This window comes from Streptopelia decaocto (assembly GCF_964273445.1).
Source record: "Streptopelia decaocto genome assembly, chromosome: 2".
NCBI lineage: Eukaryota > Metazoa > Chordata > Aves > Columbiformes > Columbidae > Streptopelia > Streptopelia decaocto.
The window spans coordinates 30,238,427-30,310,515 of record NC_138655.1 but is presented as its reverse complement, the minus strand read 5'-3'; the positions used below and the strand labels follow the sequence as shown (position 1 = coordinate 30,310,515).

Sequence of the window (72,089 nt, the reverse complement as noted above, 5' to 3'; positions counted from 1 at the left end):
AATAGCCCAAGCCTCTGATCATGTGAGAGAGCAAAACGGGGTGATGACAGTGCTGGATTGTGAATGGAGGAGTCCAGCCTCAATGTCAGCATAAATGCAGTCTTCAATACAGAATGCAGTCTTCAATAGTGGCATGAAAGATGCTTTGTGAACCAATAGAAAAGCTGAGAAGGGACCAGATGGGTACAAAAGCTGACTCTAGCTATATATCCCAGTGCTGCCTACATGGGGAGATGTCATCACACTGAGCATTATGGCCTGAAATGATTCCTTAAAACCACAAAGCCTGCAACTGTTCATTTTCTGCATATTTCTCCCACATGAGTGGAAAATATATATTGAGGCGAACAAATACCATTTAAACTAGAAATGTTAATACAAATATCTTTTTTTTTTTTCTTTTAACTTCTTGAATGGTTAGGACATGCTTTAAGTAGTCATGTCCACTCTATTTTTATGTGCTTAGACTCCTTTGTCTCCTCTCCACAGTCAGAGGCCTGCAGAATTTCTGCTGTTGGTTTGCACATTAGTGGCATAGTTTGTACTGTTTCTGAACTAAGTGCTGAAATTGCGTCTTATTACTTCTAATGTATGAGCTGTTGTTTAATTAAAGACAGATGCAATGCAAACCACAATAATAAAGTAGATGATAGACTAAGTCCCTAGCACCTAACCTTCATGCAGCAGGCCGCACAAGCACATCATAGTCGTTCACCTCGTCTCCTCCTAGCATTGCAATGTCCTGAAGACTTGAATGTGTGCAAACATAACTCTTAAAACATGTGAATATTTCTTGTTTCCACTGGCTTTTTTGGGCACCTCTGAGAAACCCCTAGGAAAAGATGCAAGAGAAGGTTGCCGTTTTCTGAGCAATTAAGCCAGATCATTCCCAGATGTCACCCAGTGATGGGAGGGACTGTGGGTTCTGGTAGTGGGAGGCTGGTGGCCATGACTGGCTGGTTCTGCCAGACAAGTTTGTCTGGAACTATAGACCAGTCCCCTCCTATCACTGTGGGAGCTTTGGGAAAGAGAGCAGAAAGAGTTGGTCCAGATTAACCAGCTTTTCAAGCCAGATCTAGTTGGTTGGTTTGAGGTTTGGCACCTCTGTACTAAATAAATCAGTTTTATAGTCATTTTAGGCCATATTTAGGAGCTAAATGATCTTAGGAACACTATAGATGGAGATTTTCATGATACACTAGTGCTTAATTGATGCATACTTTTGAGTTTATGGTAAATTATCAGTACAAAAAAATAGCACAATCCTTATCCTGCCTTTGTGACACTTATCACAATTAACCCCACTAAAATTGGCCCAATTTTTTACATCTCTCTGGCTGAAAGAAAAAAATTCAAGATGTACTACAGAGCTGGAAGTCTAGATATCTTTCTTCATGTTATCTATATCACTCTGTAACAAAACCTTGCTATTTTGTGTAGTTCTTTTTTTCATCTTTAGTGCCATATTGTATTTTCATCACTGTCACTCTTGCATAGGTAGGGAAGTGGCATTGTGAATGTCAGCTGAAGTGATTTTCCCAGAAAGTTGGTTGCAGTGCTATTAATAGAAGGCAGGTTTTTATAGAGTTTTTTATCGACTAGTAGCACCACTTCAATTACAGTGGAATTTATGGGCTTGATGTTGAAATTACAGGAACAGTGATACGTAGTATGTGTTTCACAAGTTGGATCAGAAATTAGCTCATTTTTGGTTTGAGAAATTTGGGAATTTAAGAAGGCTCTATTGCAAGCCCTGGGAAAAGTATCGTTTGGATAGAACTTGAAAAAGGTGCTTATTGCCTCTTGTGACAAAACTGATGGTGCTCCAGAAGATGTGACCGTGTGCCTAAGTCTCTTTATCTAGACACAACTTACAGCTCTAGGCTTGCAAGGTGGAGAACACTGATGCAAAAATAGACACTGTCATCCAAGGCCACAGTCTACAAAGACAAAGAAGTCTTGTCTTGGTAACATTTGGTCAACCATTTTGTTTTGCAGATGATTGATTGACAGGGCTTTTGAGATTACTCAGGATTTTGAGACCTTAACAGGACCTCCCCAGAGATGGTTTAATAGACAGAACTGGAACATGGCATCATACAGATGCCACCTTTTCCTTTTTGGGATATTTTTAGAGGAAAATGTTTCTTCTCTACAATATGGTCAGAAGAACATCAGTTGAATGCGACGTTTCCTGCGGGTTATTTAACAGGACCTGACCTGTGAATAGAAAGGGAAAGCACTACTACATTCTTTGCAAAAGCTGCACTGAAAAACAATGAAGGCAGCTAGTCTTTCCAGAATGTAGCTGTTATCTTATTTCTGCACCCTACAGGGGTGTCAAATGCACTAGTACGCTTGGTTATCTGGAATATAGTGGGTCCTAAGTAAAAAACTCAAAATGTATCAGGCAAGCGTGTACCTACTTAGAGAAGAATGTGCAAAAAGAACTTAAATGGTTCTTCAAGTGGATTTTTTTTTTTTTTAAGAAAAGCTCAGCTTAATATGAAGTGGCAATCCCACAAAACTGTTATTTTTGACCACATTATAGAGTTGTGTTAGTCAAACTATGCATTTCAGTGCTGATCCTGTTAACAAGCATGAGACAAAAAGCACTTTGTCATTTCCAGTGAGGCAGCTGATGCAAAGCAGCAGGTCTCTGCTTCTACTGGTTTGTGGCAGATGGAGGCTAACAGTTGTCCCTGCTGGGTTGCCTGATATCCGAAGTCTCTTCCAAAGCCAGTTCAGTTTGTGGATCAAGTGGGAGAAAGTCATAATTTAAATTTAAAAAAATTGAACATACTAGTGAGTTAGAGGGGAGAGGGAAAGAGGCAGCAAGTGAACTTGGGAGTGATTTCTCCCTAAATGTTTATAAAGTTGCAGCTTAATCCTGAAAGCTTAGTCTGGGAAATACTGAGAACAGAATTTTGCTTAGGTGAACTAATGTTTCCAGGGGTTATGGTAATGGATTTTACAGGTTTCACTTAATTGCTCTCTGTCTGGGAAAACAGCCATGAGTTTGTGACTGATTGGAACTCCAGATGCAAAGTTGAGCCATTTTTTGCAGCTGGGCTCCAGTGAACATAGTGAACAGCAAAGGGAAAGTACAAAGTGTTCCTGAGGGAACATTTTGGGAGGGAGGACTGTAGACTGTCTCCATTTTGGCAAGAAAGAATGTCACTAGGAATTAAAAAATTCTTTCTTACAAGGAGATGTAGAATTTTTTCTGAAGGAGATTTGCCATGTTATTTTTTATAAAGAAAGACAGAAAGTTGTGTTTGTCTCAGGAAAGGAAATGAATGTGGGAACATTTACCATGTTATTAGTTGCCTTGTTTGATTTCAAAACACTAAAGCTCATCGTTATGGAGACTCCTTTTGGATATCCTGCAGGAAGGACCACTCTGACAGCCTCACCTGGGGAGCAGAGCAGCATGGCACCGAAGCAAAGAAAAGGAAAAGGGTGGCAGCATGCCTCCTCTGCCTCTTAACAGGCCAGGTGCGCCTCCTCAGTCCTCTTCTATAGTCACGTATGCTTTCAATTTATACAAACAGAAGGCTCTTGAGTAACAGAATATAGCCCAGAAGAGGAAGATATGAAAACATTTATGGCAAAAAGAACGATGCCTCAATGTATGATCCGACTCTACGCTGAAGATCGTAGTGCCTTTTTAAATGTAAAAACTGTTTTACTGTATATATAGGTTAAAACATGTCTGATTGATGTAGTTTTTGCTTGCCGCGTTGTGTGTTTTCCTTCTAGAGGTTCTTCTGCAGTGATTGATTTGTTTGACCTTCACAGCAAACTGTGCCACACCACGTGCTGAGCCTTTAAATGACTTGGCAGAGAAAAAGCCTTGGAACTTGGAGTCTGTTCACATGGATTAGTTTAAAGATTATGGGCTGCTGTAATCTCATACGAGAAACAGAAATGTGTCTTTGAAAAGTGAGAGCCTTTGCTAACATCTAGAGTCCAACAAACTGTGTAACTTCGCAAGTCCTTCAGTGTTTTGCAACATTTTCTAGTATTCTCATTTTGCTGGAATATTTCAAATGCCCCTTGTGCTTCTGCTGCAAAGGGTTACTCTGTGTAGGGTGGGTAAGGGATAACTGCTCCAGACAGGAAAGCAAAAGCCCAGACCTTCACTTCTGACAGGAGCAGAAATCCCTGCTCACCATCCCTCTGCACCAAATACCAATTTCTTCACCAACTACCTCGGCATGAGTCAAAGGGTAGATGGCTGCATCTCTGAAAGGCTGACACCGAGGAGGAGGTGTCTACTAAAACACAATAATAATTATGAAAATTATATGTCAGAACTACTTTGCAAAACGCTGTTAAAATACGGCAAGGTTTTATTGTAGGAAAAGGGATGAAGACTCAGAAACTCTTGCTGTATTTTGTTAATGAAAAATAGTCTTTGCTTCTAAGTAAAATATTGCTATAGTTGGTAGAAATCTAACAAAAATAGATTCCCATACTAATAGGGTTTACGTTACAATAATGTTTTGTTCCTGTAACAGCAGAGAAATACTCTATGAATTGAGACCCACTACCAACAAGAGCTGTCATAGGCATTAACCTTTGTAACTGGTTTGAATCATCTGTGACCTGATTATGAAAATGCTAGACTTTTGCAATGCACTTGGAAATAGTAGGCTGGGCATGAGAATGCTGCTATAAGTTGATGATTATATTTTATCCTATCTCTTGTGACCCTTGGCCTATTTAAAGCAAATATCAGATGACCTTTTCTGTTTTGTTTCATCAGCAAAGAAGATTGGATATTTTAACAAGCCTTTAATAAGCAGTTTCCTGCCCAAGCTGAGATTCAGAAGGGTGGAACAAAATGCTATTCAAGGTGGAAATGTGTTTCATCCACAGAAATTGCCTGAGTCCAGCAGAGTCACGGGGGCTCCCTCTATGGGCAGTGGACAAGAATCCCACCAACCCTAAGCATCCCTTTGCAAATTCCCTATTGATACCTGTTTTTCTCTGTTTATGATACAGTACAGAGGATTAGATTATACTTAGACAACTTCCATCAAGACTAACAAGGTTAGGGCAAATTAATTCCACTAGATAAAGAATAAAGGTAAACTGAGATCTAGCAGTGTGCTGTCTCTGTACTGATCAATGCTGCTTAAACAGCCTATCCAAATGCCTCACTGATGAAAACTAGTCTAAAACTGAGCCAAATCAAATAAAAGTGGCATTGAGGAGAAGGCAAGATCTTGAAGCAGACGTGGGCAACCCTTTGGTTGGTAAATATGAAGCATTATTTACCTGTCTGATAAAGGGAGGGCCTGGCTTTTTATTTTTGTTTTTCTTGAAAGAGGTAACATCCTTCATAGTGATCTTCAGGAATTAAGAGCTGATCAATTCCTGCTCAGTTTCCCCTGCCTGCCTTTGTAGTCCTGGTCCCCTTGCCAGGACACCTGACAAGCTTCTTACCGCTCTCTTTCTGCAAGTCAGGGGTGTTTCATCCTTGGTGATGTCCTCATGCTGAGGAGCATTGTATGTCGCCAGGTACCACCACACCCACCGGGCTGTCACTGAAGTCTTCTCAAGGGGGTTATCAATACAGCACAATACTACTACAGCACTGGAATAGCCTAATGAAGAATAAGCGGAAATTGTTAAGATTACATCATGGTTCCAAGCTATCTGGATCTCGCAAATCTGGAAAGCAAATGTTGAACTCAGGAAAACCTTCATGTTGCCCATTGTTAAGTGAAAACCTGGGAGTAAAATGAACAAATACAATGCATGTTTTTCTAAATACTGTTTATCTGCTCAGAATAAATGTTCTAAAAATGCTCTCATGGAAGAATAGTGAATATAATAGATGCATATTTGTTTCAACACATTCATTAGCGTGAGGAACTATCCGTTTCCTGATAATTTCCTCTCTTACAAGTACATACTAAATCTTTCTAAGCATGTCTGTCTTGCTGCCATCTATCTGTTAATTGAGGAGGAGTGATTTAAAATTGCATGTTTGCAGGGCATGTGAGAAGGCTTACATCAAAGAATCAATGAGAAGGAAATATCCTAGTTTGTTTGCAGAAGGGTCAGCTGAATGGAATGTTTTTGGGGCCTTTGGCAGCACCTTGCTGAAGACTTTACCGGTTTTGGACATAAACAAGAGAGGTTAGACTTTGTTCAGAGGGAAATGATATAAATACCACAGTGGCCAAAATATATCATTCTTTGTTTTCATAATAAATTAAAATATGGAACTATTAATTTGCTAGGTAATGACAGACTTTGATTTTTAGATTTGTTCTTGATCTTACACAATACATCAAAAGAGATCATTTGTCTTCTATATTTAACATCCAGATTTTTTTTTTTCTTGCGCAGAGGAGGTTCATAGAAGATTTCATTAGGAATTGAGGACCCTGACATTTTCCTCAGCTAGGGATTTTTCAGCTGCTTTTGCAAGTGCTGTTGGCTAGAAGAATCCAGTCTTATACTTCCTGATGGGCATGGCATATCAGGCTGTATCTTCTGCAATCTTCCTGCTGACCGTTGCTCTTACTTTTCAGTGGTGATGCCTGTGAATCAGTGCTTCAAGTGCGTCACATTCAGCTCCTTCCCTCATTACCAAGATAAAAAAGTCCCACAGGCAACTGTCCACAGAGTTCACCTCAGCTGCTCACTGGTTTTTCCACTCCCTGCCTCATGTCGTGATTTGCTCTTTATACCCCACAAGTTTTCTCCTTCTTTCATGCCCTTCTGGAGAATCTGACCATTGGTAATACTGTGGGCCTGGAGGACCTGAAGTCAGCAACTAAAATGAGCTCCACCAGGTTCCCCTCTGTTCCTCTAGTCTACTTTTTACATTGTCCCACATCTGGGACATTTTTACACAGTCTGAAATTTTCTTCCTTGCCCTTGTGGTTCATAGCATCTCACAGAGGAGATGTGCTCTGCCTGTGTCCAATGACTACTCTTGGTCAAGGTTCACTCCTTGTAGGACTTTTCTGTATCTCTGTTCCTTGCCTATGTCTTTTTGGCTTTCCCAAGTTTCCTTCTTAAAAGAGCATCCTAAAGTGCACTCTTCATCCCCTAGGCCTGCTCTTGGTCTCTTCTCTCTGTTTCTATGCAGGTTATTCTCCTAAACCCCAGATATATGCTTCCCATGCTGGCCAGTAATTTTCTCTGTTGAACAGGAATTCAATATAGTCCAACATCCAATCTGCAGATATTGTCTCACAATGACGTTTTATGTCTGACCATGAATCACCCAGTGTCCATGAAATGCAATGGTCTTGTGTTGCACTGATGAGAACTGCATCCCTTTCCAGCTAAAATTCTTCCTTTTTTTTTCCCCCTGTGAATTTTTCCAGGGCCTATAATCCATCAAGGGGGAACTGAGCTTTCTCCAGCAATGAATTTCTCTCGTTCTACATTTTGGGATGACATAGCTTTGGAACGTGTCTGCCAAATAATTTCTCATGATAAATATTTTCTCTCCCAGCTATAAAATTGCAGGATCCTGATTATTCTCACTGAGACAGGAATTTAGAGGTGTGGAACCCTTCTCCTTAGAGATTTTTGAGAACAGATCATGGAAGGTCTCACAGGAAGGAATGGAATAAGTACTCATTATTATTCCTAGTTGTCTATAGTACCACTGTGTAAGCTGAGAGCGAAAGTGGTTTCTGTGAGCCTCAAAGAACTCAGAATAGGTCATTACCAGAATAACAGGTGACACCACTGTCACTCTGAGTGACTTGAGATTACCTGGTGCATCAACTATGCGTCATCAGGCATTTGCTCTATTCTTTCCTTTAGTCTGGTGAACGCCATGAAGCCACTCCAAAAAACTCCAGGGCATCTAGGTGTCTGTGGTGGACGTTCTTGTGCGCAAATTGAACCTTATCCGCATTCCAGCATTCCGGCTTTGATACACTTTTCTCCTTACCTGCAGGTATGCTTCACGATTGCTGTTAAATTCAAATATACTAATCTGTTTGTGCATCAGTGTTACTCAGAACTTCCTCCTCCTTGAGAAACCTCCCCAGCCACCTTCAGAGTGCTTGCTGTGACTTTGAAGTTACAATAAGCTAGAGGAGCCTGCTGGTAGGGAAATCTCACTCTTTGTTCCCTTTCACTTACCATCAGGTGTTGGATTTGCACCTTCTGCAAATCACCACAAGGTTACTGAGGCCAGGGAAATGGTCTGTTCAAATCCAGGTGAGTTCTTGTTTCTGGGGTCAACTGGTCATAGAGAAAGACATCTGAGTGACTCTCAGAGCCTGTGTTTTATTTATCTTCTTGTATATTTCCTCTGTCCCACCTTCCTATAAATATAGAAAAATAGCTTATTAACATTGAAAAGAATACCTGATCATCTTACCTTTTGCAGCTTCCTGCCTTTCAGACAGCTTGTAATTTGTCTAAAATTTACAATCAAAACAGACAGCCATAGCTACCATAGTAAATAGGAAAGGTTTCCTGTCCCCACTGGTCCCTGTCCAAAATGTTATTTCCCAAGAGCAGGTCCACTGAACAGTGGAGGGTTTCCACAGCTGTAGTGCTGTATGGATATAGGAAGTGGGGTCTGCAATAAAGTCTTTATTAAGTCTTTATCAAGCTAGCTGATACAGGCAGAAAAATTGGGCAAAATTTCAGGCTCAGAATCCCTTCTTCAGTTCAGCTGAAATCACTGTGTTTTATCTATATAGATATATATATTAATTTTGTTTGTTTCAGCCCTCTGATGGACAAGGCTATATGAGCCTGGAATCTGTAAGGAAACAAAAAATCACTGCTGTCGATGATTCAAGCTGTCACCTTCAATCACTCATCTTCTGGGAAGGACTGAGTGTCTATCTGCGTAAAAAAGTCTCTGCCTTTCAGATTGCTCCTCATTCAGGGATCACCAGAAATGTTGTGTGAGACAAATACATTTCCAAAGCTGAGCACTGGGATGTATGTGACATGGTCAAGTCTCCCAATACTGTTTTTTGAAGGAATCCATGCGCATGCTGCCGACAGCCCTTTAACTAACACTGCTTGCTGTAAAGTTGCATTGATTTTTCTCAGTACTGTAATGTCCTAGTGACATTAGGCAAGAATAGCCTGTACAAGTCTATTACCACATACTCAGCCAGTATTACCAGACAAGAAAAGAGAACCACCCTTCAAGTACTGGGAGAAAGGTTGTCCTAGTTCTTTGGAAATCTTTTTTGTTTCTTCTTTGACCTAGCAGAGACCTAAAACTGCCCAGTGGTTTCTTCAAGGTTTTGCAACCACGAGGAAGAGTCTGGCAGAATCTCAAGTGCGGGATGAGTAAGGGCAACGTTCTGAATTCACTTGATAAAAGTATTTGGAAAGAAGATAACAAAAGCAATGAGCCAGCACTAGCTATATTCAGGCTTGCTAAATAAAGGGTCAAGGCTGTGGCTCTCAGTGGGAAGGTGAGCTGTGAAAGAGCTGGGGTTACAATGGGATAAAACAAGGCACATCTGGAGTTTCAAGCAGAGAAAGAGAAGAGCGACAAAGGGCAGAGTGCTGTTATGATATTGCTGGCTCCTCCTGTTCGCAGCCTGTGATGCAAAGTGTCACGAGGAAAGTGCTGCAGCTGTCATGTCAAACGTCTGCTCCTGCACGTGGGGCTGGCAAGTGATCTCGCTGTTATCCTTGCACAAAATTGCCCCCTCCTTTATTTTTGCCATATAAAGGTGTCCCTGTCATCAGTCCACAGTGGGGCCAGTCCTATCAGGCATTAACAGACACACAGAAATCTCTTAAAATGAGGGATTTTTTAAAAAGGGTTGGGAGGGGGATATCCTGTACTCCATTCTTTTTCTCTGCAGCACCTCTGGCCCCCTCCTTCTACTTCCACACCCTGAGCTCAAGTTTGTAAACCTTCTGAACTATTTTAAAAAATGTACAGCTTGTTCTCCAAGACATAGGAAATTACATTTAATGGTCTATTGTATAAAAATTTCCATATTTAGAAAAAAAATCAACAGATACAATCTCTAATTTCCTTTTCCCTATACTCATATTTGCCTCCTCTTGCATTGCTTGATTTGGCTGCTGCCATGTTGTGGCAGAAGCAGATGTCATCAATTAGAAAAGGGATTTAAAACTAATGAGAGCTATGTTCAAAGAGCCTGCCTGCTCATCCAGCTACTCTGTACTCACTCTGAGCTGGGTTCTCTGCCCCAGCTCACATCTGGTGTTTCTGATGCTTTGTAGTGCCTTTAAGGGTACTAAAGGTACTTCAGAGATAAAATTCTATTCAGTCCGTACAAAAATATGTCACATATAAGGAAATTTTGGCTCCCTGGTCTGCAAATTCTGAAGCAGTCTTTCTAGGACTCAGAAAAACAGAGGTCAGTGATATTAGACGGATCAACTACGTAGCTAAATTCTAAAAAGGATTTCTAAGCATGTAATTTGCATTTCTTGCAGTTAGCTATTCAGTATAATAGTAGTATCAGCTTTCCCAGTGAAAGTAAACTCAGCAACAATATCAGTTAAGGATGGAACTCAGTAGTAGGAGCTCAGTAACTCTGTAGTAGCAAAACCCATTTGTATAACAAAAAGGCTGGAGAGGAACACTAGGAGCAAATGCAGAGGTAGGTTTGAAAATTCCTAGGGCAAAAATTAAGCTTTCTGATTTAAAACAAAATACCTCAAGATCTTGAAAAGTATGATTCTGGCTAATTTTAAAGCTGAGAAAATAATTGGTTAGGTCAACAAATAATGAGTTTAAAAAAAATATTCTCAAAAGTAGTGAAGACAATAGCTACAATTTACAGGGCAAATTACTTTTAACTTGTGTCCATTTTTTTGAAACAGCCTGTATCATTTGTCCTGGAGACAAGACTTTAGCCCTTTGTCAATTTCGTATTCCCGTATTCAGTTTCCAAACTGAGATTGACTCCCTTTGAAACAAAAGATGCCTGCAAAAATCCAGCTTTCATTCTGAGGACAGCACGGACTTTGACCTTGCCTTTCCCAAAACAAACACACATTTCTTTATCTATTTCAGACATAAGTTTATTCCTTGGGTGGCTTTTGTGAGAAATTACACCTCGCACGGCATAAGCTGGTCACCTCCTAAGGCATAAATTGAAGGCCCCTGTACTTTGGTACCCAGTAATTCCTGTGTAGCTGAAACAAGTCTTTCATGAAGTGTTGTTTAAGAAATCTGAGGGTTTGAGTCCACAGGAAACAAATGAAGTAATTCTGAAAGAGAAGTACTTTCTTTTTGTCTTGTATTTTGTTTTGTTGCACTGGATTTTTATTGCAAAATGAGTCAGATCTTTATAAATGAAAAAGTTAATGTTTTCTGATTTTTACCTTCCTGCTAGTTTAAATATTTATAACAGTCTTCACTGTTAGAAAGCACAAGTAAAGCTTGCAAACTGGCCAACATTTTGTGTAGTATATCAATTTATAATATGTAGGTTCAGCTAATTTAACCATATTTTCCATTGTCAGACTGCTGGCTCTTTTTTGCTGAACAACAAAGAATATTTTGCACTGTGAAATACTCATGTAACTACAATGTTTGTATTCACATGGAGAAAATTTTAAGCACATAAAAGTAAAGCACATTCCTCATGATCTTTACATTGCTTGAAGATTAAGAACACAATAGATTAAAAGAATCCGGGAATAAATTGGTCTCTGGGGAGCACTCACAATATTTGTGTTAAGTCTATGCTGCTTTAATATATGAATCACAAATAAAGGCCTAAGAGAAATGTTTTAAATATTTTTCTAACACTCATTATATGGCCTAATCCACTTTCAGCTTTCGTATTTCAGCAGGAGAGCTGATCAGAAGAGTTTGTGCCGTGCATTAAAAACCAAACTGAAATCCACAAAATAAGCATAAAAAAAATCAGAGTCCAGTCTGTGCACTGTAAGCTATGTAGTTTTACAAAAGGTAGGAAATAATTTCCAGAAAGGCAGCTTTTCCAAATAAATGGATTCCCAAAGCAAATACTTAGTGCTTTCTACAGTAATTATGCAGCATGAGTTCTTGTACATGATCTCAAAGCTCTGGCAAATACTTGGGGATAGATTAAATAAATTCAGTGTGATTAAGTTGATTTGCACCATCTGAAAATCTTGACTATTAACTGCTTCCATCATGAAATTACAACTACTTTGTCACATGAAGCAAAAGCTGTTATTTCATTTTGAAATAAAAGATTAGATTTTTAGATCTTGTTAAGCTACAGGGGCCAAATGGTATGTATTAAAGGTATGTATTAAATACTTATCTAGCAGATGCCAGCTGAAAGGCAATAAAAGTAGCACTAACACAAAATCACAGGTGACACATTTCAGAACGAGTTCCTAATTTAGAATCTTTTTGCTATAATACCAGCTTGAAAGAAGTATTTATTCTTTTGGCATTCAATATTATTTCAGAAATAAGGAAGTGAAAATATGTGTCTGCTTCATTTTTATGGATCACAAAACTTTATCTTGCTCTGATTATATATCCCTATTCTTACTCAGTTTCAATAGCAAACTAATTTCAAGGTGTGTTGGGCAAACACTACCAGTCCTCCAGTTACCAGTAAGAAGCCAAATTCCCAGGGCTGAAAGCAATCTGTGCCCAGCAGGATTCGACGGACAAGCATGCACTGCCATATCTGCTGCTTTCTGGAAAGTCAGATTATTTGTAATGACAAAAATAAACCTTCAAGAATATTTTGTTATGTGTGACTGAAACCTGTAAATTACTTTCCATGAAACTGGAAAAATGGAATTTGTCTGAGGTGATCAACTGTGCAGAAAATATTTGCCTTGAATGAAAATTCCCAGTTTGATCTTGCCTGCCTGGCCCTGTGTGAATATTGTGAGCATATGTGTTCTCCTGCCTGATTTTAAAATATTTTGAATCATTTTAAGTCATCGTCATTCTTTTGGATGAGGCACAGGCAACAGGTCACAGGCAACACCAAATGATATTGTTCCCTGTGAAAGTTCAGAAGCCAATTAGTTCATCTGACCACAAGACCAGGCACAGTACTCTCCTTGGACACAGTATTGGTGCCTCCAAACTGACCCAAAAGTTTCTTTGATTATCAGACTTCACAGCCTGTTAACATCAGCCAACCTAAGTGAATCACAGCTCCCTGTGCCCATCAATGTCTTTTGAATCACAATCTGCCTTTTGAATGCCCCTGCATAAATTAAATTCTTGGTCAGCACTGCTTTGATGATTTCTGCATCAAACTCCATGGTGGTGTAGACGTCCTGGTGTCAGCTAACGCAAAGAAACCTTGTGAAACAGGCATAGTGAAATGAGGGCAGTGTTATAATCAGATGTTGTTAGCAATAAAGACCTAATTAGACTCTAGTCCCATGTGTGGTGCCAAACCCAAATAACCTCTTATGCATGAGTTTTTATTACGCGGCGTATTTAACTGAATCCTTTGAAGCAATCTAGGATTTGCAGCCAGATGCAATCTCCTTAAGAGTTAAATCCTCAAATGCTGTGGGCAGGAGGAAACTTCAAAGCAGAGCTGCTGGCAGCTTTGCCTCCTGTGCACGCTCAAGGTCCCTGGTGGGACGTGCCTGGGGAGCAACCCCAGCATCTCAGGGAGCACAGGACCTGCACCTGGGCAAATGTTTTCACTCTGTCTGGTCATAGATGCTCCTGCAGGATCCTCATGCTCCTGGCAAATGTTATCCCTGGGAGTGTGGTAATGTTGCTGCGGCTGTGAGCAAGCAGAGCAGAAGTGCACAGCACTGCTGCATGTCTTGCAACATTCAGCATACACCGAGATTCTTCTACTTGCTGACAAGGAAAACTGAGGGGGATAAGTGTATTTTTTTGCAGAAGTGATGTGCATTCAAATTCCACCTTCTTGACGATCTGTGTCTATTCAACAGGTAATACCTATCCTAGTAAATTAAATAAGGCCAGCACACAGGCCTAAGCCCTCATACGGGATTGTCTGTGCTGTCGGTCACAGTGTTGCCCTAGGCTAGCTGGCACTTTTCGCATCGTGGTTCGTGGGGGCAGCATGCACCGTGAGCAATCCCCACTTAGCAGATTGGACGTGGTCTCCTGCTTTGGGGGAACAGGGGCTCTGAAGGCCACGCATGCTGACCCCTGTCAGTTCTATCACTGCCAGAGAGCAGTCAATGGCCTTTTGTATCTATTAGTACAGATGCAGCTCTCGAGACACATTAAAACAGTGCTGCATTGCTCCTGCTCACAAATATCACACCATGAGTACAGGCAACTGAGATTCATCTTGGCTTCATTCATCAGCAGAAAGAAGCAACAGGTAAGGAAGAAAAAAAAAAAAAGAAAACAACCAAATGACAACAACAAACACTCAGAAAAAAAATCAGATACTTTACAGTTCACAAAGAGTACGTGTCTCATACTTAAATGACTAATTAGTGGACTGATATCCAGAGCACTTTTTATTGTGAAAAATTGTGTCCACTAGCAGTTAAACATTGGACTGATAAGATGGCTAAATACAACAAAGATTGCTTAAGTGACTGTAATGTGTGTTGGTCTGTTTTGATTCATGTGTTACAATAACAAAATTGCTCTGTTTCGTTAGACCAACAGGCAGTCTTTTTGTGTATATGATGCCAGAGGAGTAGGGATGGTCTGAATGCTCTCAAAGGATTCCTTTTGGTTTGTGAGGCTACTGGACCCAGGTCTGTGGACTCTACTGGTGCTTTTCTTACAGGATTCTTTAGGAAATGCTAAAGGCAGAGCGGTATGTCTGATGGGAAATGAGACTTCTGCAAAACAGTCCTTCTTTTTACTCTCAAGCCATTTTTTCAGAAAACAAGGGCACAGGAACCAATATTTAATGCCTAAACAAAGCATTTCAAGTGAGATGCCAAAATATCCATCTGAGGAACAAATAAATCAGGTAGAATTAGTCATAGATTTTACAAGGGAATTTGAAATGAGGCAGAGATGCTGAAACAGCTGGTTTCAGATCCAAGCATGCCCATCGCTGTAGTGATCTGAACAGTCTCTCGGGCAGCCTGGCCTCGGCAGTGGGAAACATGAGCAGGTGTGGTGGCCCTGTCTTCGGTTGGAAGAAGTCAAGCACCTCCCTACCTCTTTGGGCAGGGATTTCCTTTGTTCCTGGTTATGCTTCTGCACTGAATATGTAATCATGTCATTTTCTAATACTTACAGCCAGCTTGTATTTCACTGAAGTTAAGGGGCAGGGCCATTCAGTGCATTTTTATGAGTTTAAAGAAATATGACAAACAAGTCGTATTAGATAGAAGTTAATGGACGGATGTCAGCAAGACACCTTTCAGAATTGTTTTCTAAGTTACTTCTGCACTTTTCATTAAAAAGCAATTGAAAACTTTCCTGATTTTATTTCACATCTTCTTGTTCTGGAAAGGGAGGGGTGGAAGCTTCTTTTAGCCAACCTGGCTGGGCAGTTGGGTCACATAATAGAGAAGGTGTTTGTGTGGAAGTAGAATTTCAGAAATGAAAATGATTTTGTAGAAGCCCACAGGGAACTTAAAATATGATGTCCAAAAAGCTGCCCCCCCCCCCCTTTTTTTTTTTAAAGACGGTTTTCTCATTAAGGTTCATACACTATCCTGGGAATTTAACTAGGAATTTTGTCTCTGATTCAAGAAGACAGGATCATGTTCCCAGTAATGAGCTCAGTACACTCAGTGAAGACTATTCTCAGTCCTTCTAGCACATGACCAGTATGTTTATACCTACCACAGGCATTTCTGGCCTATTGTACTTTCGGCTTTGCAGATACACAAGCTGAAAAATGTAAATGACTGATCTATGTGCAGTTCTTCCCGCCACTTTAGTGAACAGGAAAAGGCATGCTCTTTCTTCAGTATAGTTTTTTCTTTCTTCCTAACTATATTTATCAAGCTTGTTGCTTGAAAACTGAGGTAACAGTATCATTTGCCGTACAACACTGCTGTGCTAAGTGCAGTTGAGAATCCTGTGGTCTCCATTAACTTTGTAATATCAGGAAGTTTACTAAATTATCAGGAAGAGCTGAAAGAGTTCTGTTGGGTGATATTTCCTGGACATTAGGGTGGAGGGGAGGACAAAATGTTAAAAATGAGCCTAGCATCAGAGTCTCCATTTTACAGATAGATAAAATAAGGCCTAGAAAGACTGACAAATCATTTGATCTTTCATGCTACTGTCCATCTTTATCTTGTAAAAGAATAACCAGGCTCAGATATGATTCAGACTTACAAAGTCATTTATAGTCTGGGGAAGATGAAGTGAGAGTGGTTGTTTTCCTCCCTTCACCTTTTGCAGAATTCAAGAATTTCAGGAAGCTAACAGGCAAGCACTGAAAAGGAAGCAGACGGCCATCATTTTCATGTGGTGTCTAAAATTTGCTATATGGTGGAAACAGAGATCCCAGAATGGCGAGAAGGCCAGATGTACGGAAAAAGCATCTAGATTAATTTGGGCAGGTCAGCATCCAGACTGTTCAATTTAAGAATGTGCACATGGGCTCCAGCAGTGGTTTGTCCATGTATATCTGGGGGCTGGGAAGATGTACAAGGGAAAGGACCACTTGGTACATGCCCTGCTTACTCCTGTGAGCTTGCCTCTGCATCCATAGATGGCCACCACTGGAGATCAGATCCTAAATACATTTTCAGTCTGATCCAGTAAAGCAATGCTCATGTTCTTATCTCTAGGTAAGCAATGCTTAGGCACAGATTGATTTTACTGCATCTTTATTTCAAAAGCGTTGTCAAGCAATTTCTAAATGATATGGATATTTCCTTTTCACATGCCTAGTAAGTGATTCCACAGAGCATTTGCTGTTCAGCATTTGTGAAAGTGCTGATCTATAATCAGATACTAATCTGTTCCTTTGCTGCCCAGAAAAAAAAAAAAAAATTGCAATAAATTCAAAGCTGTCCCATGAGGGCTGCAAAGATCAAATGCTTTTTGTTTCCACTTTTGGTCCACAATAGACTGCTTCACAAACTAGCTGCAGTAGGCAGTGGCACAGCAAATGAATTCCAAATCACTGGGCTTTGTTTGACCTAGCAGTCAATATAAGACAGAGACACAACTGCATTATAACTTCCTTCCCACAACACAGCATTGTTTGGAAGCTGCCCAAAGAGTATTACACCACTGACTACATTCTTAGCCAAGTGGGTATCGGTAGCCCAGAAAATTTGTTCCCTCCTTTGTTAGTCAGAGAACTTCCCATTTTGTACCCAGTCCCTTAAACTCTGTTCTAATATCGAGTCAGTAAAAACAGAGATATCCTTATAAATGGGCAAGCTTGATGACAGAGAATAAAAATGTTCTCAACAGGAACTTTAAACATTGTTACTGACTGTCAGCCACTGCTTTAAATATTATGTTTACTTATGTAATGTTTTCTTACTTCTTCCTTCCCCTCTGTCCATTTTTGTCCTCAAAACTAATATATTTAGTCATGTTATCTTTCAAGCAGTGGGACAGATATGAATACAAGATCACTGAAAATATGGCATCTACCATGGCTTTATATGACAGTGACAGGTTATGTGTTTTAATTAACATCATATCAATGAAAGCCATAGTTCACAGAGGCAAGAGCATTACAAACCCTTCTTGTACTCTTAAAAAAAGACAACAAGGGCATGAAGTCCAAGACACTAATTGCATATTCAAGATTAGGCACAGCTGAAATGCTTCACAGTTTCAGAGCTTAAGACAGTAAGATATATTTAATAAGGAAGATAATTTGAGATAATTTATGAAAAATTAATTGTGTAATTTATCCTGACTACTACCCGGGCTAGGTATTATAATCCTCACACAAACCTCTCTGTCTTTAAAGCCAAACAGCCTTTGAGTCTGATCCAAAGCCCACTGAGGACAGCAGGAGGCTTCCCGTTGACTTCAATAGGCTTCCAAGCAGGCTGTTTGCTGTTACCTATTTATAGGTAATTTTTGTTGTATTTTGTTGTATTTTTACAATATCTGAACCACGAAGGTGTATAATGGGGAGCATTTACCAAGAGAGCAAAACGCCTCTAGCATGGCTCAGGGCAGGGAGCCCAGGCTTGGTGCTGATGGCAGCTTCCCTGGGGTGAGGGGCCAGGCTTGCTCCAGCGGGTACAAATCCCTGCAAAAGGAGGCAGGAGCGTGGTCCTGCCGAGCTAGGACCAGCCCTCACATGGCTCAGGAAATGTCTTTCAGTCCTGGGCCCGCTGACAGAGGGTTTCTATGGGGATGTCCAGATTTAATGTCTGGAGATTAATCCTGAGAGAGCAGGAGGTGGGACTGCTGGTTTCCTTTTGCTTTGCAGAGCTGTTGCTTGTACCCCACCCTGTGCGAAATGAAGCCTGGAAGAGGAAAACAGGATCATTACTATCCCAGATCCTTGCTTCAGGCTTTCTTGCCCTGTTCTCTGGGTTTACGCTGGACCCAGGGACTGGCAATACCTTGTAAAACAGATCTAGGCTGGCTGCGGTCTCTATGACCCCATGGCCATGAGGCTGGGTGCACGGAGCACAGGATGGTGCTGGTCCCAGATGCGTTCCAACAGCTGTGGGCAAGGACCAGTGTGGGACCTGTGGCAGGACCAGGTATCGGTGCAAGGTGAGGTACCGCTGTGCAAAGTGCCTCCAGGCAGCTTGGGGAGAGGTGCTGGGATGAAGGGGTCCTTACAGTCCAGAATTGTTCCAAGGTATTCCAGGCAAGGTTAGGATGGGAGATAAGAAGCACCTTTTTCAAACTGAAATATCACTTGAACGTAAGTAAAAACATGTAGCAATGTGAGTTTCTTAAAAAAGATATGACATCTTTGGTGATGGCAGTCGTTCCTGCTCTGCAACTCAAAAGTGACAACATGAGTCTGTACAAGTGCACTGCCATCCAGTATCAGATTGGGAGTAATTTTTGTTTATTCTGACTCATCTTCATGGAAGATCATAAATTTGTATCACGAATAGAGATGAATTTCTCTCCATGACTATTTATTAACCCATGTTCAAACAGAATGGGGATTTAATAGTCAAGGCAATAGATATGAAACATTATCTCTTACGCATATGCACAGTGGTTTCATCACCTCACTCCAGGTTAGAGGAGCAGATTTACAGGTCCTTTTGGGAAGATGGGTTTGGATATTGGCATTTACCCAATGAAGCCAGTGCCACTTCTGCCAGCTCTTGCGATGTTTTGTTGCACACAGGAGCACAGAGCTTCCTAGGGACTAGAGAAAAGGTGAGTCTGTGACTTTCTGGATGTTTGAATTAAGCACAAAGTGATGATTCTCTCTAATTTTAAAAGGAGGTGTCCTGCCTACCAGTCACTTGGCAGCTGTGACAAAGCAAAGCAGATATTTCACTTTTCCTGTGTTGCCACTGGTTTTGTTTTGTTTTTATCTGGAGACTTCAAATCTGAAGAGGAAATGTACTGAAAGGATGCAGGTATGCATGCATTTCAGACCTCCTAGTACCAAACCAGATGTCCTAGTACCAAACAAATATGTTACACATTTTGGAAGAGGTGATATCTGAGAGAAAGAGTGAAAAGGATCCTCTTTTACAATGTATTGCTTGGCCTAGGTGAAGTGTTTCCATCAGGAAAGCAGTACTCAAGCCACTTTTCTCCCATTGCCAGCTTGGTGTCACTGTTTTAGGTGTCACTACAGTGTTGTCTGACCATGGCCTCATGCCCTGACACAGGCAGACTCAGAAAATGGCTTTTCAAGGTCAGCCTGGTGAGGTCCGTCCAAACTTCAGCCACAGAGGTATTGAGAGAACCTGTACTTAGCCTCTACATGTAGCTCTTCACCCGTGGTTACAATTTTAATTATCAGATCACAGCACATTCTTACAGCTTAAAGATCTCTCTGCCCCACATTACTTTCTTCTTACAATTTGTGAAAAGTGATGCCTGTGTTGTGCCCCGCCTTTAAATTCACAGAAAAATTAACAGCTTACCAGCTGCCAGTTACACACAGAACACAATTAGAAGATGTCTGTGCCATTGCTCTTTTAGATGTTGATTATAGACTGTGCTGAGAACCTACCCAGAAAACAAAGCAAAACAAAACAATAACAAAAAAAACAAAACCAAACCAACCAAAGAACCAAAACAACAACAAAAAATTATGGTCATCAAAAGTCTCTGTGTACTAAGTGGATGAACTGTTTCTATAAATACATTTTTAACTTCTGATGGCTTGACTTGGCAGCTAGTACCATTCTTATTAACATTTTAAAACACTGTATGGACAACCTATACATTCCTTTCTTAAAGCCTAGATTACTCAAGGCACAGAAAATAAGCTGTAGACTTTGCGCTTCTAGTCTGCCACCTGGAATCTAACCCAGATGACTTGTTCTGATCAGCAGCTCTCAGGAGGTCTGTGCAGAAGTGAGCTGAGTGCTATTTTCTACTTCCCATACCACCTACTCCAATGACAAGCTTTGCATTATCTGCTGTGTCTTTCCAGGAGTGGCCATAAGGCTTAAATATCTCATTAGCCATATGATTCCTAATTATAGGCCAAGGATGACTTATGCTTGGTGAAAATATGTATGGTGAAATTTGTCCCACTCTGGTCTGTATTTACCCTGAGTAAGTCAGGCTGTCACACAGATGGCTAAGAATAGCTGTGGCACATAGTCAGTAAGAGTGATGACTCAGAAAGTGGTTTTTAAGCTGAAAAAAACCTCAGTTATCACTGGGAATTATAGACACATGAGGAAGGTAGCATTAAAACTTGGCCTTTTATTTTTTCCTGTTTTAATTATTTTCCAACTTACACATTTCTTCATGCTCTTCTACCACGCATTTCTTTTTAGAAGCAAGTTCAGTGCCCTCCTGCCCTTGACAACCATCCAATGACAAGAGACATGGAAGAGGAAAATAAAGCTACGTATTAGCATTACTTTTTAGGCCACTCATGTAGCTTCAAACTTTTAAAAATATATAAAAAAATACCACCCCCGCCTTCCCCATCAAACTATCTGTTGCACATTACAGGTTTTCTGTATGCCCCCATTGCAACCAGCAGTACATCTCGAGACACCAAATATTGTTAAAAATTCCAAATACCTTCTGAGCAGAGGCTGAAAAGCAAATGTTTTAGATATTGTCATTTGATTGTCAATTTTGGATTACAGGGCTTGTCTGATTACAGGTAGTAACTGTGGGATGCTAAGCTATAAACTTTCTCAGAATACTAAATATTCTCCCATTCCTTCTCAGTACCATGCTGGGATTTCTACATGATGATGAGTTATGTCATTAATGTTGGGAAGCACTAATTCTTAATGAATGTAAGTTTTGCTAATCAGCTACCAAAACAAATTCAACAAAAATGTAGCATAATACAGTTTATTGGCTTCAAAGTCTTTGTAAGTCATATTCAGTTAACTGCATCTTCCCCAAAACAGCTTTAAAATTAAAAAAAAAAAAAAAAGTATGATCACCAGAGGTCTCTGGCTTAGGATGCATGTGACCTTCGAACACAAACCTTAATCCTGGGCATGGAAGCATTCACATGATTATTTAATACATATTTAAAATACCAAGAAAAGTACATGACTTGGTTATATCAATGATTTACTATTTTTATCTCCCACATACAAATGAAGAAACCAGCATTTTATATATGCAGCTGCTTTGCCTGTTCTTCTGGGACAATCTTGTCTGTTGGATAGGAAATTAATTGTATAATCTGTGATTTATTTTCTGCCAAAATGTTTTTTCTGATTTCACCCAACCTATCCTTCAGGCACATAACCTGGCGAGTGCAAACTAGCTCGGTGCTTTCCTAGAGAATCGGCTATAAAATAGTGGGTGTATGAAGATAGAATACGTAATATGATGGTTTGCATTAGCACATAAATTAAGTTGAAGGTTTTCTACATGCCTTGTGACCTTCTATTCAAAGACCCAATTATTACACTTGAAATGACAGCAGTGAAGACAAAGGGAGGTATCAATACCTCCCACACAGTGAAAGGACAGTGACACAATACACAGGGTGGCACCTGGTCACCATCCATGGGGCAGTGAGCCCCACTAGCTACAGATGCCATCTCCCACAGCACATGGTGGGAAAAGAGAATTGCACAACAAACAAAAATTTTGTAAATGTGGGAGTCATCTTGCAATACCGAACAAATTCTTCTGCCGACAGATAAGGTTAATGCAGGCACAAAAGCCTGTTTTTAGGGTCAGGGTGTTTGTGTCACTTCCCACCAGGGACTGACCTGAGGAGATTTTTATCCCCAACAGGTATTATGAGGAATAGTGACATAGCCATGTCTATGGGATACCTGACTTTGTGAATTCTTGTCTTTCTGTGGCAAGCTACCTCAGTAGTGTTCAGTCTCAGGAGAGTTTGGGAACAGGCACTATGTATGCAGTCTGTTAAAAACCACACAAGCTGACCTCATTAATGGTTTTTCTAATGTTCTTCTACATCTAAAACCTATTTTTTTTATTTGATTTATTTGATTTAATTTAATTCTTTCATGTCCCTTCCCAAACTGTTGTGTTTCAATGAGAGTTTGTGAATCCAAATCACATATTGCTGGATGTTTCAAATACACTGTCAATGCATACTGTTTCAAAATGCACAAACACACACAGTAAATAGAAATAGAAAAACAGAGAAATAGAGAAAATTCCCTTATATTTGTTGTATTTGCTTGGCATTTTTGATCTTTAAATACACATTTGGGATTCAGGATCCTGGGGAGACTTGGCTAGAAGTAATACACGAAACATTCACTTTCAGGTAGATACTATGGTCTCTTTTTTTTTTTTTTTTATAGAGCTTCCAGTTCAGTGAGAGTCATGTGGACCTTCAACACCATCACATGGTCTTCTAGTTGAATATATAGAAATTTTTTTTTGACTGACTTTTGTGTTTGTGGAGTCAGTCAGATTTCTTGCACATATTTTTCAAATTTGATTTAACCATATGTATTACCTTGCTCGTCTGTTCTTAAAACTGCCTCTCTCAGAGTAGTGTTAACATCTAAGAGCCTCAGTTTCATTAAAAACAAAACCAAACACAAACAAAAAGAAACCAACCAACCAACCAAAAAAAGAAAAAAACAGACCACAATCCAAACAACAAAATCAGTAAACTATTGGCAGAGAAAACTTGAGAATGTGATCACTGGCAATGTAAGGACTAGAAGACAAAACGAAAGGACAATATCAAGTTTCCATGTGTTTGGAGCTGATGACAGTAAAAACATATATATCTTTGGGAAGCACTGAAGAGGTAAGGGCCAGTTAAAAGTTTCTAAAAGGCAGAATTCCTGTGCAATGGGATGCAATACATGTTAGACCTACACTTTAGGAAATCTTCCTTCCTCTGTGGTGGCATCATGTCTGTAGTTAACCTCCTCTGTGCTACATAAAAGGCAGCTGGTTGTGTTAAAACATCCGGGTGGAGAACAATATTCCAGTTTCCTCCAACAACATGTCGTCTCAGAAGTCTTTAAAAATAGTTTATAAAAATTCCAGTAGACATAGCAAAACAATAAGGTGATAGCTTAAGAAAATAATCAAAAGCAAACTAGGAAATGAAGCTTTTAGAAAAAAGATGAGTATGATTGAAGACTGTCCATGCACTAGCTTTTTTTTCTGTGAAGAGGAAGAAAATATTTAGTTGGATAAGGTGGAACTATACAGAGACTTTGTCAAGCTACCAGTATTGCTGCCTGCTATTGGTAATAGCAAGTGGCAGCTCCATGTCCAACAGTTGATGTGTCATGCACCTCGTCTTCATTACTTCTACAAGTGATAGAAAGTGTTTGCCAGAAAACTCATGACTGACTTCTGAGATGACAAATTAAATTTAGCCTCACAACCTCCAAAATACATTTTGATGGTCTCTGTGTATCGATAATTTGGTATAAATAACTCCTAATTTCCCGTGCTGAGGTTGCAGCATTCAGAGATATTCCAACAGCAGATCACTACAGTCAAGAGACAAGTGGTTTCTCCACTCTACAGATGGGAGATCTTTCCTGAGACTCACTGCAAAAGAGTCTGGATTTTATACTGGATGCGCTAGAGGAAAGGGATGTCATACAGAGGGACATGGACAAGCTCAAGAAGTGGGCGTGTGCAAACCTCATGAGGTTCAAAAAAGCCAAGTGCAAGATCCTGCACCTGGGTCAAGGCAACCCATGGTATCAATAGTGGCTGGGGGATGAAGAGGTTGAGAGCAGCTCTGCTGAGAAGGACTTGGAGGTGCTGGTGGATGAAAAGCTGGATATGAGCCAGCAATGTGCGCTTAAAGCCCGGAAGGCCAACTGCATCCTGGGCTCCATCAAAAGAAGTGTGGCCAGCAGGTGATTCTGCCTCTCTACTCATCTCTGGTGAGGCCTCACTTGGAGTACTGTGTCCAGCTCTGGAACCCCAGTACAAGAAAGACACAGACCTGTTTAATTAGGTCCAGAAAACTATCAAAAGGCTGGAACACCTCTTTTATGAAGAAAGGCTTCACCCTGAAGAAGAGAAGGCTCTGAACAAACCTTATTGTGGCCTTCAATATATAAAGGGGGCTTATAAGAAAGACAGAGAGGAACTTTTTACTAGGGCCTGTAGTGACAAGGCAAGGCACAATGGCTTTAAACAGAAAGAGGATAGCTTTAGGTTGGACATAAAGAAGAATTTTTTATGATTAGTGTGGTGAGACAGTGGAGCAAGTGGCCCAGAGAAGCTGTGGATGCCCCGTCATTGGAAGTGTTCAAGGTCACACTGGACAGAGCTTTGAGCAGCCTGGAGCGGTGAAAGATGTCTCTGTCCATGGCAGGGGGCTTGGACTACATCGTCTTTGAGTGTCTCTTCCAACCCAAACCAATCTATGACTGCATAATTCTATGATTTAAATATCCCCCTTTTATTTGCAAGGAAAAATCAATTTTTAAGAAAAACCTTCAAGTCCCTGTATGTCCTTTATAACACAAAATATGTCTTATTAGCTCTGCTATTAGCTGTTTAGGCTTATCTAAACATCCCTGTGTATCAAATATATATTCCTCCAATGACCTTTGTTATCAGTACACTTAGGTGGTAGTGTCTTGGAACAGAAAATGGACTTTTTACAAGGGTCATTTTTATTTTCCTGAAAACATTTTGATCTTTTTAGTAGTACAGTGTTTCTTTTATCCTCCTGCTGAACAGCATCTTCAAGTATGTCATAGTCTGGAGCTTGTGGTCTCTCCAATTTAATTCAAAGCTGCTTTCTTCCAGGAAAAGTTGATAACAGAGAATCACCTTATTTGCTCTATTCTCTCCCACATTCACAGGCCATTATATATCCATGTGTATAAGCTAACCTGTTAGAAAACTGACACTCTCAAAAAGCCCTGCACAAAAACAAAGGCAAATCTATACACACAGGAGGCCGTCACAGCTGTTGGATCATATTTTTAACAGCTACCTGAGATCTATGTGGAAAAACTCAGAAAATGTCACAATATGAAACACCAAGTCCTATCCAAGTCCTTGAAATCCTTAACCCAAGGATTTCCTTAGCACAAGATGCCCAAACTTGTCACCTGAACAGCCTGTGAGTGGGAAACCTCAAACAAAGAGTAACCTACAGCTACTAACCCAGTACACAAGCAAGGAAAAGAAAGAACTCAGTTACCTTACCTGGACAGAGAAGAGGCTCTGGCATGAAACTCTACAGCAATGTATATTGGAAAGTGTAAAATCAGTGTGGAACATGAGTGGGATTTTTTTAAGAATTTTTTTCCATCTTGTTCAGTGAGAACATTTTAAAATTATTTTTTTTCTTCTGAGTGTTTTCAGTTTAAACAGGACTACTTTCTGACAAATGGGGCAATACTATTGATCATTATTTTGTTTTTTCTGATTGAAGAACCTACACAGGACAAAAAGAGTATGATGTACTTTACAATTTTTTGTATAGAAACTTTTAATGTTGGACAAAAATAAGTGTTTTTATTTAGGTTTTATAAATAGCTTTTATTTCCTGGCTGTAAACATTACACAGAGTTACTGTTCCAACATTCATCCATCTTGAGTATCATGCTTAATATGGAAATAAATAGTACATGTGTTTGACTTCATTATATTGGAGCTTTCCGTTGCCTGAGGGCTGGATTTCCTGCTATTGTTTGTTACAGGTGACTATGTACGCTCAATGACCACACTGAAGACCAGTGTTGTCTGAGCTGATTTTTGGCCCAGTACCTGCAGAGCCAGACTTCAGAGTACATCCTTCTGTTTGGGTTAAGACTGCAAAAATAGAAAATACTCTTTTCATGGGAAATGTTTTCTTCCTTCACTTTGAAATCAATGTCAACTTTTCAATGGGATTAAGAACTGATTCCTTAAGTAAGTATGTTGGGATACAGATTGTCATGCTGACTGGGGTGAAAAAGAAAAGTGATGAGCTTTCTGTATGTTCATACTTCAAACAAGTCAGTGCAAGACACTCTGACCATGGGTTCTTTACAAAATGGCAGATACAAAACAATTTTTATTGTTGCATCTTGACACATGGCTCTTTTCACCTGTCTGCCACAGCATTGGCTTGTGGTGACTACATCGTCCTGTTCTAGTTTGCATCTGTATGAATGTGACTAGACTGTCCTTGGTAAGCCCTTGGTTGTGAAAATGTCACAATAAAGAGCAGTTTGTCTTGGTGTCAATGCACAAACTCAGATCAGATCAACTCGAGAAGGTGACAGAACAGCAAATGCTGTGCTGATGGTGGGGAGAGGGCATGTTGTCTTTCAAATCTGTAGTTTGCTTCTCTCAAAATAAGCATCACTTCCTAAGTGCTGTGATTAGCAGCTACGACTGATTGCTTGTTATATTTTTTGATATTCACCAATTTAGATATTGTAGTTTGGTTATGATGTCTGGGGAGTGGACACAAACCCCAATGGAAATACAATTCTGATAATATTCATGGAGTCAATTTTGGGAAGAAGAATGTGCAACCTGACATCTGTGCAAGCATGAAATTTCTCCAACCTGTGAACTGCTTGTATTTACTTCAGAATCTCTCTCAGCTACAGCCAGTGAATCCAAAAGGAGACACTTGGTTTTGTTTCTTTTTCTCCATTACTGTCTAGCTGCCATACAGCTGTAAATCTGCATTCTTGGAGATGTGTGATACTCCAGGGCCTTGTACCACAAGCTCCTTGGAGCAGAACCTGTTCTCTGCATTAGTAAAGGCTAACACAAAGGACACTAGTCCTGGTTTTATTGTACTGTTGCAGTCAGATTATAAATACTGTTCACTTTTAGCCAGACAATCTGATAACAAATATTTCTGCTTTCCTATTGCTAGCAAACAAGATAACCCTGTCAGATAAAGCATCCTTTTCAGGATTGTTCTCTTAAATTGTCATCCTGGCTTTATTTCTTACTAGTGGATGTGCTGGTCACATCCAGGAGAGCAAATATGAATGCATTTATAGAAAAAGCAACACACCTTAATAGAGAATCACAGAATGGTTAGGGTTGCAAGGAACCTCTAGCCTAACACACCTGCTAAAGCAGGTACACCTAGAGTTGGTTGCACAGGAAAGTGTCCAGGCAGGTTTTGAATGTCTCCAGAGAAGGAGACTCCACGCATTCTCTGGGCAGCCTGTTCCTTATATTCAAATGGAAACTCCTATGCTTCAGTCTGTGCCCATTGCCCCTCATCTATTATTGGGGACCATTGAAGTGAGTCTGGTCCCGTCCTTTTGACATCCCCCCTTGAGATATTTATAAACATTGATGAGATCCCCTCTCAGCCTTCTCTTCTCCAGGCTGAACAGATCCAGCTCTCTCAGTCTCTCCTCGTAAGAAAGGTGCTCTAGGCCCCTAAGCATCTTTGTAGCCCACCACTGGACTCTCTCCAGTAATTTGTTGTGCTTCTTAAACTTGGAAGCCCAGAACTGAACGCAGTACTCCAGATGTGGCCTCACCAGGGCAGAGAAGAGGGGGAGGAGAACCTCCCTCAACCTGCTGGTTACACTCGTCTTAATGCACCCCAGGATACCATTGACCTTCTTGACCACAAGGGCACATTGTTGACTTATGGTCAACCCATTGTCAAACAGAACTCTCAAGTCCTTCTCTGCAGCACTGCTTTCCCCTGACCTGTACTGGTGCCTGGGATTTTTCCTTTTCAGGTGCAGGACCCTACACTTGCCCTTGTTAAGCTTCATTAGGTTCTTCTCTGACCAGTCCTCCAACCTGTCCAGATCTTGCTGAATGGCAGCACAGCCTTCTGGCATGTCAGTCCTTCCTCCCAGTTTGGTATCATCAGCAAACTTGCTGAGGGTGCACTCAGTCTCTTCATCCAGGTCATTGATGAACAGGTTGAACAGAACTGGACCTAACACTGACCCGTGGGGAACCCCACTAACTACAGGACTCCAAGCAGACTTTGCACTGTTGATCACAACCCTCTGAGCTCTGCCATCCGGTCAGTTCATGATCCATCTCACTGTGCATTCATCCAGCCCACACTTCCTGAGCTTGCCTATGAGGAGGTTGTGAGAGACAGTGTCAAAAGCTTTGCTGAAGTCAAGGTAGACATCATCCACTGCTCTTTGTTTGTCTACTCAGCTAGTCATACCATCATAAAAGGCTATCAGGTTGGTCAAACATGATTTCCCCTTGATGAACCCATGCTGACTCCTCTTGATAGCCTTCTTTTCCTCCACATGCTTGGAAATGACTTCCAGAATGAGCTATTCCATCACCTTTCCAGGGATGGAGGTGAGGGTGACTGGCCTGTAGTTTCCTGGGTTGTCCTTCTTGCCATTTTTGAAGACTGGAGTGAGGTTGACTTTCCTCCAGTTCTCAGGCACCTCTCCTGTTGTCCAAGACCTTCCGAAGGTTATGATGAGTGGCTTCGCAATAACATCTACCAGCTCTCTTGGCACTTTGTGGGTGCATCCCATTGGGGCCCATGGATTTGTGGATGTCCAGTTTGCGTAAACGATCTCTAATCTGTTCTTCCTCAACCAAGGGAAAGTCTTCCTTTTGCCAGACTTTCTCTTCTCTCTCTAGGGTCTGGAATACCTGGGGGCCGGTCTTAGCAGTAAAGATGGAAGTGAACAAGGCATTCAGTAACTCTGGCTTCTCTGTATCATCCATCACCAGGGCACCCTCCTCATTCAGCAGTGGACCTACATTTTCCCCAACCTTCCTTTTGCTGCTGATGTACTTGAAGAAGCCCTTCTTCTTGTCCTTGACATCCCTGGCCAGTTTTAATTCCAACGGGAGCTTGGCCTTCCTCACTGCATCCCTGCATACTCTAACAGCCTCCTTGTTTCCTATAGAAGTTGTAGATGAAGTTCCAGAAGGTATGAGGAACTGTCTTAGAGTTTATGGACTGATATCATATAAATAAAAAAAAAGAATTAGAAAGCAGGTTTGTTTCAATTAATATAATAGGTTATAACAATCAACAATACATTCTGTTGAGTCTTTTTACTTTTCCACAGACTCTCATTGACCTCAGTTTTATGAGACTCTATAGTCTTTTTGTAGGACCAAATACTAGGCAGACATCATACAGAAGCACCAGAAGGAAAGGCTGAAAATATGTAGTGATGCACTTTTGCTATCCCTCCAGATTCACCTCTTTCCCATAAATAATTGCAGGGAGTCAATCACACTAATTATTGCATTTTAAACTAATGGATTGTTTGGGTTAACTGAGGTAAGCTAATGGATTACTTGGGTTAACTAAGGAAAGCTAATTGTTAACTAAGCAAAAAAAGCTTATCCTCTCTTTTGATCTCACGTTTAGATCCTGAAAGGGATCCTTAGTTTTTCTGTCTTTTGGCCATGTTGTCTCTTCCTCAAAGTTTGAGAGACTTCTCATAAATTTCCAATATTTAAAAAAAGTTATAGCCTATGAATGGATCTGTAAGCAGCAGATCAGCCCTGTGTACGTATGTGTGTGTATGTGTTATGAAAAGGATGTGTGTGGAAAGGCATGTAAATTACAAAGGATAGTGGCATCGTTTATAAGTTATTTCCTTTAATGAATATTTCTATTCAAATCCAGATGGTGCTTGGAGAATTTTCTGCTACTGAAAAAAGATTTCCCTTCCTCTTGGCCTTGGTACATGCTTGCACCACACCTGGGAGTGACGCTGGCCACATTCCTGTCGCCTGGCCATGGATCTGAATGTTCCCCCATGTTATTGTAACGTGGATGCTCTGCTCAGGTCCCTGAGGTGATGTTCCTCTTTTCTCTGGGACATAAGTAGCATGCTGTTGTTGAACTCTAACATCCTTTCTATGCTTCACCCTTTCACCATCTGCTGAAAGTACTCTCTGCAGACTTACCAAGAGAAGAGGAAGAAAAAGCAAACTGTTTGGGAGAGTACTGAGTAATTTCCTGATTTAATAAATAAAGCTTGATAATCTTGTTGCTATTTTGCGTTACTATTTTGCGAGTAGAAAAACTTTAGTAATTTTAGAAACAAATGAGGAACAAGGATTCAAAGTTAGTTTTGCTTCCAGTATTTTGAGTGTTTGTCAGATTAATGAGAGTCTCCTGGGAGTGCAAACTAGGTCATGACAATACCACAACATATTGTTTCATTTAGTCGAGAAGGACCTTTTAGCCCCCCAGATTCCCACATATTTTCCTAACACTACAGTTGCAAACAAGTTGAAATTACTTTCGAGTTAGGATAGGAAATCAACTGGAAAGCAGCCGTGAGTACTGCCCAACTGCTTAGCCCAAGAAGCGGGACAGTGTCAAATCCATAGAAAGCGCAGGAAGGAAGGCAGCAGCGTGCATGCAGAGGCAAATGAACCGACACCACCACACCTGATGATGTACACAGGTCACCTTCTCTGCTCCTCTTGACAGAAGATCTTCAGTCATGTTAACAGAGTCTATCCTGTTTAGAAAACGGGGATCAAATTTTCCATGTGGGTATCATGGTGTGTCACACAGTCAGAAATGTAGGAGGATTTTCATGGCATCACCAGCACACCACCATTCTCTGGCTTGGTGCTCCTTGGAGGTCTGCCACTAAAGGAAGCTCAGTCGCAGACCTGTTGGCCGAAACAGTGGTGAGAGCTACTAAACCTTCAGCTCAGTGAGCTGTTAAATCAAGTATTGGACAATGACATATATTCCTTAACAGTCAGTGAAGAAAAGCAGATACTTCTAAGCTGTTATTCATCTCCTAAAGACATTTGAAATTGGTCAGTTTCCTAAAGGTACTTATCATTCCCCATGTATTATATAGGGTGGTATTTCAGATGCTGATGTCTACGGTGGGTGAGGTGGAGATGTCTACAACATGTTGAAAAGAAGATATGAGACAAGGGTTCAAAAGGAGAGTAATCATAAATTCAGCAATTCACCTACATGGACTCAGGTCAAGTAATATACATGTTAAAGCTGTATGTTAAACCAGGGCCTGACTGAGGAAAGGAAAGGGAGCGAAAGGCACGGCTGAGTCACAGGGGGCTGAGCAGAGATGTCTGTTTGGGGTTACAGAACTCAGTAGCCCCACAGGGGTGAGGCTGCCACAGCTCCATGCCCCAGGTACAGCTGGCAAAGAGGCTGAGTTTGTCTTCCCCAGAGGTGTGCGTGCCCGCACACATGCACACACATGCTATACATTTACCCATATGCACAGCCAGCCACAGAGACTGAAACACTCAGTGTTTGCACAGGCTTGGACAGGCCCTGTTCTGTTACCCTTCTTGCTGATTGGGATGAGGGCACATTAGTGAGAAATTAAGTTAGGGAAAATGAGGGGAAGAGGCAGAGAACAGGTAGTGTGGACTCTCTAGTAAAAAAAGACAGGGGGGTGCTGCAAGTAGTGTGGGTTACCAGGATGAACAAGCTTGAGATATAGGCAGAAAGAAGAAAAGGTGTGCTTTAATCCTCTTATGTGTTGAGACCACTCATCTAAATGTTGTGTAGGGTGTTTTTTGTTTTGTTTTGTTTTGTTTTGCAAAATAGATTCAAAGCCACAGTTTCCACCAGAGCAGGATGCTGCAGGCTGCTGCGGGCACCCTACTGAATCCCTCCTGAACCTTCCTGGATGAGGCATGGAAGAAGTCAGGCAGCAGAAGGTGCACTTGCAGCCTGAGTCGGGGCACATCCATCCTAGACCTCTGCCCACAAGATGTGAAGTATTTCAGATGCACAGGGTAGGACTCACTCGGAGGAAGTGAAGGCTGTGACCACTGTCTGGAGTGATGTACAGTGTGGTCGGGGGGGCATCGAGCCACTCAGCCCAGCTCCAGCACTGCAGAGTTTTATTCAGAATGACATTTTTGGCCGGGCTAATTACCATCTTCCATGCTGGGTGTTTTCCAGGAATGATTTATTCTCACAGTGCCTGGGCACAGTCTTCCATCAGTCTGTCTAGCTGAGCTCTGTCGCCAGCAGCACCCAGTAGATACTCAGCAGTATTTGACAACAGCATAGGTGACTATGCATTTGTCTGAGCAGCAAGAAATAATCTTGGCCATTTTCCTTATCACTCTAACTATTTTTTAAGACATTCATTCTTATACCACAGCCTCATACCAAAATTATAAACCATATTGAAATCTCTGTGCTGACCAGCAAGAGCTGTGAAAAGGTTTCTAGGCTGGTTTCAGATGCAAGATCTGTTGTTGATGCAGAGTTTAAGAATTTATTTAGTCTAACATATGTCTTCAACCTATTATGACCAATCCTCAAAGGACTCACAGGTATCATATAGGAAGGAAATCAGGAGTGCTATAATCTACTCTTTTGCTAAGGTTCTTGTTCAAATGGCCTCTTTTTCATTATGTATTGAGCTTTTGACCTATGAGAACATGTATTTGGGAAGCTGAGGAGAGATGCACCGAACAGTGACTCTCATAGCGGGTACTGCAGAGGTGAGGTCAGTCTCAGCTGCACTGACTTCTGGACAGGGTGGAGAACAGTAGTCACAGGAGCTTGGACCTGTGTCACTGGTTGTGACTAAAAACGTGTATTAATGGGTAATTCTCTGTGTGTGCATGTCCATGTATGTGTAGATCTACACATATTGCATGTCTTACTTATCCAGGGAATTTGTTGTGTCACCACAGTCTTCTGTGTTGTTGACCAATCTCCCTTCCCTCAATTTCTTCTCCCTAGTAATTTCACGCTTCCATTTAGAGCATGTCTTTTTAGGCCTCATTGCTTTTCTCTGAACTCTCTCCATTGGTCCATTAATTGTACACCACATTATTCAGAACTAGGCATGATAGCACCTGTCCTGGAGGCTTTACTAGTGACAAGCAGAGCATGGGGAGGATCACAGCTCACTGACTGCATCCCAGTATGAGGTTTGCCTTTTTTTGGTAATGCCACATTTGGCACTTCTGTTCAGTCTGTGATCCACTATGAACTCCCAATGTTTCCACTAGTTCTTGCACGTTCTCCGTCTCCTATTTGTGCTCTTGCTGATATTACCTAGTGCATTTTTCCCTCTTAAATGTTCCCCTGCCTGTTTCAAACTATTTCCTGAGTTTGTTGAGATAATTTGAATTTGAACCCTGTCCTCTGGTATGCTTGCATTTCCTCTCATTTCTGTACAGTCTATAAATAACATCACAATTTTTAATGAAGAGATCAAGTAGGACTGAACCAGCACAAGCCACCTTTAGCCTTAAAAGTGAGCTACTGACAGTCCAAGTATATTTTTTGCACTATTTTGGACCCCTTATCTGTCTCAGCAACTTAATCTGTTCTAAATTCATTTTATGATAATGAACATGTTTTAGGGCTTACTGTCAAAGGCCCACAGAAGTCAACAGAGGTGACTATTACTTTTCTTTCATCCACAAGACTTGTCACCCTGTGTAGAAGAAAATGAGATTGGTTTGAAATGACTTATTCAGATAGGCCTCCATTCTTTAAAAAAATGGGAGGGAATATAATCTTAAAATTATTCCTCTTCCTTGACACAAATTTTCCAAAGTCATTAGCTTAGACTATAATGATTGCCTCTATTTCACAATGTGCTCTCTGTCCAACTGGAGACAGAGCCAGGATAAACTGTGATGATGCTTCTTGATTACACCAAAATCCCCAGAAAGAGGAAGCACCAGGGAGAGCCTCAATGTTGGTTCCTGTGCTCCTGGCCAGAGGGCTCAGATCCTATCTGGAAAGCACAGACATTTATGCAGCTAACCTTTCATGATTTGACTGCTCTATCTCTTGTTAACTTAAATAAAAACATTTCTGTTAACTGGGTAATTAGGGGCCGTGAATGTTATGTCTTACACTGTCATATTACTTTGTAATCTTATTTTTCCACTCCTCATAAAGAGAGAAGCTTTGTAAAGGCATTTGTATTCTTTTTAAAGGCATTTGCCTACACAAATTTATAAGAGTCAGTAGCCTATAAAACTCTAAACACTATATGGTATGAGATACAAGAAGATGGCACATTACTGCATAAAGTTGTGGTCCTCTGCTAGGAAACTCTCTACACAAGGCAGCTGAGGGCTCCACCTTCACTGTCTCTCAGATTTTCCTATCAAATGTGCAGAGCTTCCAAGTTACACTTGCATATATATTTTAGATTTCAGTTCTGGAGATTTATGCCAGGATCTGAGAGATATATGGGATTATTGTTGGCATGTATAAGTATTTTACAGTAGCTAGATACATTAAATATCTCTCCTTTCCAGTAATTATGTCTACAGATTTCCCAAAGAAACCTTAAACTGAGTCAAACTTGATATAGGCTGTGCTCTAGCTGGCATATCCCGCAGCTCCACTACATGGCTCCTCCTATAGCTATAAAGGTGACAGAGAGAGTGCTTATAAGCTTGAAGGACAAGATCAGTTCTCACAGTGTTTTTGACACCTTTACTGGCAGAGGTGTCTCTAAGGAAGTCTCATCCACAAGGGACTGTGCCAGGAAGTAGATGTGTTCACTTGGAAATAAGTAGAAAACTCTTTTACTCTTCCTCACACATCTCACAAGTAGTGTGATCAGTATTGGTGATCACATTATAGCAAATAATATGAAAAATACTTTATATACTTCAGTTAATACTCCACTGAGAACATGAAAATAGATACAGCTGTAATTCAGTCACCTCACCCTTCCTAATCCCTATATCATTGCATTTCTCCCTATTTTAGTTGTAAAAATTTTCATAACATTTGAGGAAAGTACATTTAAATACTGATGTGCTACTCAAAAGTTAAAAAGAGCACAGTCTCCTTTGAAAATACTGCATGACTTGTGTCTAACACAGCTTTCTCTCTCTGTAGTGTCTCAGGGACTGCACTATTCCCAATGTTGTTGTGCCCTTTAGTCCAAATACGATCACTTTCTTGTGTTTCCTATCTGCAGCACGATGGCCAATAGCCAATCACAACGTTTTGCATTGAAATGGCGAGGATATGCTCTAATTGCCTCTCTAACAAAAGCCTTGATTACATCTAAATTCCAGGATTTCTGAAAGTGATTTTTTCATGGCATCAGCCTATTTGTTTCTGACTAATTAGCCCTCCAGCGCTGCTAACCTTTCACTCTTTTGCATCCCGTATATCAACATAATGTCTTTAGTCCAAAATGAAAATTAGGGAAGGTAGCAATGACTTAAAAGACACAGTTGAACAATTTCTATACAGCACAGTGTTTATCAGCATAACAAGTTCCTTCTCTGAAAAAAATGGACTAAGTTGTGAAGACTTCTTATGAAGCACAGTTGCTTTAATAACATAGCCTAATCTCCCTCCCTGAATCTTTGCCATTTCTAGAACTGCTCGGCTGTATGTTTGCTGTCTGGTGAAACTGTCCCAACAGCTGACAAGGTTCCAGTGTGGCAGAGCAGCAAAGGCCACATGCTGGGCCCCTGTATGGGTGTGAATTCACATTGCAGGAATACAGTTGCCCCCCAAATGAACTTACCCAAAAGAGCTAAGGGAAGTTTAAAGTTATTACCTAAGGTATCAGCAGGGGCAAAGAGTCCCTTGCAGCAGAGTCAGTGGCTTTGCCTCTTCTCTCTGCATCGCACCGCATGGAAAAGGCCAGGGTGTGGGGTCTAGCTTTACAAGACCACGAGATGCGTTCTGTCACAAATTGCCAAATTCTGCCCAGTCCAAGGCCACAGCTGTGCTACCTGGAGTCCAGATGCAGCTTTTATTTAATTTCAGCGCTCCCTATGGGAGCATCAGAGCTGAGGCGGGCTCTTGTGCCCAGCCCAAGAAACATCAGGCGGGGCAGAGGCAGGCAATGCTGGCAGGTCTGTAGCAACTGGAGGATGAATACCCCATGCAGACTTTTCCCACTGCCTTGGGAAATGCAGAGGAAACGAGGTGTGACAGAACGTTACAGCACTTTCAAAAAGAGTGACCAAAGGGAATTGTGTGTGACTGTGTCCCTCTAAAAGCAGTCAGGTTCTCATAACCTGGGGTGGGCACTGGATCACGCTGATTGCTCTAAATTATGCTGTTTGTGTGCCAGCATCATGCTATTGATATTTCTAGATTAAGTGCATACACAAGCCAGGGAAATGGCAAATGCACTGGGTTGTCAATGTGAAAGCACAGTTCAAGACATAGGCATCGTACCTCTGTCCAGATGTTCATTCCATAAGTATTGGTCCCATGTAAAAAGTTTAGGAGAGAAGAAAAACTAATTTACAGCAAGACATAAAAATGGTATTGAGACTACAAGACTCATATTCCCCCTGAATTCTCCTGGAGACCCCAAGGATTGCTTTATGGACACCAGTATCCAAAGTGCTCCATTTCGTGCTGCTTTGTACCACCTGCCTTATTGTTTTTGCCTTCAACACTATCAGTTCTGTTGCACTTTTCCTGTTTTGGAAAGACTCCAGCTCTCATGACATTTTCAAGTGACCTTCGTACAGAGTGAAAGTGCCAAATACTAGGCTCCTAATAGCGTATCTGCACTTAGTTAGGAATTTAAAAACCCCAAACTACCGTTATTCTCATCCTAAATCTCTGGAAAAATAAATTCAATTAAAAATTCTGTATGGGTAAGAGAAGGGAGATGGGTTATGTCAAAGAAAATAAGGTAGTAAATAAATAAATGAGGACCAGGTGAGCAGCCCTTTGTTTTTACTTCTGTTACTGTTTCAAGATCTGGAAAAACCACAGTTTGTACCAATGTGAATGTTTATTTCCTTTTCTCAAGGAAATAAAAAGCTGAAAACTTTTTTTTTTTTTGAGATTAAAATTTTCCGTTTAACCTCAGAGAAACATTTACAGGTTGCAACAGGAACAGCAACGGAAATACAGAGCTTGTTTGCATCAATAACTACTCCTTTGCCTGTGGCTCGTGTGGGAGACCTGCTCTCCTTGAAAGGCTCTGGAGAGCTTCCACCCTCCAAGAGCTGGGCCAATTCATGCTCTATGACTGTTCTTATGGAAGCCTGGTGGGTGATCTTCATTTAAAATATATGATTACAATCTGTTTGCAAAAGATGACACAAGGGGTATCGTGCTGCCTCCATTCCTTGTTACAGTCACTGGGGACTTGGAGCCACAGAAACTCTGACACACAGAGGTGAGTTTTAATGGTAAGGCTAGAGACCAGGATAAACTCCCTTAAAACTGCTGCCCATGCATCCCATAACCTTCTTTTACAGCTCACATTTTCTAAGACTCATCCTGTTTGCCTTCTGGCAGCTACCTCTGGTTAGTCTGCATCTAGATAGCAGTGTGTCCAAAGCTGGACCCTGTCTCTAGCTTTCCCAGTGATGGGTAGAAAAGAAAGGTGACCTTTATATTTTGTGTTCACATACAATATCTGTCTCTTAACTATCTGCTTGGCCACACCAATTTAGATTCTGACATTCAGGATCTCTCCTATACTTCAGAATTTGTGTTCTTGACTGTAAAAGCAGTAGGTAAAGGTTCACATCAGCATTGCAGCTCCTAACAAGACAAAATAAACACACACACCTCTCACAGTTGTTTTAATCCCACACAGAAGACGGAGGGAGCTCTGCTTGATGGCATGGAGGCAATGGCAAGGGATGAAATACTCCACTTCATGTGGTTAGCATGAACGCTATAGTGTTACTGAAAACCAGTTAATGGAGGCAAAAATTAATAAGCTGCTACACTGCTTTTTGATTAAATAGATTTCCAGAAGCTTAGGTTTGGTTCATCTTTTTTTCCTTAGTTAAAAGCAGAGAATAAGTGCAAGGGGAGGAATGAACAGCTTAGCTACTCAGCCAGGCTTGATGGCAAACTCTACCTAACAAAAACTTCTTTGTAAGCACATGGTTAAACGCTATGCTAGAAATAGACGGGAATGCTGAACACTTCCCAGAATGAAACCCATTAGCCCTAAGATTTCTGCAGTTCATTTGCACCTGTTTCACACTTTGTTTCACAGTTCGAGAGCCGTTTGGCAAAAAAATGTGGAATATATTCAGATACTTTTTCCCCCAGTAGCTGTTCTCTTGCAAATAAATGCCAAGATTTAAAAAGTGGAACTGAAAGATGTATAAACATTTTGGGATGAGAATGAAACAAAGATGTGGTAAAACTGTAAGGCTGAAACAATAAATCATACTGAAAGCAAAAGAATTCTGATGGTAAAGATGATTTTCCCTATAGGAACTATTCAGCTATAAGATACTTTACAGGAAAGGAATATTCAATCCAAATCCATGAGATGAGAGTTTTTATACATATCAAGGAAGCAGTGTTAACCCTCTCCTAGAGCCAGATCAGTTGTGTTTCACCATTTTAATCAGAAATAATCTGACGACCTATACAGACAGGAACAACTGAAAAGATGGCATCATCTAAGAAAGAAACCTTACATCATTCATGTGGAGACAGTTTTATGTGTTGAGCAGCTTTTATTGGACCACCACAATACCTTGGATTAGTCACACTATGGCTTTGAAATATCAAATTATAGTGTAGTCATTTTCCCAATAAAAGGAAATAAGAAAATAAAGAAGCACAGTGCATGAGGCTTTGGTCGCTGATCTAAGCCGAGTTTTAAGAGCCAGTCCCAGTCCAGTGCAGAGAGGGAATTTCTTCATGCTCTTTCATAGACTCTCGTGCAGACAACTCCTTTCATGGCACATTCCTGAGGTACAAAGGAAAAGATTAATATAAACCTTTTACTAACACCAGGTGTGTCTGCTGCAGTAAACTCTGAAGTCAGTGCAAAGCTAGATGTCATATTTTACATCTTTAAATATTTGCATAATTTTTAGAGCAAGCAGTAAAACTATTTGACAGAAGTAGCCTGAGTAGTCCAGAGGTCAGGCTTCTGGCCTAAAAATGTTGCACTTATGAGTCACAAAATGTTTCTCCTGACCCTCTTGCCCCAGTGACCTTCAGCAGCTCCTGGTCACGCACAGGGCACATACAACAGGTAACAGGACATTAAAAAAGATGGCATTAGTCTGCAAAAAGTGAGGCCTCCTCCATAAACTTGTTTGAGGCAAGGGGCAGACAGCAGGATGCTGATGCAGAGGTAACCTGCTTCTCTGTATTTTGAGGATGGTTTAAAAACTAGAAAAAATTTACATAGAAATGCAGCCATGAGGAGACGTGAAAGCAAATCACACTTCCAAAGGTGCAAGAACTTAAACCAAAACACAGTCAGAACAAGCCAGCACAAAAAAGTGTAATGCTGTTGATTTCGAACAAGTCACCAAAATTAGTTCAGCTACACTCTTCAAAAACTTCAGCAAACGAAGTACTTTCCTTCATTCGAAACTGAAATCTCAATTTTAGTAGTGACTCCTATAACTGGCATCCCTAAAATGCATTATCACCCTGGCTTGGCCAACCCATGGGTTTGACATGGCTGCTAGAGAAAGGCAGGTTGAAGTGGGGGCAAGGGAGGGAAAGTCAATGTTCCCTCACCCCTGGAAAAGATCTGTTTCCCTCTGCATGGTGAGCATTTTGGGGGAGCTGTCAGGACCTGCCAGTCCCTGTGGCAGGTCACCACATGGGCAGAGGCGGGCACAGAAGTGCCGGCTTTCACGAAATAAACTTCAATGACCTGCTTAGTAAGCTTGGTATGCTCAGGTGGAAAAAGCAAATACAAGTGTGTGAAGTGATCTGCTTTAGTGGAAATAGATGTACGAAAAGGTGTAAAATCAGTTTTCTAAGGTGTACAGGCTTATTCTGAAGACAGAAAAAAGGAAAGGGCCAGTCCACGGATGGCAGTATCCAACTTGCAAAATTTAGTTTCATTTCACAGGTTTCTGCTCCTGGAAAAACTCAATTCTTTTAAGAATAATAATCTTGAGAGCAATAAACATACTCTCAAATCATGGCATCTCTGCCAATATAGTAACTTTAAAGAAAAATTGTTGTATTATTGAACAATATTTATTTCTCCCAGATTTTTTCCTAAGTTTTTTTTTCCCATTTTCTCCCTCTTTATTTCTTCCAGAAGGCACAGAGAAAGCAAAAATTGACAGTCTGTTTAGAGAGAGGCAAACTGAAGGCTGCATACTTCTGAACTTTACCAGTGTACAAGAAGTGTGAACTTACCACCACCATTTTCCCATCCACCAGTCTTCTCTTTATTGTGGTTTCTTTGCCATTCCACTTCTGCACTTGCACCAGTGCCCCTTTCTCCAAGGTTACGACACTCTGCAAGGGGCAAGAGGAGAGCTTCAAACTGCAATCCAGGCTTTGTAGATTAGAATGCCAATTCACTTTATCTTCAGCAGCACCCACATTCTTGGCTAATAACACACTTAGTAACATTAGTTTCGGCACCATACTACTTCTTCTTTCAGTGGTTTCTTTGAATAGTTTGGAAAACTCAGTGTTCCAAGGGGGCAAGAAAAATTCCTCCTTGTGGTCTTCTATGATATCAAGACCACCCAGAGATCATCATCCCCCTTACCTTGACTTTCCTGTCATCTGCTGTCGTTTCATCAAACTGCTGGCCCAGTTTGAAAGAGATAGTTGTATTTTTGAAGGTGCTTTCAGTTCGGATGGTTACCATGTCCCCTTTCATACTGATGATCACATCAGGCTTTGCCAGACCACCAAGTTTCCGGGTAGCTAAGCCCACTCCTAGAAATCAGAAACAAAACTATAGTTACATTCTAGCAAGCAAGAAGCTCAGTATTCTTTCATAAATCTTCAGTGGAAGAAAAAGGAATAAGGAACAGCTTCTTCTAATTAGAATAATCTAATGTCTGGTTCAGATGAGACACTGATTCTTCAAATGTGGAAAAGTGCTGCATTCTGACACTAAGGTAGCTCCTGTTGACAGAGTGCTCCTTCAGCAAGAAATAAAGATAGACATGAGTATACAGTTGTGTACATTCAGCTAAGAAGAAACGTAGGTGGTTACAAATCTGCATGATTTTTTGTAGAGATAGAATGTGCAGAAAAATTCAGAGGAAAAATCTATTTCTCATAGAAGCTTGCAAAAATCCTTTTAAAAAAATAAAATCTTGCCAAATCTGAGTATTTGTACTTTTGTTAACCAGCTGCATGGAAAAAAACTGGATTCTGAACTGCCAATATGCTGGTGCTTGTTCATTAAAACATATACTGGAGACTGAGTAATTGCTGGGTTTCCACTAACATCCCTTAAGGATCCTTACATCTAAACCTCACTGAAAAGTACAAATATGAAATGCAAAAACCATTGAAATATATGAGTGAAGAACTGCAGAGAGCTCCAGGAAAAATTGCATGTCAAAAGCCTTTTATATTGCCTAGTGCTTCCCGGTCCAGTTCATTGTCTAGAAGTTGTGAGGTCTGGGGGACATTAATGGAGGCTGCTGACAATGTGTTGCTGCTTTATAAAAGCAGAAAGGGGATAGCCATACTTATTGCCTTTATTAATCCTATGCTATGCTCAGATGAAAAGATCCATATAAAGTGATATAAAGTTATCTGTAAAGTATAAAACTATTTGCAGTAATTATTTTATATTGAAACAATTCTGCTCAGATATTCAGAAAAATGTCTATAGCTGGATTTTCATCCCACGTCTACTCTGGGTAATTAATTAACTGCAATTCTTTTGTTACTTAGTTTAACATTTCAAATAGAGGGAATTAGTGTCTCAGTGAATCATTTGTATAGCGAAAGAAATGCTGGAGCTGACTGTCTGTGCACTTGCTACATAGGAATGAAGCCAGCATTAAAATGAAACACAATGCCTAATTTATTACATTTCTGGCATTCTTCAGTAACAGACACATTCATTCATAGGATTTAGACCCCTGAAACCAAAGTGTCATGAGACATCTGCTCCATTATATATTGTAAATTATCACAAGTCATGAGTTTAATAGTGCAATCAAGAGAAACATAAAAAATGCTGCATCTCCATAGATACTTCACATTGTAGAAAAACAGATTAGATCAGGTCAGTTGAGTTAGACAGAGTACATTTAATATAGTAATCCAGCACCTGACTTTCTATTTTTCAGTTTTAGATGCTGAAGGAAAATAATTAAATTATGCTCAGGAAGTTATTAAAGTGCTTTTGTGGCCAGGAAGGAGGCATCATCCATGAACAAAGCATATGATGAAGACACGTTACCAACGAAAACTTATTTTAAAAAAAGAAGAAGAAAGAAACTTGCTCACCCAATTCTTTCATATAGTCATCAAAATTTTCACTGGAGATGAGCTTCCAGGTTCCTACAAATCGGTTACACATGGTATTTGCTTTGTGAGGCAGTGGTCCTGCAGAGAGGGGCAGCAGCCACAGCAGCTCTTGGTGGGACTCAGGGAGATTGTGTGCCCGACTCAGAGCTCGCCAGCCTCCTTTTAAAGATGCCCAGTCCCCACAGCGCTCAGGACGGGCCAATAGCAGAGGCAGTGCCAGGGCAAGACAATGTCCACCTTGTCCAAGGCGGCCGTGTCAGTACCAAGGCTCCGGGTGACGCCTGCCTCAGCTTCCTCCACTGAATAGATCAGGACACTGAGAAGGGCACGTGGGGATGGGGACGTGAGGTTACCACCACAGCCGCAGAGTAGTCAGGGGACACTGCAGTGGAGTCTCAGCAACATGAAGCCAACAAGCACAAGAGCACTGCATTCATATGAAACCCAGCTCTGACCATCCTCCCAATGGCATTCTCTTGCTGTCATTGGATAGAAGAAGGAATATGTTTTCATTTGGAAGGAACCTACAATGATCATCTGGTCCAACTGCCTGGCCACTTCAGGGCTGACCAGGTTAAAGCATGTTGTTAGGGGCATTGTCCAGATGCCTCTTAAACACTGACAGGCTTGAGGCATTGACCACCTGTCCAGGAAGCCTGTTCTAGTGTTTGACCACATTCTCTGTAAAGAAATGCTTCCTAATGCCCTGGTCTAAACCTTCCCTGATGCAGCTTTGAACCATTTCCATGAGACCTATCACTGGATCCCAGGGAGAAGAGATCAGTAGCTCTCTCTCCACTTCTCCTCCTCACCACTATTGTTACCTGTGTGCTAGTCAGGTAAATCAAAGCCATGTGGATTTCAGGGAGGAACTGTTGAGAACCTGCTATACATAGTCTGGGGTTTTTTTACTTTCATGATCCATCCTGAAAAGTGCCTGTATGTTTTTTTAATTTAAAGGCAGAACTGAATTATGCTGTTTTGTTTTCTTCCTGTCCACCAGAGCAGTGATCCCTGGCTGTGGGTTCTTCCTGGCACATACCCCAGGCAGCACCACAAAGAGAACAGCCAAACTTCGCTGCTTCCCTTCTTCCACAACAAGGCACATCCAGAAGCTCAGTGCATCAGTGGAGATCAGCTCTGGTGCTTGGCAGGTAGACAGTGAGAACAGAGGCTGAGTCATTAAAGGGCTTATCCTCAGTTCAAAGTCACTTGGTGAGAGATGAGCAGTTTTACTGGGTTGGGAGGAGAGCATATACTGCTCTCTTTTTGCCTTTCTGCACCGGGGTAGTCGGTCTGTCATAGTTGAGGGCAGATTTAAGCCAGTGCCTTCATATAAGACCTTGCATTCCAATGTGTACTACTAAGGAGTCTGCATGCCTCAGTTGTTGTGACCTAAAATTTCATGCAATCACAGAACAGCTGAGGTTGGAGGGACCTCCAGACCTCATCTGGTCCAACTTGCTCCTCAAGCAGGGCCACCTAGAGCCAGTTGCCCAGGACCATGGCCAGATGGCTTTTGAATATCTCCAAGGATGGACACTCCACAGCCTCTTTGGGTCCATGTACTCCTTGTACTGGGAAACCCAGAAACAGATCCAGCACTCCAGATGTGGCAGCACCAGTACTGAGTAGAGGGGAAGGATCCTCTCCCTCAACCTGCAACACTCCTCCTAATGCAGCCTGGGATGACTTTAGCCTTCTTTGCCCTAAAGGCACATTGCTGGTTCATGTTCAATTTGTTTATTCACGGGGACGCCCAGATCTCTTCTGCAAAGCTGAGTTTGGAAAGTTTGAGTTTGAAAATTCAAAACCTTTTCTTAAGAAGTACAAATAGAACTATTGCCTTGTGCTTAGCAAAAACCAGTCACAAAGAACAAATCCATAAAATGAATGTATGTTTGACAGGCAGGAATTTAAAGCATTGTAATTCAAGCTACCTCAAACTATCTGCAACTATTTAGTGTAAGACCACATTAGCTGTAATTCTGTCCTTCCCTTTCCTAAACCATGTTCCTGGAGAAAATTATTACTGGCTACATGAAAGGATTAGATGGCTTCTTTCCTACTTGAATGAACAATAGTCGTGTGTTTGTCTTTTTTGCATCATTAGACATTTCGCGTTATGACCATCTATAGAGACTTTTCAGATTTACATTTTAAGGAGTAAGAAACACTGGAATGATCAGTTGTGGGGTGAAATTTCTTGTGTTCAGGGTAGAAAGAGTGAAATGGAGTTGATGCTGGGCCAAGGAGGGTGAGGTTTGAGTTTTGTCTTGAAAGCTGTCATATGCAGGAAGGGGAACAAACTTAAACAGGAAAACAATACAACATGAGCAGGGAAAATATTGTAGTCTTTGGCTTATACTGTGTTTGTGGGGAAATAACAGGGTCTTAAGTCACAAATGTTGATTGCATATGCAAAATGTTTTTATCCCATCAGTCATAACATCAACAAGGGTACGTTGAGCAGAACTTCCCATTACTGCTCAGGTCTAAGTACAGTGCAGTGCAAGGAGGGAAAACCTAGAATATCAGAAAATGAAAACAAAGTAACTAAGAACTCTTTTTGCCACACAGTAGGAAGCAGACGCTGTATCTGTAATATATAAATAAAGTCAGTCTTTGAAGGTGTTGTCCACACAATACTCTTCTGAAGCAGAGATGCATGTTATCACATTTTTTGTAAAGAATAGCTAACTCTTTTATCCAACCTCTGGAAATGAGAAAGCTCCTCCTAAATGAAACTATGCATTATTTCTCCAGGAATAATATTAAAATATTCTACCGTTGCTCCTCAGGCATTCTTTGTTCTCTTTGTTTAATTGCCTGATCCCTATAAAGGCACTTTTGCAAGACAAGGCCAGTGCCTTTAGGAAATAAAAGATAATTTGGACATTGTAAAATCAGGCCCAAAGATATTCAAGAAGAGCAAATTAGTCAGAATAGAACAGCTATACTGCAGTACCAGTAACCTTAAGAACAAAAGTGACAAAGAATTCTTTATACAGGCAAAACCCCAGTCTTAAGCATTCTTAAACAATGTTGACATTGCTACCATCTATCTCTTTGTCACTAAGAAAAATCAGCACTTTCATTTAAAGGACTTATAGTTTAGAAAGAAGAGCAGAGAATTATATTTTCAGTAGAAATAATATCTGTGGAAACCAATCTTTTTTCCAAGTTTAAATTAAGAAAACGTCAAGGATTGTGAATATATGTGGTAAGAGGGAACTTTGATTCTCTTTTTTTTTTCCTTTATGGTTGGAGTAAAATAGGATTTGAAATCAATACACTAAAATAGTGCATATAAAAATAGAGAACTAAAATAGAGAGCTACAAATGTAAAGAGACTCTTTAAAGAAATACGGAAAGTAAATTTCTGTCAACATCTTTAAAGGAAATATGATCTGGGCAAACTTAGTGCCAAAAAAAAAAAGAGTCTAAATTAAACTCCTAGGAGAGTAATGAAGAAAACATAAATAAAAACAGAGAATAGAGGCCAAATGCCTGCCCCAGTGTGGGGACACCAAGGATGTTTTAACGTGGACTCTATGGAGCTGAGGGATCAACTCCGAACACAAGGCCAGCAGGTTGCCTCTTCCCAATAGCTATGTTGGAGAGTGTGAACAACCTGTTTTCTCCTTAGCTGGGGCATCCCACCAGACCAGACCAAGGGTGCTGGGGCTGGGGGAACAGCTGGCAGCTCGGGGCAGGCTGCAGGGTTGGGCACACACAGGACCTGACTGGCCAGGACACACAAATACTCCGAGTTCCTTCCGGTGGATACCAAGAGTTAAAAGAAAACCAGAAAAATAACAGAAAGGTCAAGGCCCAGAATAAGCTTTGCTTCATTTTTCTCCCAAGCTGCTGAAAATCTGTGGGTGTGAATCCCTTTTTCCTCTTGTTGTCCAAAATCCCTGTAAAGGAGCAGTGAGAGAATATGCTAACTGGCAAAGATCTTGTCCGCTCAGCTCTCAAAGGTGCCTGCTGCCATAAAGGCGTCAGCCACGGGGTTTGTAGGGGTTTGGTGACATCCTCCTTGTTCGGAGAGGAATGCTATGAGAGGGTTTGTGAATTTTGAAGAATAGTTCAGCCCGCTCTGCGGGCAAGGACAAGACACTGCTCTGCCTTTACTCCTCAGAAATGTGTGCTGTCACTACCATCCACGTCTCAGAGCACACGCCTTTGTTTGCCAGAGAGGAATTATCTACATTTATGCAAGAAGTCACCAGTCTGCTGCCTTCTTTAGAGAACAAATTTGGGCGTTTCTGAGAGAATAAGTTTCAGACATGTTCATATTCTAATTAAAGCATCACTAATACTTCATAATGCCGCTTACTCTATTAAAGCTTATATACATAATGTCATTTTAGGAAAATTTCCAGTCACTTATTTTTTAAATGGCTTCTTTGTTGTTGTTATTAATAAATCTTGTGCTTGATTCATTCACAAAGTCTGAATTCATTCACCAGGCAGTAAAATAATTGGTGAAGCTTTCAGAAGAGATTACTTGCCTCTGAAAAATCAGGCTGCAGATGTTACAATTGTAACTGCAGGTTTATTAAGAATGTAGGATTTTTGGAAAATAAAGGCTGCTGTATGGATATTGGAAATCTGACCTTTGAAATATAGTATATCCATATCTGTGGACAATGGGATATATTTAACTATGGTCTTATCTTTAATATCTCTCTATATAGCTTATTTAAGTCAATGTTACTGCTTCTTATAATCATCTCTCCCATGTAGGTTTTCTGCCACTAAACTGTAGTTTTGTGCTGGCTTTTTAAAATAATTTTTATTATTAGTTAAGTGCTAAGTAGATTTAGAACTGTGTATATGGGAAACTCTTAAGCACACTTCCTTCCCCTATATAAGTGCTGTTCTTTAAGCTGATGGTATTTCACAGCCAATGAAGCCAAGGCAAAAACTAGGGAGCTGTTTGTTCATGGCTTTTTTAACATTCTCTGCAAGATTTGTTTATAGTCTTTTGGAACTGCTCTTAAATGACTGCTTAGTTCATACAGAGGGTAGAAGTCCTTCCTTTTCTCTGCCCCTCTGCTGTTGTATTAATAGTGCAGGAACTTGGGAACAGTCTGAGTCATGCAGAGGAAAGTTCAAGTGTACAACGTCTCTGCTGCTGGCAGTAAGCTCTCTGCACCCTCATATCTGACCGCTGTCATCAGGAATATCAGGAATATGTGGAATTTGGTTCACAGATCTTAATCACAAAACTTGAGATATGTTCATTTCCCCCTTTTGTGGTTACTGCACACCTCTTCAGACTCTTGTCCAGATTTTGCTTAGACTATTTTTTTTGTCAGTTTGAGACCTCCAAGATGTAAAAATCACAGCTTCTGTGGCTGTAAAGTTTTGAAATAGGAGGCCAGACCTAAGGACAGCAGAAGGAGGGAGTTTCAGAATAAGAAGAGTTGAAAAACACGGTGTCTAAAGGGTTTTGCATCTAGAGAGGCTCGTGTTCCCAAGACCAATCTAACCGAATGAGTTTGTAGAAAATGCATGTAGGAAATGAAGGAGTTTGTACCACTAGCAATCTTTTATGGGCTTTTCGTAAGCCTGAGAGTACTTTTTAAGCTATGATTCTTAATTCAAGGCTTTTTGCCTAATCTAGACAGAAAGAGATGTTAAGGAAAGGGATATTAACCAAATAATCACAGCTGAGAGCTACAGCACCTATAATTTCACACTTCAGGTAGAAGAGGACAAGACCGAGCCACTTTGGATGATACCCGGGCTTAAAACTATCAGTGTATGTGTGACATGGAACCAGGTACATGGCTCCCTGATCAGGTTGAAAGCCAACACTGAAATCACCCCCCTCCCCTCCCCAGGGACAAGACCCCTGGCTCAAAGCCAGAGAGAAACAGCCCCATTTATTCCCTTTGCAAGTGGGCAGCCCACATACAGTGTCACCAGACAATGTTCTGTGTCCGGGTCTGCATCTGTCACTGTCACACAACAAGTGCCACTCACTGGATCATCTCCAACTCTCTTTCTGCAGTGGGATGGGTCACAGTTACTGAGTGTGGTACCAGTTCTCACATGATGCTTCCCTGCACAGCACCTGCCCCTGTGTTGCATCCCCCCTAGACCCCCTTCTGACAAACTCCAGCACTAGCACAGGTTGTAGAAAGCTGAACATTTTATTGAGTAGCCACAACAAATTAGACTAGCTGCATGTAAATGTTTTGAGTTATATTTGTAAAAAGTACAGTTCTCTTTAAAATGGATTTCTGGAGCTTTTCCTCCTTTGGTTAAGTTGTTTTTCTCCAGCATTAAGCATTAGTTCTATGTGAAGATGGTTTCTTCATGCTTTTTCGTATACTCTTTTGCAGGTGACCTTATTCATGGTACATTCCTGGAAAGAAAGACAAATGCAATCAGCTTTGAAGTCTCACTGAATATTTATTTGTCAGAAGGCAGAGAATTATATATCCACTGAGAACCAGTGTAAGAAAGAATTTGCATTTCTCCTCCTTTAAAATCAACCACCCAGACAGTGTAACTCAAGTTTGAGAGCTTCAGAAAGGGAAGTCTGAAATATTTCTTAGAAGCACAGGACTGAAAGAACATCAAAGGGCCATCCCATGAGTTTTCTAAGCTCCTCTTATAAACCTTTAAGAAGGCTCCTAGGACTTCCATGGGTGATGATTGGTCTCTGGAGCTGAGCATTAGCCTTTTTTCCTTTCTCCTTTTGTAGCTGTGTCCTGCCTTCTTCACACAGATGCGCACAACATACACCGAGTCCTACACAGCTTTCAGAGTGCAGCTCCTGGCGTCAGCCTCTGCATGTTAGGCTCTGTCCTCATCTAGTTTTCTCTTGGATCAAAGTCTGTTTTCTTCAGTCTTTCTTAATGAAATTTTTATTAAAAGCTATTTAATTTATTCTCATCTGGTCCCTATCCAAAGAAATTTAAATATTAAATTCATGGACATATTATTTTTCTCTAGGGGAAGGCAGAACTCTTCAGAAATTTCATGTATGTTTCTCGTTTTGTAACATGTAGGAATCTCAGCTGCCTTTTATGAACACAGTTTTTGTCCCTTTCCAGATTCTTCAAAGTGTCTTTCCTAAAACCGGAGAGCGGTGCAGGGAAGCCCCAAACTGCAGATGGGCCTCACTGGCACCGAGTCAAGCACAACACTCTCTGACCAGATAACATCAACCAATGGAGCCTGGATACAGGGTGTTGGGGATTTTTTGGCTATAACATTGTTATTGTTGACACAGTTGTTGGTGATCCATAGTACAGTTCCCACAGATTGTGGTTGAGTCTCTACAGGAGACGAACAGGAATATTTTGCATCAGCACAGAACGGACATACTTAACATGGACTTTTCTAAGGCTTCCTCTATACTGTCCAGGACTTAAAGATTCTGACATATAAGAATTTCCCTCATGGGAATGGTGTTTTTTTTTCCTCCCTACTTTTTCTTAACCATGTCTTGCTATGAATGGAGAACAGGCACCTCCATACCATTCAATAAGTTTAACAGCATTTTGGTTTTAATATATACTCCAGACTCATTCAGAGAGACTTCTTGCCAAGTGCACAGAACCATTTCAGATGTTTTCACTCCCTGTGTCTGAATCCAATGGAATATATCCGCCAGATATGTATTCTACACAGTGAATTCAGTGATTAAGTAACAAAAATGCACTCACCACCACCAGGTTCCCATCCACCATTTTTCTCTTTATGATAGTCTCTTTCCCGTCCCACTTCTGCACCTGGTTCAGTACACCGTTGTCTAGGGTTATGACGTTCTGACAAACAAACAAAAAGGTAAACCATGGCTATTTCATCAGGATGCTCTGAGCTGAGGAGAACACTTTCTCCGTGTCTGAAGAGCACTGAAGCACAAAGCATCCGCAGCTCTCTTACCTTTGAAACAGCGTTTCTACACTGGATGTCAAAATCACAACTCTCCCCTCCTGCTCCCACGTCCCTTTTGAGAGACGTATTTGGAAAGTGCCATTTTGGACTCACCTTTGTTTTTCTGTCATCTGCTGTGATCTCATCAAACTCCTCACCCAGCTTGAAAGAGATCTCTGTATTTTTGAAGGTGCTTTCCGATTTGATGGTTATCACATCACCACTGATGCTGATAGTTACACTGGGCTTGGCCACACCAGCCATTTTCCTGGTAGCAAATCCCACACCTGCAAATTAGACAGGGCACTATGAAATTTTTATCTTTACTTAGTGTTTTTAACTCATTTGTGGAAAAAAAAAAAACTTCTGTACTGATCTCTCTATTACTTCCTGAAGTTTTTATTATTCCTGTGTTGCAGAGATTCCTTCTTAACATTTCACTACCTGGTATGGTTATAGACCAAGTCACGTGGGATGATGTAAGGAAATTCTCTGCTCTGTCGTTGTCATAATAGCCAAAGCAATATTCTGAAGACAGAGACAAGATTTTAATTGCAGACTTTTGCACATACACTTGTTCTAAATAAGAAGTGCAGTGGTTTGTACACTAACTTGCATGATAACTGCATCTAAGAGTAAATAGGCAGAAATATGGTACTATTTCTAAGCCACAAAAACAAACAAACAAGAAATGAAAAAGGCAAACACTTTTTATATTTGTCAGTGGCTAGGCTGAATAAAAGGAAACGATTAAGAAACAGCTGGCAACAGTTACATCCTGATTAAAAACTGGGGTAAAGACTAATAGTGCAAGAGCCTCACTGAAGCTGTATGAAGGCTGAAGATGTCTCGGTGAGTATTTTACCCCTAATCTCCAAATAAACCCCCAGCTTTTTAGCATGTACTGATCCAGTCAGTGCAAGTTACCCCATACTCCCTCCATAGTACAGGAATGTGAAAATCTTTTCAAGCCCCATTTTAATTCTAAGCAAGGATTCTATACCTTTAAAGAAGAGTGTTGTCTCTCAAATATTTTGCAAGTATCTGCATGAATCCATGCAATTTTCTTTGTTATTATTCACTGGAGGCAGCTACAGAGTTTCATTCACTATAACAGCCACGGCAATTAATCTGTCTCTGAGTTCAGTAGCACTACAAAGAAGCTTAAGCATGTTGCTTTTAAACATGGAGAAGCTTTCTGCATTTTAGCATTGTACCTCTCTGTATGTCCAAGGATAAATGCTAATCCGCACAAACAATTGCAGTGATGTGGTTTACTTTCGTTTATAAGACTACTAAGTAGGCATGCATAGACTTGGCTTACCTGAAACTACTCCTCCCAATCAACGTTTTTCTATGTTATAGGAATTTGACACCACTAATTCACACAGCCAAGTTCTTCAGTTTAAGATCATCTGATCAAATAGATGGACTAAAACCCCCTTGATAAACAGCATATCCAGAAAAAGCAAGTAAGGAATAAAGTTCAAAATCAGCATTCCATCCCAGACACAACAACTCCAAACAACAATTCTCACCCAGCTCTTTCATATAGTCCTCAAAGTTTTCACTAGAAAGGAGCTTCCAGGTGCCCACAAACTGGTCACACATTTTGTCAGGCTAGAGAGAAGTCTTCCACAAGATCAAGCAGAAATGCAAGATGGGAGGATAGTATGAGCTCCAGGAGATCAGGACTTATTTTTAATAAGGAGCCTTGGCCACATGATGTTCTAGGATGACCAATGAAGAGGGAGTCCCAATGCCCAGTGTTTTCCTTCCTCCCTTACCCCTCCTTTGCCAGTAGGTCACAGTGTTATTATTCATAGGCCCTTACTAGCACAAAGATCACCATCTTGTTTTTATTTAGTTGTTTTTGACTTTCAAGAACACTTCGCCTTAAAGGCAAATAATTAAATCATATTGTCTTTGTGAAGAAAAATGTAGGTTCAACAAACAGAGGGCTATGTTTCCGCCCGTACCATTTTCTTTCATTTCAGTCCTCCATACCAAATGAACACAGATAAATTCCTAAACTGTAAGATCTGAAAGGTTCATTGGGATAGTTTAGTTTGCTTTCTTCACCATATATATTTCTCCAGTGAGGCAGAGAACAACAGGAAGAAGTGAATTTGAGGGAGAAAGAGAGTGCTGGTCGCTGTAGGCGGGTAAGGCAATAGAGTTGCTTCCTCGATTGAGATCTTCTTATTGTACCACATGATTCAATTGACCGACAGGTCTGTATTATCTTTTATATGATGGAGAGGGGATACAGGGCTCTGCGAAGAGCAAAGTAACAAAACAGATGATTTATCTGCCTTTTGCTCCTCTGCCTTCTGAAAAATTATGTCTTTATGGTCTGTTATGGCATGATCCTAGGTTCTGGTATCAACCCACCAAAGGTCCTGGACACTTCATTTGTTTTCTGTTCACATTGTTCAAGTAGTAATCTGTTTGAGGCAAGGTGTGTACAGGCCTGACATAATGAGGTCTACCCTGACTGATCTCCTAAACACTGTACTAGCTCAGATCTCAAAAACCTGTATCAGAAAGCAGCCTGGCAATTTTTAAGACTTTCCTTTTGGCTGTAATATGCTATTTCAATGGCAAAAAGCAGCTGATAAGTGCAAACTCCAACACCTGCAATCTTGCAATTCTCTTTAGTTGGATTTCCTGGAAATACTCTGCTAGTTGTTAGGTATCAAATATGTTGGTCCACGTATTTTCATGCTTGTTGACTTCATAATTAACAACATTGTAGAAAAATTATTTATATAGGATTGTGAGATCATAGAGGAGATTGGCAGGGAAGGGAGGTCAGGGAAGTCTCCATCACAGCCTCTCACTCAGGCAAGGCCACGTCTGAACTCAGACCAGGCTGTTCAGGACTGTGCCCTGTTGGGGCTTGGAAATCTCCAACGATGGAGCTAGAACAGCCTCCCTGGGCAACCTGCACCTCTGGGGAAAGGGTCTCCTGACCTTCAGTCTAAACCTCTCTTCTTTCCACTTTTATCCATAGTCTCTCATCCTCCCACCATTCACTGCTATGAAAAGCCTGCCTCCAGCTCCTCTGTCAATTCCTCATAGGTGTTGGGGGCTGCCATGAGCACCCCCAAAGCCACCTCTGAACTGTGATGAACCACCCCAGTCTCACAGCCTCTCCTCATGGGGCAGGTGCTCCAGTCCCCTCAGCATGCTGGGGTCCTCTGCTGAACCTGCTCCAAAACTGGATGCAGTATTCTCGACACAGCCTAATTAAGGCTGAGAAAGGGGAATAATCATTTCCATCAATCTGGCAGCTGTGCTTCTCTTCATACGGCCCAGGACATTTTTGGTCTTTCTGCTGCCAGTGCTCAGCTCACTGCCCACCAGGACCCCAAAGGACTTTTCTGCCAATCTGTCCCCATCCTGCATTGCTGTGAGGGATGAATATGTTTGTATATGTATAATTAGTTACTCTCTTGTGCCTTTAAGACTGTAGACTGTGTGTGTGGGGGAAATATTTTTTGTCCTTTTTTTTTTCCCGTTTTCTAAAACAGCTAATCTTAGGTTTGACCTATTCTTTTTCGAGTTTTTGCACATTTACTGACTTTGGGCCAATCCCAAAACAAATAAAATAATATTCTAATTATTGAAGTTGCTGGTGCCTTTCCTGATTTGTTTTCTCAGAATGTCACATGCTCAGGTCCTCTTTAAAAGGAAACCCTGAGGGACCCTCAAGTCTATGTCATTATCTTGTGGTTTTTTACTTAGGATTATTGGCTCAAGAAACACTGCACCATATAGGAACATGAAAACTCAAATCCAGTAATTAATTACACAATGGGTATTTGAATGTGTCAGGTGAGTATTGCTGCAACACTCCACATCGAAAGGACATGATTTGGCTGAACTTATGTTTTTTGCCTTTTGGCAACTGTTCTGTGTGTGGTTTACTACAATTAGCATTCATTCCTTTGGAGGGGAAATAGGGCTTTTATATTCAAATCTATAGCCTGAGAGAGGGGATTGGCTTTCCTTTGGTGTTGACAGCTGTCTGCAACACTTGTGCTGCTCGAAGGAGTTTTTTGGGAGAAAGGTGAAGCACCTGTTCTGTGCAAAGCAGTTTGGAGCAGAAAAGTGACCCTCCCTAGGCTGACAATTACTTGCACATATTTAAAGTAAATCTGAGCTATTTGTACGTGACTTGCAAACATGATGACTCAAAAATGCAAGGAAAAAACAAGCTTGTGAGTTGAGTTTCTTGTTTACTTCAAAGCAAGCAGCTATCTGGGAGCAGGCTCATGGCTCTCGCTTGAGAAGAATCATACCAATGGTCTCCTTTCCCTCAGCAGAGACTTCCAGTGACAAGAGATAAGCTTGTGGCATTGACGACATCTAATATATATCCTGTCCACTTGCTGAAACAAAGGTCTCAAGTCATACAGCCCTGCTGATAAAGACTGGAGTACCTAATGGTCTTGCAGAAATCAGTGTGGCTTCTAAACCTGCAAGCTTAGGCAAACCCAGGGTTTGTGTCACTTGCAGAAGGGTCTTGCCAGAAAGAGCTGGGCAGCCTGGCTTTGTGCTTTGTGCTCATCAGCACTGATGAGATCTAATACCATCAAAAGGGCATCTACAGAAGTGTAGAAACCTCGTTCAAAATAAAAGGGTTTTTTAAAGAAACCACAGCAGGTGTGAGGTAAACCAGGGACGGGAAGCTGGTAAAGGTCCAGCATAGTGAGAAAGTGCTGGCAACGTAAATTTGTCACAGCGGGAAACCCCATCTCTTAATCCTGGTTTGAACTGGCATAGCTGAAATCTGCAAACAACGATACAGTGTCTGCAATGTGGTTTTAGGGTGCCGTGACCTTTGAGGGTGGTTCCTGATGCAGGAGTTGCAGAAACGGGATAGCAAAGCAGCAGCTGTGCAGGCGAGATCAGTGGATGGGAAGGTGTGATGGTGTGTTAACTCTCACTCCGTGAGTCAGGCCAGTGGTGGAGATCTACTTGAGATAAACAGCTTTTTACAAAAGTGAGCACGACTGCAACCTCCCTTTGGCTTTTTCAGGTGTGTGGGAGGAATGACGCTATTTCCACCAGAGTATGTGAGAAAGAGGATGCTTATTCCAGTAGTCAAGATCTGTCACTTGGGACAGCTTTTGACTGAGGACTGTGCCAAAGCTTTCTTGGTACTTTAGAAATGTAAGGGTTTGCCAAAGTAAAAGTACCGCTTACTTTCAAATGTGAAAACATGAATTTACAAATCACAGCTGTGACTATCAGCAACACTGCTTAAATAAAGGTTCTTTCTCCAGTTTCCTTGTCCCAGAAAGACAACAACGTACAAGTCTTTTGACTACTATAGCTATTGAACTGTTGACTGTGAGCAACAGTGTATTTGGCTTACATATGGTCTTGATCTGCTACTCTTTGAATCAAAAACTGGAATAAAAGGTAAAAAGACATCTGTGCTCAATTCCACACCTGATATCATAGCAGACTATTATTCTGTTGACACTTCTGTTGAAAAGTTTCTTGAAAGGAACATGGCCTCTATGTGGGGTTATTAATGGCACAGATAGCAATGTCCATAGTAAGAAGAATACGTATTATTGGAAAAGCTATTCAGGATAGGTATTTTTCCATAAGCAGGAAAGGAACAGTGGCTTCACTGCAAGCTTCCTGTTAAGGCACAGTAATATCTATTAAGAAGATGGTCTATAGTAGCTCTCTTGCCAGGGAGGAGGGACCTTGTCACGCTGTCTGGTACTGCTGCAAATTAGACTGAGCAAAGAGTTTCCTTAACACCTGTCTGCCAGGATACCAGAGTGGGAATCTGTCCTAAGGCCCCAGGCTAACTTAAAGAAGAGCGAGCTAATGCTGCAGAACAGACAGGAACAGGTAAAAGGTTGCCCAGCTCTGCTCGCCAGCTTGCTACTTTCATTTCTGATTAATGTTTGAGACAGATGAATTGCCTTAGACTTCTGCTTAGCCAGGAAAAGGTATAACTAAAGTTTTAGTACTCATGATGCAAGACACTGAATTTAGAAAATACTGGCTTGAATTGGTTTGAAAGTTCAAAAGGCCAATTGGCTTTCAGTAGGTTTGTTGTTTCTTTTCTCTCTTGTTGGCAAGGAGGTGAGCAGGAGGCACGAGCAGGTCCTTTTTCCTCTGCTCAGCAGAACAGTCCCAGGCAGCAAACTGGTGCTGCCCCAGCACTTGTGACTGTGGCTTCAGGTCTCGCTCAGGACTCAGGGCAATGTTGCAAATGGTCACTTTGCTGAAGGAGTCAAACATTGCTGGCAGCCACAACAAGTCTGTTGTTTTCTTGAGTGGCTACCAGCACCACTCTACTCAGTTACATTGCTGGGCTATGACATTTGGAGACTTCAGGCTGGTGGGCACCAATGCTTGATTTTTATTTTTAGTGATTGTAAGTTCTTGTATTTCCTCCTGGTATTTAGACCAACTAGTAGATACTCCACATGCTTAAACAGGCTTCGAATGTCTGAAAGAAGGACTGTGAAAAGTGAAACATCTGAAAGATGTTTCTGAAACAATAAGTTAAGTTTGTGGTAATGTTAAGAGCAGAAATAAAATTTCATAAATCCAAAGCATGGCAAGATCAAGCCAAAAAAAACCCAACAACTAGTGGTTGAGACCATTAATTGCAATTAAAATATGCATAATTACATTTTCTGAATTTGCTTTAAAAAAGAAGAAAAAAATGCAGATATGGCTGGAGGGGATGGCAAGCCTCAGGACCCTTGCCTTCACTGAGTTCTCGTGAGAGTAGTGTTGGCAGATGAGAATCTGGCTTTTCCCTGGAGATGGCATGACAATAATGTATGCACTCAAATGTTTGTGGCTCATGCCAGGTTACTGCTGCTCCTGAGAAAAACACTGACTTCCCATACACTGCTCTAGCACGTATGTGTTCCCTCATTCCTGAAGCAAGTCAGTTGGCAGAGTGAGTCCCATCGAGCAGTGCTGTGGATCGCAGTGAGTGAGGCAAAAGGAACATCAGAAAAGTGGGGCAGCAGGAGCGTTACTATTTGCAAATCAGTTTTCTTTTTGTTGCAATGAGGTGAGATAGGTACATACTCCAACAGCCATGCAGATGATCAGCTTCCAGAGCATAATGTGGGCATTTATGTATAAGAATATTCAAAATGTCAGAGCTCTGCCTCAGACGTGTATTCAGCAAATGCCATAGTGAGATTAATGATAAATCTAAATTAATGACTTCTGCAGGTCTGTATGAGAGAAGATCTTGTTTTGCTGGCTATAATGTAGGCACTGCAGATATTTAATGTTTATAACTACCTACCAATTTCCCTTGTCTAAAGAACAAGTTTAAAATTGTCTACAGTTTCTGATGCTCAGATCTGTCCAAATAAGTCAGCCTTTCTTTGACTCCCACTTCGACTAGTCTCAGAGCACATAAATGCTACCTGTTCTCCACACCTTTGTCCTCCCTGCCTCCACCAAAAGGTGCTTTTCTGTTTCTTCATCCCTAAACTTATATCTAGATTTAGGTATTGCAGCAGACTTGCAAATGAAGACAGTAATCTGTTTCCCAAAGCACTTTTGAATTTCTCCTAGCAATTTGAAGACCTGCTAATACCTTTCTGAAAAATCCCCTTGTAGTCCTTCCCCAGACACTCTTCTGAATGATCCCAGATCACCCAGCTGAAACCAACTCTTGAAGCATTCATTTGATCAAAGTGATAAGTGGTTACATCTGCCTTGGCACTGCTCAACAGGACTCCACTCCAGTTCTGCCTTGTCACTGCAGCTCCTACAATACCACCTGCACAGAGCTGGGCTTATGTCTTTTTTCCATGTGGATCTGCATTTAGAATACTTACACTGTTTTTTGTTCTTGTTTGTTTTTTCCATTTATTGGTAGATATTTTTTAGCAAGCTGAGAAAAAAATCTTCCAATAAAGATGACAGACTAGTGCATTTTGGTAATGCATAATATCTTCCTATCAGTGGTTGTCATTCTTTTAACAGCTGCCCTCTTGTGAAAGGTATTCCTAGAATTTTACTTATCTTTCTAAGAAAGCTAAAGAAAGAGCCAAGTGTAAGAAACATAATTCCAAGAAGACTAAAAAGACCCTGTACAAAACATGCAAGCTTTGCTGAATCTGCACTTTGAGTAAATAAACGTTTTTTTTCCATCCTCGTTTCTGCGTCTCTTCACTCTGCACATCACAGTTTATTGCCAGCAATGCTTTAATCTGACAGCATGCTCTGAAAGCTTCAGGTATCTCCTCTTGTACTTCCCAGAAAGCTGCCTGTTATTACAGATGTATTTGGACCGCATCCAAAGACCTATTACTCCAGGTAAAGGAAAGGAAAAAAAATCTGAGTATGAAATGTCCTGAATTCAGAGATGAAAGTTTACCGAGAACAGCATGACAGAGCAGTGGGTGGGTGTGCAGGCTGGCAGCTCTCCTGGCGTTCGGCAGCTCCGTAGCTGACTGCTGCCCCCGGGTGCTGGAGGGAAGAAGGAGAAGGAGCTGGTTTGCAGAGGTCTGGTGACCATCTGCCCAGCCACACACCTTGCCTGGGCCAGCGGCTTCTCACAGTTGTCTCCTCTGCAGCACCGTCACTGAATTTCACCATCACGGCCATCTCGTTTCATCTCATACCAGATGAAGTAGGTTAGGAATCAAAAGGATCCACAAGGAAAGAAATGCAAAGGGTTTTCTAAAGCAATACATCACTCCTGCCCTTCCTGCTCTTGAGAGCAAGAAACAAGTCAACTTTGCTTATATTCAGCATGTGAAAACTCACATCTTCAATCAAAGAGTGCCTATGGAATGCATTGTGTAATGTCAGGTAGGAAACCAGCTCCTCGCTTGGGATGCCGCAGAGGGGCTGGAGGCACAAGGCAGCTCACACAGAGAGGATGGAGCTTGTCATCACATGCACTGCATTCCTCCCAGCAGGGATCTTCACCAGATGTGGGCAAGGTATGTCCCCACGGTTTTTGGTGCCCAAATCCCTAGGTGCAGCCAAGCCTTAGTTTTGGCATACACAGAGTCTCTAAAGCTCCTAATGACACATAGTTGAACCGTAAAATGGACCCTGCAGCTCAAAAATTACTTCAAAATCCTCTCTGCCTTCTACTTTTTCCCTTTTGGGGAATGAGTAGATTTTTCCCATCACTGCTGACAGGCGTGGGAAGTTGTGGGTCTCTAGTGGAGACAACATGATCTTTCAGGAAAAATGAACATCTTTGGCTTCATCCTCAGTACTGGTAGCTGTTTCATTGATTTACCTTCCCTATGCTTTAAAGGGGATTTTTACTTACCTCAACATCTTCCCAAACTCCTTAGACTAAGACCAAAGTGCTGCTTCACCTTGTAACTGCCCAGACTGCTGTTTTTGAACTATTAGAACACTGCCAAAATTAAACAGACCTGGAAGCCTTGTCCCACTCTAACATCAGCTATTTGTATTTGCACACTAACTATTGTAATGCTGGTCTAGCACTGCTTTGTGGCAGCACTGTGAAGGAGTTGGCTACTGCTGTTACTGGCCAATTCAGAGTCTTTTGAAGTCAGAGATGCAGTGTCTCTCTGAGCTGCTGACTGACGGCCTGGAGAACAGGAGGTCATTTGCAGAAGCATTGCTTCCTCCTTTTTCCTCCAGCAAGGGTGCGCTATCTTTGTCATATTTATTTGTTTCAGAGCTTCTGATGTTTGTTTGAACTACACCAAGTTCTGACATTCCTCTTCAGAAGGGTGGTTGCGAACACTTGATAGGGTGTTTGCTCCATGATGGGGGTACAGCAGTTTATTCTGCTTCAACAGGAGGCCCATGGTATCCTGGGGTGCATTAAGAAGAGTGTGACCAGCAGGTTGAGGGAGGTTCTCCTCCCACTCTACTCTGCCCTGGTGTGGCCACATCTGGAGGACTGTGTTCAGTTCTGGGTTCCCCAGTTTAAGAAGGACAAGGAATTACTGGAGGGAGTCCAGCGGAGGGCTACAAAGACGATTAGGGACCTAGAGCACCTTTCTTATGAGGAGAGACTGAGAGAGCTGGGTCTGTTCAGCCTGAAGAGGAGACGGCTGAGAGGTGATCTCATCAATGTTTATAAATATCTCAAGGGTGGATGTCAAAAGGATGGGACCAGACTCACTTCAATGGTGCCCGATAATAGATGAAGGGCAATGGGCACAGAATGAAGCACAGGAGAATCCATCTGAATATGAGGAGAAACTTCTTCACTTTAAGGGTGTCAAAGCCCTGGAACAGGCTGCCCAGAGAAGTTGTGGAGTCTCCTTCTCTGGAGACATTCAAGACCCACCTGGATGCATTCCTGTGCAATCTACTCTAGGTGACCCCATTTTAGCAGGTGTGTTGGACTAGATGGTCTCAAGAGTTCCTTTCCAACCCTAGCCATTCTGTGATTCTGTGAACAGGGGCTCTTTGTACATGCTTTTAGTAGAACGAAATGCCTGGTAGGACCACCAGTGCAGTGTGCAGAAGGGCACCACAGTGCACCTTCCCATGCAAGAACTGAAGGAACCAGAGAGCAAGCACAGCATAAAGCTGATCACACACTCTTTTTAAACAGATACTTTCTTCCTCGGCCCTTGCCGGTATGGCTTTCTCATTCTGTCATATAATTTTAGTCTGTCTGCCAAATTATTTAAACTGAACATAACTTAATTGTTTTTATTATCTGCTATGGGTTTAGGCTCTACATATGGCATTTTCTGCATTAGTTTTGTGAACGTGAACTTCTGGTAAGCCAATACTAACTTGCTGGAATTATATTGAAGTATTTGGAAATCCCTTCTGTCATTTATATCTTACTGCCTGGCTTATTGCTCCTTCAGACTGCTCATCACAATTAAGGCATGATCATCCCTTCCTTCATTTATATAAAGCTTCTGTGAAGAAGCCCCCCACAACTGTAGCCCCTCAGATTCTCCCCCTGCCAATGTAAGTGGCACAAATACAATCATCAGCATAAAGAGCGGAAGTGGATAGCAGAAACACTGCTTTCACCTGTGAGAATGACTCCCTGGGTCACAAAGCCTGAGCCAGTTCTGTTGTACAGAAATGGGCTTGGTAGAAGAAAATGGTTTACTGTTTGCATTGTACTGTTGTTCATACACTTTCCAGTTATTGCTTATGACTTGTTTAGCCTGTAAACATTTGCTTGTAACTAAATACATGATAAGGTGTTGCCAGGTGCTCTGAGGTGACTGAACTGTTTGTCATATACCCAGAAAAAGCTGTTTCCTTCCAGCCATCTGAAGTTCCTTATCCTTAAAGACATGAACCTAAAATCTGATGACTTCTTGCCTTGGTCTCCTGTAAAGCCTGTTACAAAAGTGTTGTATTTATCTGATTTTTCAGATTTCCACCTATGTTCTATAAAGTGCTTTGAACATTTAATACCAAGGGTAGGGCTTCTCAGAAAATATGGCATCAAAGTAATAGTAAATAACTTACAGGCCCACATATGAAAACTTTTGACAAAGGTATTTAAAATGTCACTTTACTGTTAGAAAACTAGGCCCTGGTTAACCAGAAGATCACTGTTTAAGCTCGGAGTGAAAACAAAAGGACAGCTCTTTTTGCTAGAATTAGTTTAGTATTTATGTATTCAACCTGCGCCCAGGGCTGCCCAGGGCCCATTTTCAATAGGAGGAGCAGAGTGCCTCTTGCTCATCAGAGCCACTATTTCGGGTGTGCAGTGGGAAATGGGGTACACAGGTTTGAATTCCCTCAAGTTGAAGAGGCTATTGAAGCTACATCTCCTGATACTCAGACAGCAGAAGAGAGGGAAGTTTCATTCAAGTGTTTTGGTTACATTTTATTAGTGAGACAGTTGTCTGCATCTGCATGGAGCAAAAGCAAGTTGTTTTGGTTTGTCGTTGGTTTTTTTTTTTTCCTTAACAAGATGGTGAAGTTAAGCTTTTATTGTAAAATTTCTGTTAAAATCAAATAGCTTTATTCCTTTTCCTGACTCATATACCATTCTTTCAGTCTAAGTGAGGAAGCAGTGACTTCCCTTCTCAGGAAAACTTGAGAATCAGCTCACTTTTCTGGGGCCATGAGAGTAAAAGGAAGGTCCCAGGCTTGTCCAGCTCAGTAAGGCATGAAGCAGGTATGTGGTCTAAGGTTCGTGTTTACCGCTATAGGGACAAAACAAATTGTGCATCCCTTTTTTTCCATTCCCTGAAAGAGCTACTCGTAAAACACAAAGAAGGAATTTCTTACTCCTTACATTTTACAATGCAACAGTTTTCAGGCATTATCTAGGGATTTACTTCAAAGCAGTGTTTAGTTTCTGGCATCCGGAAGATATTTGCACGTGTTTAACATTCTTACTGTAAACTCTGTGATACTGTAAACTGTGATACTGCTGCAATAAACCAGCAAGTATAAAAGATTGCCATTGTCAAAAATCAAACTCCAAACTCAACCTCTAAGAGCATCTGGACTTTTGAATTAATCCATTTTTCAAAACGCTGAATTAGATGTCACTGTAAGTCATCTATTTTTGCACATCCCAGTGTCAGAGTAGTAGCATGTACTTGTAAATGAAAAAGTGGTGTTGGCTTGGATCTTCAGCTTCAGTTGTGATAATTAAGGGCAGATAACTTAAATTTAGTCATAAGCTTGTAATTTGCTGAGCTGCCGTAATGGTAATTCACCAGCTGTTCTGTGGCCACCAAGAGAGCAATCTGTACTTGGACTATGTTCTTGTGGCCCCAGCCTTTCTCAAATACAGGGTTTAACTCTCTACCCGTTGGTTAAGGCAAGCTGAAGTGTTTCATATTTTCTGGCCACTGTGGATTGGCTTATATCCTGGATGGGACTATCCTGAATAAATGTGGAAGTCTAAAAAACGGGTATCTATATCAAAGCAAATTATGTTGGATTCTCCTTCATACTCAACAGAGGTCCAATGGTGGATTACAGAATTATAAATGCCCTCATTTTAAGGTCATTGCCTATGCTAGAAGAATAATGTTGTAAATTGTACTAATAGCTTGTAAAAACGTGTAGGAGTGCTCCTACATGAAGTTCTGTATCTTCATGTCAAAACCTAGATGTGATACATTCTGCATGATGACAACGATGATGAGAACAGGACACACTCAAGGCTTTTATCCATTTGTATTAATTGAACTTGAGCAGTTGAGGGGTTACAAAACTATGGTTGTCTCTGTCACTGGTAATTAGTGTTTTTCTTTTGAATTAGAATCTAGATGATTCGTAGATCATGAAGTGTAATTTTCCTACCATACCTTGAAACACTGGTCAACATTCAACCTTCTGTGTCCAAGACACAAAGCCATGCATAACTTCCTTGATCTTCAAAGACATCTTTGTAATTCTAATATCCAGATGACGCTGGCCTTAAGTAATTGCTGCTTTACATCGCTGTAACCATTGGGGAGCTAATAAAGCAGATTAAATAATCTGAGCAATGTAATCTTTAAATTAACTATTTGGCTTTCTCTCTTCCTTTCCCCCCTCCCTCCAAAAAAAACACCAACTATACCACAAAAACTGTAAATCCTGATTGTAATAATTTTATATAATTTTGGGAAAGAAGAAATATCCCCAGTTAGAAGAATGTTGTTTTAAAAATTTTATTATTTAAAAAAAGCTGATAATGTTCTTCTGCTGAGTTGAAAAATAGCCTTCAAATTGGCAGAAAATATGCTACCACTTCCTTTGGTGGGAGTAGGAAGTGGTTTTTTTTTGTTAGGTATCTATTTCTTTCCATGAAATGTACAGAGGTCTTAGGTGACCAGTACAAGTTGGACCGGGTGCTTCATTGCTGGCTGGAGCCAACCCACCACAGAGCAACATGTAAATTTGACTGAATGACTTTCATGCGTGGTAATGCAATGGTTAGCACTGTAGTACATGAATCCTGAATTTTACAGACAGCAAATAGAAAATGTTATAAAAAATGTGAATTTGCTTGATTGTTATTTATTTTTCCTGCCTAATAGGCAGATCTGTGCAAAATTAGTTTCGTTTTCTCGGCTAATAGTTTTTATCTACCACTCTCAACTGATCTAATGAGAGATTTATTAGATTATGTTAACAAACTAAAAAAAAAAAAGCAGAGTAGATGTCTCACCCAGCTGAAAGAGTTGAAAGTCAGATTTTTGTTTTGTGTTCTTTGTGCCTCTGCAGCAAGAAACGTTAAACGGTTTTTGTCTGGGATGATAAGAAACCTTCTGTTCTACCACCAGGCTTTCTTCTGACAGGAGCCAAATTCAAGGTAGCAGAATATTTTTCCCCTCATGTCTTAAATTATTTCTGTATATATATAATCCTAATCTTTACTTATCCAATCTCACACATGGGAATCAGAAAAGATATTAAGTGTTTTCTTAAATTAATTTCATCTGAAATGTGTTATGGGCTTAAACTCTGCCAGGGGAAATTTAGGCTGGATATTAGAAAGAAATTCTTTACAGAGAGAGTGGTCAGGCATTGGAATGGTCTGCCCAGGGAGGTGGTGGACTCACCGTCCCTGGAGGTTTTTAAACTGAGATTGGACATGGCACTTAGTGCCATGATATAGTAAATGGACTGAAGATGGACCAAGGGTTGGACTTGATCTCTGAGGTCTTTTCCAACCCAGTCAATTCTGTGATTCTGTGTTTTAAGTGACTTTCAATCCTTTTTATCCTAAGGTTTACATTTGGTGATTTTAATTTTTTTTCCAAAAGTCCCTTCTGCTTACCCTCCAGCCATTAATGTTCACGAAGAAAAAATAAACCCAAATAGAGAAGTTATGTCAGCAGTCTGAGGACCCTCTTTATCTTCCGCTTCATTTCCAGATGCAACACAATCACAGTGTGAAGCAGGAAAAGGAAGGAGAAAGGAACAAAACATCACTTCCCAGGGTGTTGCCATCAACTTTCTTTGTGAAAATTTGTCACTTATCACATGCACTTGGTCCACCTTTACAATCTTCCAGTTTAAAACGTTGCTCTACACAGCTGTTTCAGCTTTGCAGCCCATTAGCGCGTCCAGATTCACTGAAATCAGAACATTTCTTTAGTTATCAGTGATGGGCTGAGAAGAAACAGTAAGTGTAGTCAGCATCTCTCCAGAGACCTTTGTGAAAGATGGGGAGCCTTAGCCACCCAAAGAGGATATGTGTAGACAGCTACAAAGGCATCCAGCTTCAAGAGAGCAATGAGTAGTTCAGGACACCTACAGTCCAGTGCTGTTGGATTCCAGTTCTCTACACAGGCCAACAGCAGGGCACAGGTATCATGACATCTAAGCTGTGTACCTGTACTAGCTTTTTAAATATGGTACATCTTCTCCATGGTTTTGGGAAGGTACTGCAGTATTTGAGAAACCTGGTGCCTAATGTCTAGCCAAGGCCAGTATCCTGGCCACTGGTCAGCATCCTGGCCAGCGGCCACCTAGTCAGCTGTACAGGCAACTGAAGAGGATGAAAGCAGCCACATCCTACTCCCTGATTTCTCTAGATTTCCAGGCAGTGCCTGTTCCAAGTAACTCAAGTGCTTTCCTCCTACTGCAGATCTTGAAGTGATTGATAGTCTGCCAGTGGCTTCCTTTGAATTTTGTTTCACCCAAGAGGGAAGGACCTGCAACAGCTCCAGCAAAGGTTATTTCAGTTCTTCTAGTCTTTGCTACATGCCAGAAGCTGTTGTTCATAATGTACATGTAATCTTCCTAGACTCCATCACGTTAATTTTCCTCAGACTTGCCCTTTAGTGAATCATGTTGCTGGTGTGTGACCTGACTATGCAGAGAAGACGGAACCTGTCAAGACACATGCTGAGCCACTGGACTGGACACTGAGAATAGGCTTGCTGCCACCAGTTCCCCCTCTGTCTCTTCTCTCTTGATTATGTATTCCTTCCTGTCCATTTCTGGACCTAGTTCAGTGACTTGTTGTCCACAGCCACAATGCTCTAAAGAAATGCAGAGAAGATAATCACAAGTTTCCTGGTCACACTACAGTCATACTAAAGACTACAGTGGTACTTCAGTTCCCTTCTGATGGTGTTATGTTTCATATAGCTCCTTGTTCTAAGGCATAACAACTTCCTGTATCTGAAAGGTGAAACTGGACAAATTAAAAATAGAATTGAGGTATACTGCCTGAGTGAATGAGATTAATTAAGCTGGACAGAAATTATCTGTATCTTGTTTCCAAGTCAGTACAAGTTATTCTCATCACCATGCCTCTGGAAGATGTCTTTAGTCAAATTCAAATTACCTTTTTTACTTGCAGGCAGTACTCTGTGAATTTGTATGATTTAGGGAATACAGAAGTCTGGCCAGATTAACATCTTAATTTCTATGAATCTAACACATATAGCACACCCCTCATGGTTTTCTTAAAATTCCTGGTCCTGTCTGTTCCTGGGTATGGGATAGCTATTTCAGTTTCATTATTTTTTCCAAAAGCAGTTGGATTTCACAGATATTCTTGCTGGTAAGTTGCATATCTTTTCTTTTTCTTCTGGAAATATGGGTAATCTAAGTGAAATCTTTCATTCTTACCTCCGTTTTACAGTCATATGGTGTCGTTTCATGAAACTCCTCAGCCAGCGTGAGGCAGACTGTGATGCTTTAAAGGCACACTTTGTTTTGATGGTGATCACATGCTTTTCAGCACTGATTGTCATGCTGAGTTTGGCTAGCCTGCCCAGTTTCCTTGAGGATAAAACCACTCATATAACAAAGAAAAGAGAAAGAAAAAACAATTCAAGTTGTGTAATCTTTGCCAGAAACCTGAGCAAATTGAATGCCTTGTAAAGAGAAAAGTGGCACTGATAGGAAACACAAACACTTAACAGCATGTGGTCCTGAAGAGATCTTAGCATCTGCAGTATTTAGTTTCCTACTGAGGACATGATGTGATGTGTCATTTATTAAAGTCAGTGGCTCTCATTTTCTAAGTAGGAAAAACATTTTCAATTGTTGTCAGGTCACTTCAGTCCACTGCTGTCTTTTACAACTGCCCTAGGAATGCTCTGTAGGATATTCTACAGGTGCGTTGAACTGTCACACTGCCCCTGCAGCTGGGCGCAGAGTGCACTCTGTGAGGTGAGGGTAAAGGTGTGTATTAAACCATCTTCATAATATGCATTATTGCTAAGGGCAACAGTGCATTCCCCTGTTCAGCTTTCCTGGTTGGACAGAGCATTACTAGTAACTGAGCACTAAATGAGAAAATGAACACAAACAAGGCTACATGCTTTCGGAACAGGTACTGGCTCTGTATAGAAAACCACGTGCATAATAACAACTTAGAGCTGTAGTATTTCTGTGCACCAGCTCCATGTAGTACCAAAACTGCTTGTGACCAGATAAGCTGGAATACAAGATTCAAACATCCCAGCAGCATCAGGCCTGAAAACGAACCAAGAAGAGAGGCAAATTGACTCACTCCTGTAGCAGGACTCTTCTCAAGTCTTGAGCTACTTTGTGCTGTTCGTCAAGTCAATAACTGAAGAATGAAGATCATGTAACATCCCATGGTTGAATCTTGTTATCCTCTCCCGAGAAGCTTCTTACAAGAGGTGAATCTGCAGAACATATTGTTGCTGTATGGTATTCCCCTGCACCTTACAATCACACCACCCAATTTCATAATTAAATGAGAAAGTATTATAGAAGTTTAGCATAAAAGTCAACTTGTGTTAGAGACGCCAGAGTTTCGCTTGGATTTGGTGCTCAGGAAAAAATGACAGCGGCTGCAGCATCCAAAATTGCTGAGAAAAAGCAAAATACAGTATCCTACTAATTCCTGGGGTGATACTGAGATATTGCTAAGTTGCCTGATGTTAAAAGAAACAGGAAACTTTATCCTAAGCTGAGCCCAGCTGCCTGGGTAAGCTAAAGCTGAAAACAGCCCAAATCACTGCATGCACTCTGTGCTGTAGACACAGACAGGTGGATGCTGCCTGATGAGGATGCTGTACGTGGTGCTCTGCCCACTGTTCCCACCTCCTGGGGAATCCGTGCAGACCAGCAGTGTGCTGGGCAAACCACTGCAGTGCACACTATTATCTACCCGGCCGTGCACCTGCACCATCAACATTTCTCCCAAGATGAATGAGGACAAACTGCAAGTCTGAAGGAAAAAATCCAGTAATTCCCAGAGCTGCTAGTAGACTGAGCAAGGTGAAACAACTCCACCCAAACAATCTAATTAAAAATATTTGCAGTGTTCATAGCTCTGTGCCCTTTGTGGAAGCTCTTAGGAACCTGCTCCAGAGACTGGCCTGCCACAGCTGCCTTTTATTTCCTTCCAACATTGGCTTTTTGAAAGTGGGTGATGAGCATCAATATAATGTATAATTCCTGCTATGGCAAGTGCCATTAAGTCTGTTGTTTGGTGAGGTCCTTTCCTGAGTATTGTTAGCATGTTCTGAACTCTGTCAGAATGAATGGTTAATGGAAAGCAGTTGTGCACTGAAGATAGGGCAGCTTAGAGTTCAGGGAGCACCTACCAAAGCCAGCTGGGTTTGGGAAGTTATTGTTGTGCAGGCATATCTCAGGGTAGGAAAGGTGTCTGAGATAAAGTGTGTTCATATTAGATTGAATGGGCCTTGCAAAAGAGACAAAAACAAATAAGAAACTCCCCCAAATTATTTTTTTTTTCCTGGAAAGTGAAGAACAAATGTCTCTGCTTTTATCCTCCATGGTTTCTTCCAAATACTGATTCTTCTGGAAGTGTTCTTGGTATTTAAATGGATTTTCATGAAAACATTTTTCTTTGCTTTCTAGATGCATAATTTCATCCTTGTGATTAGGACCTTTAATTTATTTTTCTCACAGAAAAAAATATCATTAGGATATTAAAACCTAGCTATATTTTAGAACTATTTCTGTGATAAAGATGCAATCTTCAGCAAAACTGCTTGAGTTAGAAGACTGACAGATAGGTTATCAGTAAGTGGATGTAATAGCAGAGATGACACTCTTTTCCAAGTGAAACAGATTACACAGGAAGTTTCCTCACAAAACAGGTTACTCCCTGCAGTTTCGTTTCCAGTCTGTGCCCAGTCTATTATTACTCCTCTCCCTGCAGGATATTCTGTCTTCATAGTCATTGCCTTCTTATTCTTGCAAATAAGATACTAAATTATTTCATCTCTCCTATCCCTATTCTAAATATTTCTATTTTTAAATGGTGTTGATAATTTTTAAAGATAAACACACATATATATACAATCACATAGATATTTACATATATATTATACACATATGTGTGTGTATTTATATATATATCTATATATATAAATCACATCTCATCTAGTTCTTTCATATATTATTTGCATTTTTGTGATCTCAAGTTCCCCAAAGTTGAACAATCACTTTTCTGGTTGTGGTAAAATGCTGTTTCTGAAGAACCAAAAGAAACAACTGCTTTGCTAAAATAATCCAAAGGGGACTCATTTGCAAACTGTTCCTAAATGTCCCTACATGTGTGACACATAAAACCCAGCATTTTCTAGTGTGCGACACAGGCCACTTAGCCAAGACTGAAGGAAAAATGTGCCTCAGAAGCCAACCCACAAGCACTTCACTTTCACATCTCAGTCTTCGCCCCACAACATTTTCCTTTGCCCATTAACAGGAGGGTAAAACAGCCTCGCTGAGCCTGAATAAAAGCAGCAGCTTGAAATCAAACACAAGCAGGATGGGATTTGCTTCCCGCTACTCTGCTCTGCTCACAAAGGCATCAAGATCCAAGTCTAGATCTGTGATTTTGCAGTTTTGGAGGGAGGTTGATGATGCTGGAAGAGGCACAGAAACATCAGAGGGAGGGTGTGAAGGTCATCTAGGGAGACACAGGGATGCTTAGTAAATCTGACTTCAAGATGTGGCAGATGAAGACTTAAGCCTAGCTTACAGCGATGCCAAAGAAAAATAGAGAAGAGAGTTAAGAAGATAAGAAATTGTGGGTTTGAGAAGTTGATTTCAGAATGACAAAAGACCATTTCTGGAGCCTCTGAAAGACAGAGGGGGAGTGAAAGGTCTGAGGGAGCTGGGGAGGAAGAGATTGCAGTTGAAAAGGAGGTGAGGAGATGCTAGAAGTGGAGGAGATGACTTCACTTCTGGATGTGGCAGCAAACAGAAAATAACACAAGCATGAAGAGCTCTGCTCAGATAGTCTGAGTGCCTGGGGGAGAACATGCCAAATGCAGTTTCAAATATCCAGAGAAGAAACAGGAGTTGGGAGTTACCTAGGCAGGATTCAAGGACTTACTTCTCTGTGTAGTTGCTGGAGATGCTGTTGTCAAGGGCTGTAAGCTCTACGTATGTTTAAATATTAACCAAACAACTGCACCTGCTTTTTATTAGTGCTATATGTTTTTGGTCTGGATTTTGAGCCTGCTTCTCCATTACATCATCTGAGGGCTGGAGCTGGACGACCCCACCAATGCCACCGTTCACTGCAAAGTGGAGAGGCCACATCTCCAAGCAGTTTTCAGTCTCTCAGCAGGTCCCACCAGGCTGTCTGGCCATACCCTGCACTGTGTATCACAGTGCTTCTTAGTTTGGCCTTTTTTGCAATGGCCAGTGAGAAGGTGAGGGATGCAACCTCTGAATAAGATTCCTATAGAGAAACTGAAGAAAAAAATAAATTTCCCAGGTAATGGGGTGTGCTTAAAACCTTATTTGTGCTTTCAATTGCTTAGGTCATTCCTTGGTGTTAGAAGCAGCAGCTCATTCCGTGACCCTTTACCACCATCACGATTGTTTTTGCAACGATTTCACTTACTGTAGGCCACCTGGCACATAGCATTTTAAAACTGATTCATGTTTAACCCCTGCTGGATGAAAATAAAGGAGTTTTCTGATTAAATGTTCTTGAATTTGACAAAAACCTTATTGTTTTTGGAGTGGCTTATTCCAGTAGGGAGGTAATACCTTTAATTAAACCAACTGAAATTGTTGAGAACAAAACCAAACACATTTCTACTCAGGACTTTTCTTCAGATCCAAAATGGATGTGATGGTCTGGAAGAATAAGGTTGGGTTCAAAACAAAATTATTTTCTCAAAGGAATCTTTTACTTCTGTATTTATAGTGCTACCTTTTTTTGTCTGCATGTAACATTCAGACCCCACAGCTGTTTCTAATCACACAGCACAATTGAAAACTAGTGTTTTCTTGGCAATCACCTTGAAAGGTTTTTTAGACAGGCCAAACCTGTCACTGTGTATTATTTGTGATATCTATAGGTGTAAATTGGACACGTTATGGTGGGTGAACACAGCCCGCCACCCTGGAGGTCTAGGAAGCTGCGTTAGATCTGTGCCTAGGGACAAGGAGTGTGGGTGGTCCTCTTCTCAATCTCCTGTGCAGTGTGGGAACACCCGCACAGGATCTGTGTCCAAAGTTATAGGCTGTGATGTAACTAAGAGGGTGTGATGTAAGCACTTATGACTACTAAAACAGATTAGCACTTCCTACTGGAAGACTGTTGCCCTACGACTTTCTGTGATAGAACCTGGGAAACTCATGTGCATTGAAGCTTAAGCCCAGTGAGATGCATCCCCCTACAGCTAATACTAGGCAATTAGCCAAGCTACCAATGTATTACTTCTTGTGGGCAGTTCTCCATGTCATTAC

General features: G+C 41.1%; 2 protein-coding genes across 2 annotated transcripts; both read right to left on the bottom strand.

The window, feature by feature from the left end:
- Positions 1-38,798: 38,798 nt before the first annotated feature.
- On the bottom strand, positions 38,799-42,682 carry LOC309436942 (myelin P2 protein). Its single transcript, XM_082046647.1, has 4 exons — positions 42,549-42,682; positions 40,840-41,012; positions 40,479-40,580; positions 38,799-39,054 (listed from the first exon to the last, which is right to left on the bottom strand). Exons 1-4 carry the CDS (start codon positions 42,619-42,621, stop codon positions 39,004-39,006), a joined length of 399 nt encoding a protein of 132 aa, XP_081902773.1. The 5' UTR covers positions 42,622-42,682; the 3' UTR covers positions 38,799-39,003.
- A 6,035-nt stretch (positions 42,683-48,717) lies between these two features.
- Positions 48,718-52,165, bottom strand: LOC309436941 (fatty acid-binding protein, adipocyte). The gene is made up of 4 exons (XM_082046646.1): positions 52,010-52,165; positions 50,586-50,758; positions 50,261-50,362; positions 48,718-48,951 (listed from the first exon to the last, which is right to left on the bottom strand). The coding sequence occupies exons 1-4, from the start codon at positions 52,080-52,082 to the stop codon at positions 48,901-48,903; spliced, it is 399 nt and encodes a 132-aa protein (XP_081902772.1). The 5' UTR covers positions 52,083-52,165; the 3' UTR covers positions 48,718-48,900.
- Positions 52,166-72,089: the final 19,924 nt, after the last annotated feature.

What these genes read in the sequence shown, in the direction of transcription:
- LOC309436942 (XM_082046647.1), bottom strand. Translation starts at nt 42,621, where the DNA reads ATGTGTAACCGATTTGTAGGAACCTGGAAGCTCATCTCCAGTGAAAAT. An exon ending in TGACTATATGAAAGAATTGG is followed by an intron (nt 41,013 to 42,548) that starts GTGAGCAAGTTT and finishes TCTGATTTCTAG; the next exon opens with GAGTGGGCTTAGCTACCCGG. An exon ending in CAGATGACAGGAAAGTCAAG is followed by an intron (nt 40,581 to 40,839) that starts GTAAGGGGGATG and finishes TGCCCCTTGCAG; the next exon opens with AGTGTCGTAACCTTGGAGAA.
- LOC309436941 (XM_082046646.1), bottom strand. Translation starts at nt 52,082, where the DNA reads ATGTGTGACCAGTTTGTGGGCACCTGGAAGCTCCTTTCTAGTGAAAAC. An exon ending in CAGATGACAGAAAAACAAAG is followed by an intron (nt 50,363 to 50,585) that starts GTGAGTCCAAAA and finishes TTTGTTTGTCAG; the next exon opens with AACGTCATAACCCTAGACAA. An exon ending in TGGATGGGAACCTGGTGGTG is followed by an intron (nt 48,952 to 50,260) that starts GTGAGTGCATTT and finishes CTTTCTTTCCAG; the next exon opens with GAATGTACCATGAATAAGGT.